The 72089-nt window shown below is 36.4% G+C and overlaps 3 pseudogenes; 1 reads left to right on the forward strand and 2 right to left on the reverse strand.

Annotated features, from left to right (window-relative positions):
* Nucleotides 1-33380: 33380 nt before the first annotated feature.
* On the reverse strand, nt 33381-34133 carry LOC149159860 (choline-phosphate cytidylyltransferase 1 pseudogene; annotated as a pseudogene).
* A 5541-nt stretch (nt 34134-39674) lies between these two features.
* Nucleotides 39675-45575, reverse strand: LOC149159861 (choline-phosphate cytidylyltransferase 2 pseudogene; annotated as a pseudogene).
* Nucleotides 45576-71407: 25832 nt separating this feature from the next.
* LOC149159862 (senescence/dehydration-associated protein At4g35985, chloroplastic-like) overlaps nt 71408-72089 on the forward strand; it is a 909-nt pseudogene continuing 227 nt past the window's right edge.

The following is a 72089-nucleotide window of genomic DNA, read 5'->3' on the forward strand; positions in this document are numbered from 1 at the left end:
CTAAAAATGAAGCAAGCAAATCACAAGTTTCAACAAAAAAGTATATAGTACATGATGACAAGTAAAAGACATGCAGTAAAAAATATTTGGCACGACAACTTATTGAACAAATTACACTTTTCACATAAATCTCCACTTATCTCATGTATTTTCCCAGATCATATATAAATTGTTTAACATTGTTGTCAAATTTTTCCGGGAGAGATATAGGTTAAACATATTGTAACAAAAATAAGGATAAATCATTATTTTTTCCCAAATTAGTAGAAAAACACCAATTAAGAACATGTTTCACTGATGTACAAATATATCCACCAAAATAATTACCTTACTGAATTTATGCTAATCATGAGTTTTTACCCCACCTAATTCACCTGAAGAAAATAGAGTTGGAAATTTAATTTTGTGAATAGCCTCTTTAACATCATTTCTTTGTTTCTCTATCAATAACCATGGAAGGGCACTTATATTTTGGCCATCTCCATTTATATTTGAATGAGTCACACTTTGCAATGCATGGTTGGCCTCCTTAATTTCATTACAAACCTTGAATTGTTTTTTGTTTATCTCTTCTTCCATCTAAGATTCTCCATAATGCCTCCCTTACATTCTTCCTGATGTGCATTTTAACGAACAAATGAACAATTTCTATGTGCTCAAAGTAGGGTAGTCTATTGAATTACTCGAGATAACTTTTCATTCCTCATGGAAGTGGATTATTATTAATGACTTGACGAACTACAACGTCAATCATAGTTAAATAGTTATAGAAAAAATATAACCCGTTAATTAGTATAGTGAAGAAAATGCCATAAAAATATAGAATAATCCAAAAATATCATGTATATTTACACATAGACAATTCGATCCATACCTTCAGACACTGTATTATATTGCAACAACCATGCACGAGGTGTCATTCCCTGTGGTCTTAATCTAGTCTCTTCTTTGCCCTTGAAAATATGTTTTTTAGTACTTTGGCACCTATGGTTCTTAGAAAGTAAGTTCCTATACTCATCAAGCACCTCCTTTCCTAAGATTCTTTAACAAAGAGCTTTCATCTTAGGACAACAAATTGGACAGGTAAATTTACCCTTTGTTTGAAGATCAAGAGAGATGGAATAATTTTTATATAAATTATTTTATGTATAATGAAGATAGAGCTATTTAGAAAACGTACATGAAATGAAAAATGTCACGAAATATATTATATGCCATAGGAGTTGTGTCACACATGTGTTTGACAAACCATTCATCACCTTGAAGTTCACTAGCATCAATACAAAAAAGAGGGCATGTTTATGAGCCTTCATATATAGGCTTAATTTCCCTCTCAAGTATACGTATATCAAAAGCATGGAGATCATACTAGTTTTCATCATCATCCATTCCAACATTATTAAATCTCTCCTTCATAAATCTATTTGTCCCATCTTCTCTAACATTGTTATTAGCATCATTCTCTTCTTCCATAAGATCATTAGCCTGATCTTCAATATTAACTGCTCAATGCTTTTGAACAGGCGCTTGTACTAAAACCACCTCTTCCTCATCGATAAATTCCCTATGGGGCATACTATACAATTACAATCAATATTGTAATATTAATATATATAGAAAATATTTAGACGCTAATATAAAAATCGTTTACAAATATAATATATAAGGAGAAAAAGACAAAAAACAGAAAGAGAAAGACAACTTGGGTGAGACCAAGAAACAAATACAACAAATCAATGATAATGTGCATGTAATTTATCAAGATATTTAAGAATATGTTGAAAAAATATAAGAAATATGTTACTTTTCTTGACATGTAGGAAGTGAAACATGTTTTCATATATATAGTCACAACCATAACAAAAAACGTATTTATCTTATTTTTCATTCATCATTATAATGTCATATTATTTCTTAAATTCACTTAGAGACCAGAAGTTTTAAGAGTATAGGTGAGCAACCATGAGCTTGGTTGAGAGCAAGAAACATATACAACAAATAAATTTGATCATGAACCTTGTTCAATTTCGTAACATGTTTAAGTTTCTATTCAAAAAATTTAGGAATAATAAACACGTGTGAGCTGTAGGAATGTGTCTAACACATATTCTAATGATATGTAAGAGAGTTTAATGTAGAGAAGTTCACCATAACTAACCCTAGTGATGTGAAAATATGTGACATATATAGGGGTGAAAATACTGAAAAGAGACACTTGAGACCATAAGAAGGCATGAAAACGACACTTGCAGATGTGAACAACCTTGAAGGTGACACATGAAATAGCAAAGGCATAATGGAAAATCCACTTATTAAATTGAAAGAAAGCCAAAATGACAACTGCAAATATGAAAGTGACGCTTGTGAAAGAAAATGTGTTCAAAAGACAAAAGTTGAAAAAACTAACCAAAATAGAAGTACAAATGCAAGCAGAGTGAGGGAGGATGCCAACAAAAGTGTGCACTGGCCATCGACATGAGTTGAACATCGCATAGAAATTTCTTGATGGATGGTGCTATGCTTCTTTAAGCTTCCATAAAGGAAGTGCACATTGTTCTTTAGGCAAGTGGTAGGGAACACAGTAAAGACATTTTTTTTATAGGAAACCCATTTTTTACTAAGGCAGGATGTCAAATATCTCTCCTTCTACACAAAATCGGGTATTATTTGTTTTTGACTAATTATTTTATTTGACCAAAATGTCAAAAACTCACTCTTTTGTACTTGGTGTGGGTAAGTGAATGTTATAGAATAAAAACATTGCACATAGTCCAAAGGAAATTCAAAATGGATTGTTCTAGCTTAGATGAGTGATAATAAGTAAGATAAATTTGGAAGAAATAACCAATTATAATTTATCCAACATTTCATTAATCTACCCTTTTGCTAAAACTATTATATCTTTGATATTAGCTCAATTAGTATTCTCACAATTTACAACAAATAAGATCCTTTATTTATCACAAAAAGATACTTTATATAGACAATTATTTACTCTGTATCACTTGAGCTTAAAACATTATTTGTCACCTAAAACATTTTGAAGCACCAAGTGCAAGACTTGACTTATTTCCTTAAAGAATGATAAAGAATCTCTTTTATGAGTGAAATAGATTGTAGTTAGGAACATGACATTTTAATAAATAAAGTAATTTCTTTTTTTTTTTATATAATATTTTCCATAAAAAAGGATTTTTATTAATTATCATCTTACCTAAATTAATAAAATCGGTTCCTTTTATCTTTATCCAATCATCTATCTCTATGATGATTTTATTTTTAATAAAAAAAAAATTTAATTAATTTTTTAATGATATTTATATTTAATTATTTTATTTTATAAAATTTTATCACAATATATTATTTGATTATTTTCTTCTTTCCTATGAAAATGTATTCACTTCGTCGATGTTTTAAGTTTTGTACATAATATACTTTAAAAACTTATCAATAATTATCCATAAAAACCCATGATTAACCGATAAATCCTCTATCTCCTAATTAACCCCATAAACATACATTAACTCCCTAACACCTTAACCTCATTTTCCTAAGCCCTTAAACCCCTAAGTCATAATTCCTTAACCCTTAAGTCCTAAACCCTTAAACAATAACCCCTTATCCCTAAGCGCATAAACCCTAGCTCAACCTAACCCCTTAATCATCGCTAACAAAAATAATCAAATAATATTTATATTCCACATCAAGATTAAAACATAGTTCAAACACCTCCCAAAATAATATTATAAAATACATTTATAATATTAAGACAATATAATTTACAATACAAAGAAATACAATCTAAAATACAATATACATATAAACATCTACAAAAGCAATCTACAATACGGAGACATATAATGAATAATTTACTAATGGATGGTATTCATGTCTCCCTTCAGCATGTCCATAGTCCCTACAATGGTTTTTAGCCGATTTTATTGGAATTCTCCTTGGCCTCAATCCCTTCCAATATATACAAGGGAAAGAACATCTTCGATCCCCAAAATCCCATGACACTGATCCCACGTATCCTTGGTCTCCTTAAGGAATGTTATGTGACATTTTTTGTCACCAAACATTGAATGATGATTTTGTTCAAAAATTAACCTCAAAATAAGCCTAGAACCTTTCGAAATAATTACAAATAATATATATATATATATATATATATATATATATATATATATATATATATATATATATATATATATATATATATATATATATATATATATATATATATATAGGGAGAGAGAGAGAGGGAGAGGGAGAGAAGCTTTGTCAAATTTATATGATGTTCAGGCCTCTATATATTATAGAAGGTCCTTGTAGATTCAAACTGCTAATTGTAATTTACTAAAACAATAGACTTGAATCTACTCTACTCATCAACAAAAACAATTAAATGATCGAGAAATCACAAAGCATACATGAGAAAGTATTCAATCAACTTGTATATTTCTAAAAACTCCTACTATTTGTATATTGCATTAGTCAGAAAATATGAGAAGATTACAATGCTTTGCTCAAGCCCGAGCAAACACTACACTATATCTATTAGTCTCACAATTTCCTAGACAATCCCATGCCAATTCTTAACCAATTTTTTTATTTCCTAAGTCCCTATTTCCTTTCGTTGTTTCCTTAGTAAATAATTGCCTATTAATTATGGAAATTCCTCAATTGGAATTGCACAAGCCTCATAAGCCTTCCTCTGACTACATGTAATACCTATAAAATTTAGATGATTATACAATGAACAATACACTATCCCTGAAATCCAATATCAATTCGCTAATCTCATATCTAACATGCATGAGTTATTTATGAGTGAATCTGTTAGGCCCCTATACTACTAGTGTAACCCCTTATTGTTATTAGTACAACCCCCTTATTATATTTTTGTACCCATGTAGTCCCCATATTTTTATTATTGTGCCCCATAGAAGCCCACTATTGTTATTATTTGCCCTTACATTATAATTGTTATGTCGGCTCTGATTATATTATGACCCCCTAGACTCCTATATATAGAAAGGAGGTCTTGTCATTTGTACCATCCAAGAATTGTTCACATGTGTAATGTAAAGGAGGTTGCCCCCTCGAAGAGGCTGAATTCTAAGGCATTGATCTATCTTTTCTATCTTTTTGTGAGCTGGTTTCATAACATTTGGTATCAGAACTTTGGATTCTAGGGTTTTTCTCCTTCAAATAGGTCATCATGGAATTTTCGCTATAACCCTCTTTTTGTGACGTTTCAGAAGTGAAAAAAAAAAACCCATTTGGGACGAAATTGCGCTGAACCTCAGGTCCAAATTTCAGAGCTTTTCGTGCAATATTTGTGGAGATATGATCTGAGGAAGTTGGTCTTTTTGCAAACTCCTGAATTACATTTGAAATAGGTGACCTGGGGAAACTCATCATAACTTTCTCTCTGAGCATAAGATTGAAATTTCATCAGAAGTTATAGAAAGAGGATGGACTGTAGTTTCTTGTGTACATTTTTTAGATCCAAAGGTTGAAATGGTGACATGTGGCACGTCAGACAAGTTTTCGCTACTAAACTAGTCTATAATCAGGTCACCATGGGAGATTTGGCATAACTCTTCCTTGGAGAATCCAATTTGGATCAAACTGGTGGCATTGGAAAGAAGACGTGGAGAGCTTCTGTAGTTCGCTATTTCAGAACTGGAAGATATGAAATTACAAAGTTACAGTCATTTCAAGATCGAGCTCCTAAAATCAGGAAAAGGCGAGATGAGGAAGTTTGATGGCAAGGATCTGGTAAATTGGATACTACAGATGCAGAAATATTTTGATCTACATGGTGTACCACTGTTACAAAAGGTATGTATTGCATCTAATTATTTAGAACCAAATCAATTTTTATGGTATAAAGGGCTTTGTTCTCATAAACCACTTGTCACGTGGTCAATTTTCACGGAGGAAATGATAACACATTATGAGGATACAAAGAGAAACTCCTCCTTTAGCCAATTGATAAATCTCAAACAAAAGGGTTCAATGGAAGAGCACATTGAGGACTTTCAAAAATTGAATAGAAGGGTAAATTCTATTCCAGAGAAGCGAAGGATTGATGTCTTCATAGGGACTTTAAAGGATAACGTTCAACATGAGGTTCATTTTTGGGAACCTAATTCATTGGAGGAGGCATTCGAGTTGGCAAGAAAAATTGAAAGCGAAATTATGGAAACAAGGAATCCCACCACTCATGACTATAATTATGGAAGTGTTTCTTCTCCTAGCCTTCCACAACCTACAAGGCTTACACCACAAAAATTGGAAGAAAAAAAAAGAAAAAGGGCTTTGTTACAATTGTGATAGAAAATGCACTAAAGGTCATAAGTGTGCTGAGAAGAAATTATTTTACATAGAGTATGAAGAGGAGGAAGAAAAGGATCAAGAAACATCAAAAGAAGAGGATATACGCCAGGACCCAACCCTCGAGAAAGAAGAGATGAATCTGACCATATCTTGTAAAGCATTGGTAAGAATTACCACTCAAACTCTCAAGATAGAAGGACATTTCAAGAAGAAAAAGGTTCAAGAAGTGAAATATCACATCAAGAAAGCAGAAATGAATCCAACCATATCTTGTAATGCATTGGCCAGAATTACTACTCATCAAACTCTTAAGATTGAAGGACATATCAAGAAGAAAAAGGTTCAAGAAGTGAAAGATGATATGAAGAAAGAAGAAATTAATCCAACCATATCTTGTAATGCATTGGCTGGAATTACTACTCCTCAAACTATCAATATAGAAGGAAATATCCAGAAGAAAAATGTTCAAGAAGTGAAAGATCACATCAAGCATCAAGAAATGAATCTGATCATATCTTGTAGAGCATTGGAAGAAATTACCACCCTCAAACTCTTAAGATAGGACATATCAAGAAGAAAAAGGTTCAAGCAATCAAAGATCACATCGGGCATCAACAACAAGTTATCCAACTTTTAAAGGATAATTCCACTTTGGTGCAGAATCGAATGAAACAACAGGTAGATCAACATCACAATGAAAAAAAATTTGATGCAGATGATTGGATATTTTTACAACGACATCTTAAGCAAGCTATTTATGAGAAGGAAATGTTGGCAATACTACATGCACTTAAGAAATGGCAACCTTACCCAATGGGAAGACACTTCAAGGTAAAAATGGACCATGATAGTCTTAAATACTTTTTAGAACAAATATTATCTTTAGAAGAAAAGAAAAAATGGGTCACAAATATGTTGGGTTATGACTTTGACATCATCTACAAAAAAGGGAAGAAAATTTTTGTTGCAGATGCACTCTCAAGAAAGAATGAGGATGTGGAAGCATTGTTTTGTGCTATTTCTATTATCCAACGAGATTGGATAAACAAAGCAAGGGATGAATGGAAGAAGGACAAAGAAGTGTGGCCACTCACTCAAAAGTTGCAGAATATTACAATTCAATCAATATTGCCAGAACTTGAAGAGGAAGGAAAAATCAAATTAGAACCAGGAGCAGTCACAGAAACAAGAACCTGGCAGCTATGAAATCGATCAATTTCAGAGTATCTCATCAACTGGAAGAACTTACCACCCGAATATTCCACATGGGAGGAAAATAATTCTATACAGAAGCATCAAGAACTATTCAAGCATTGAGGACAACACTTTTTGAAGGAGAGGGGCATGTTAGGCCCCTATACTACTAGTGTAACCCCTTATTGTTATTAGTACAACCCCCTTATTATATTGTTGTACCCATGTAGTCCCCATATTGTTATTATTGTGCCCCATAGAAGCCCACTATTGTTATTATTGTGCCCTTACATTATTATTGTTATGTCGGCTCTGATTATATTATGACCCCTTAGAATCCTATATATAGAAAGGAGGTCTTGTGATTTGTATCATCCAAGAATTTTTCATTTGTGTAATGTAAAGGAGGTTTCCCCCTCAAAGAGGATAAATTCTAAGGCGTTGATCTATCTTTTCTATCTTTTTGTGAGTTGGTTTCACAACAGAACCATCAGTTTACTGGTTAATCACTGCAGGCATCATGTTAAACACACACATGGCAGAAAGAGTATGAAGGATAAAACATGAGAGTACATTTATTATTATCAAATGATATACATTTATAGTACATGTTGTGACCATTGGGTTCCACATCCCAAGGTCTCTTGGACTTCCTTAGTCTATTCAGATTCCACACTAACCCTTAAAGGATTAGGTGTCCAACATTCCCCCCCTTAATCCGAAGGGTTATGTATGAGTCCAAGAAGAGAGCTGTAATACAAAACGTGCAAAAATGCATGGAAACACTAGGTTGAATGTGCTCTCTGAAATGCTGGTATAAAGGGTGGTGGTTTAAGGATGACCACCAACATTAGAACGCTTAGTGCAGTTCCCAGAACTCTTCCAAGTATGGTATGAAGCTCAAGTCTTTAGCTAGAGGAGGTGCTCCTAATGTTTTGAAGAGGGAAACCTTCAACCATCAAAGGGATGTCTCACCTAGCATAAAAGGGAGAACTTCAAACTAAAAAGGGAAGTCTCAACTTATGATGGTTTAAAGATTACCACCAACTCTGGAATGCTTAATGAAATTCTTGGAACTCTTCCAAAACTGGAAAGAAGCTGAAGTCTTCTGCTAGAGGAAGTGTCCCCAATTCTATTCCTGGAACTCTTCTGAAACTGGAAAGAAGATGAAGTCTTCTGCTAGAGGAAGTCTCCCCAATTCTATTCCTGGAACTCTCTGAAACTAGCAAGAAGCTGAATTATTCTGCTAGAAGAAGTGTCCCAAATTGCCAACTTTAGGCATGCTCAGGGGCATCTTTGTCTTTGGCTACAACTCTGAAACTGGTGTGGTAGGTTGTGGCTCAGGCTCGCTTGATGTGACTTTGAAGCTTGTAGATGACCATCATTTCCCCCCTGTGAGATACAAGGTGAGATGATGGAGAAAATAAACTGCAAGACTATTCAATACTCTTGAACAAGTTCTATCATGTGACTAAAATATCTTCTTGGTTGTTGATGCCCATTGCCAAGAATCAATTCATCCAAAATGAATCTTTGTTCTTGCAGGAGGTTTGTTTCTAAAGCATCTATTTGAAGAATGACTGGTTTTATGGTTGTGCTTACATGGATGAAGATCACAACAATGATCTTTTAGATGGCCAACTGGGTCACAGTGTTGGCATTTCACAATTTGTTGTGGCTGCTATGGAAGAGAACCAGAATCTAAAATAGCTGAAGGTGAACTGTCATGCGGAGTAGGTGAAGATGTACCATCCTGAAAAAATCTAGCACTTTGAAATTGAATGGGCTTTGAGTAGTCTGGGATGTGAAAGGACACGTCCTTGTCATATCCAAGACCAGTTATGTGTTTGTTGTGGACAAGCTCTTCCCAAGGTCTGATGATGGGCTTGGGAAGTGCAGGATGAATTTTTTCTTTTGCATGCAAATCTGTTGTTGTATTAGGCACTGAATCTGAATTTGCAACATTATTGACTTGTTGTTTATGGGAGTCTGTTTCATTGTTCTGAATAGAAACAAGTTCAGAATGACGACTCCATTTTTGTAATTCTTCTCGCTGTAGTTGAGATTCAAGCTACAAAAATTCAATCTTGTCATGTACATCTTGTAATCAACTATGAATATTGGTGAGAAAATCCTTGTTGATTTTGATTGTATTATCCATAGTAGAGAGTATTAGATTGTCCAACAACTCTAATATTGCACCAATTCGAGCCACTTTTAACCTAAAAAAAATAGTAAAACAGTGAGGATCTCAACACACTCCAAAGTCTAATACAATGCTAAGACAAAGAAGCTCTCAATAGTCTCCACTCTCCAAATTAGTTCAAATATCAAAAACCCCACATGCTATAACTCTTCTGCTAAACTAAACATGATGTCCATAAATAAGAATTTCACCACAGAAGATATTGGCTGCACCAGTCCTTTGCCAGTCTAGCCCATTTTTCACATAAAAGGTGGGTTACAAACCTGTACATAATCTCATAAACTATAAAGTTGAAAGCATATAAGAAGCGCCTTACATTTGCCAATTTTTAAATGGAAGATGATGAAGTGCTCACCCCCAAAACCCTGGGGGTGAAACTTTGTTACAAGTTTTTTTTTCAAAAGAAGTGCTTACAATATCATCAATTTGTTCATATAAAATAAGAAAGACTGTAGTGAATGGCAGTACTCAAAAAACACGCATCCTATGTAAAAAAGCTTAGCACATTTAGGGGGCCATCACTGATAAACTCCTCTTGTGGTGTCCATGTCAGCCCTTACAGGAAATAATCATCTTTTCTCAACAAAATGAAACTGTTGATATTTTTTCCAAGAACAGTTATTTCAAGCACACTTTCACAATATTTCAAAAGAAATAATAGATTTCAATGACAAACCTTTCCGACAAATAACGTAGTACTATATATCAAAATAATACGTTGAAATAATTCATGCAGGGATACAACAAAAGCAAGAAAACAGATGGTTTGTCTCCCTGTAATGAGCTACTCTGAAAATAGATGGAAATCTTAGCCTTAAGCTCCTTGAGCTAGTTTAAAAATCTGATTTCCTTTTTTTGTGGAGCTCATGAACCTTAATCATCGCCATTTCAATTCAAATCCTTGCACTAATAGAGGCTTCACAAATTTAACTCTTAAATCCGCACAACGTTCGTTTAAATCCGTCACAAAGCCCCAGCAACCGATGTTGTCAATGTTGTATCTAGAAAACATCAAATTTGGAGTATTGAAAAGTATTTCCAGTAGTTATTGACATTTGCTTCCTCATTCCTTCTCTCAAGAAAGAGTTTATTGCACCACCAGTGTAGCTATAATTTGCTGATACAAATGGCCAGAAAATAATGGAGAACGAAAAGGGTACAACCTCTTCCCCTGGTCCAACTAATAACTCCTCTGAATAATTTTGGATGCAAGAAGACACCACAGAATTATCTAGGGCTGCTATGGATGTTGAAATTCTAAAATGAGCTTGGAGAAATGGGAAAGATTATCGAGAAATTCTCACCTTCCAAGCAGCCAGGAATCTTGAGACATCAGCAGATTCCACTTAGACAATAAGAAATCTGGATGACGCGGGAATATAAACAAAATATCCAACATAATCCAAAATTACATAATCTTTAAGCTTTCTTCAAGGGCATATGGTTAAGATTCTGAAGAATTACACAAATAAAACTCGGAATAGAAGATAACTGAGCCATAATTCCAAATGTTCGCTGAAGATTTGTTGAAGGAGGAGGAAAAGACCAAAGATTCAACCCGAAATGATTTTATTTTTTGTTTAAAGATATAAATGTGAAAAACTCACCAAACTCAGGACAAGAGTCAAAACCTATGCTACAAGGGTCCCATAGGGCAAACAATTTTAATCCATTATCAATCCCATGGAAAAGTTTCAAAAACTCAAGGACATACAATGTTATTTCACAGTCAAATTTTGAACATTCAGATGAAAGAAAATAGACAGTACACGAAATGCCTAGCTTTAAAGGTTCGAAACTGAACATCAACCATACATTATTTAGAGATATCTGCACTTATTACCGACAGCTCCTCATTCTCCATCTCAAACATTCTTGATTGCATTAATTTCTAATTAAATTCTCCATTTGAATCTGCATCGATTTAGCCCTAGAAGTGCAAATTGCTTCGATGCTTCTGACACCAGTGCAAAGAAAGGATGTAATGGTTCCTTCAATGGGTAATGGTGACAGTGTGCAACAATAATAGTAATGGCAGTTTTGACATGCAGGAAGGCCGCAGGAAGGCAAAGTTCTTACGAGCATCAGGTATGCATGGAATGTTACAGGTAATGAAGACCAGGCCAGCGCTATTCAAGGCAGCTCAGACTAGCTATGCAGGGAATAACAACATGGCATTTTTTTTCTTTTCTACCTAAGGCATAAACTGTGAGGAAGAAAACTACACAGGCCATACATAATGGGTCTAAAACCATGTTAAGCACACATGGTAGAAAGAGTATGAAAGATAAAACATGAGAGTACATTTGTTATTATCAAATGATATACATTTATAGTACATGTTGTGACCGTTGGGTTCCACATCCCAAGGTCTCTTGGACTTCCTTAGTCTATTTGGCTTCCACACTAATCCTTAGAGGATTAGATGTCAAGCACATCACCACACTACAATGTAGGTAGAACCACACTACTAGACCTCCCACTACTTCCTCCAACAGTTAGAACTAGTTTAACTGACTTTAACTTAGTTAAATAAATAAATTAATTACAAATCAAAATAAACTCAACTAGGGCTCCTATAATGTAGGAGACACTCTACATGACTCATGTTACACCCTTAACTTGACTAAACTAAGCCAAATAAGTCAAAATAACTTAGTTAACTAATAAAAGTTGTCATGAGATGTGGAATTACAATGTTATTCCCAATTTAATTCAAGGAAAAAAATTAAATTAGTATTTTCTTGTTGCATTTTCAACACTCCCTCTCAACAAGAAAGGGATTATATGGTACCCCGATAATGCCTCTATGAAACTCAACTTTTCATCTTGACAATTCCTTTGCCAAAATATCTGCATCCTATTCCTTTGTAGGAATGTACTCCACAAACATGATTCTCCTCTGCACACAATCTCATAGATGGTGATACCGGATGTCGATATTCTTGGATCGATCATGAAAAAATAGATTCTTAGAGTGTTTGATGTAACTCTAATTGTCACAATATATCACTGTAGGATCCATTTGTTGGCCAAATATCCCAACAAGGATCTTCCTCATCAAGATATCCTCACAAAATTCTTGAATATCATCCATGTACTCTACTTCTACTGAATTGAAGGAAACTAATCTCTTCTTCCTTTTGTACCAAGAAACTACTGTTGACCCAATACTAAATATTTCCCTAATGTGCTCTTCCAGTTCGATGGACTCCTTGCCCAATCTGCATCTGTGAAGCCTTGAATCTTCACTTCCTTTGTCCGTCTGTAGCAAATACCAAATTGAGTGGTGCCTCTGAGGTATATCAAAACATGTTTAACTTCCTTCCAATAGAGTTTGGTTGGCTTAACCATTGCTTGACAATGTTGGTTAACTAAAAAACATATGTTTTGACATGTGTTCACCAAATACATAAGTGAACCCACAATCTACCTATAAATAGTAGCCTCCACTACTTCACGGGAAGTAACATGTTCCTTCCTCTAGCTCCCTGTTAGAGGAGTCTCCATGGGTTTTCTTCTCTCCATGTGTAACCTCTTCGGTATCTCACTGGCATACTTTCCCTAAGAAACAAATACTTCCCCATCTCCTTGCCATACCTCCATACTAAGGAAATAATGCATGAGCCCTAAGTTCTTCATCTCAAATTATCTTGTAAGATTTAATTAGCTTCTCATCACCTGTTAGAATTAAATCAGAAAATTATAATAATATAATCAATAATTTACCTTCAACCACAATATGGTAAAGGTTTGCATCTTCTACACTTTTGGTGAAGCCCAACCTGGTGAAATAATTTTCAATCGTAGTGTACTAAGCACGATGTGCTTGTTTCAAACCATAAAATACTCACTTGATTATGCACACATGAGAATCTCTGTTGAATGTCTCAAATCCTTTCGGCTACTCAATGTACACCTCTTCATCAATAACACCATTGAATGTTATATTCACATCCATCTAATGTATCTTCCATCCCATTTGCACTAAAAGTGCTAGAATAGATTTGATTGAGGAGTACCTTTCTACTGGAGCAAAGGTCTCCTCATAATCAATTCTCTCTACCTGAGAGAACACTCTAGACACAAATATTTCCTTGTGTTTCTCCACTCTCCCATATGTTTCTTGATTTACCTTGTAAAGCTTCCTGCAACTCACCACTGACTTGTTCGTTGATCTTGGACCACTTCCCAAACATTGTTTTTGATAATGGAGTCATACTCCTCAACCATGACATCAACCCATACTAGCTTCTTCATTTCCTCCTCGAATGAGTATGGCTCAATCTCTACACTCTTGCTCATCAGATCCATGTAGCCAATGTATTGATTGGGCGACCTCCTCTCTCTATGTTATGATGTGGGTGCTCCCACATTCTCTCGAGCATCATCCATCAATATGTTAGCCTCTCTGGAGCGCTTCCTTCCATCTTTGGAAATATATGTATGAGTGGGTGCTTCCACTCTCTTCTCCTCTGCATGTGGCTACTTCACATCATCCTGAGGTTCTTCCTTTGGGGTTAAAATCTCCCCTTCTCCATGCAACTAAAGCTCCCTCTTAAGGGAACATCTCATGGCCTTTTCTTGATCAAAATTCACATAGTTAGGTGTATCGGTGTACCCCATAAATATGACCAACTGAGCTAGTAAATATGCATCCTTGGTAACATGACAGTAAATTGATGAAACAAATATCCTAAAGTGTGCCACATCTAGTTTCTTACCTAATAAAGATTATTCTAGTGTACTCATCTCGACAATTCGATGAGGACTCTTATTCTACAAATATATAGTTGTGTTGCATGCTTCATCCCATAAGTGCAATGGTAGGCCCTGATCATGTAACATTGATAATGTAGCTCCCACAATACTTATGTTCTTCCTTTGGGCCACCCACTTCTATTGTGGGTTATGGGGCGCTATTAACTCCTGTCGAATGCCTTCTGATGCAAGTAAGTTCTTGAATTCATTCAACACATATTCTCCATTGTTATCTCTCCTAAGAGCTTTATATTTCCTACCAATGTCTTTCTCAAAAAGTGCTTTAAATGCACAAAATTTAGTGAACATCTAATCTTTATTCTCCATGAATAAAATACAACACTTATGAGAAAAATCATCTACAAATATCTCATAATACATTTTCTTGGACGTGGAGGCTATCGAGAATGGTCCACACACATCTCAGTGAACTCTTTCAAGGATCACTTGCACTCAACTCTCCTTATCATGAAAGGTAAATTTGGTGTATTGCCCTAACGTACACCCTTTTCATGTGTCTCTCTAGTCTAGTGTACCCTTGGGAAGTCCCGTAGAAATTTTTTTCATGATTTCCAAAGCTCAGTGGTGAAATTGACCTAATATTGTATTAGAACTCATTGATGTCTCTGCTCTGCACCTTCTCTGCTTTTGTTCTCAAAGAAACATAGTCTTCTACATCCAATTTGTAGAGGTTCTTCACCTGAACCCTAATCTGCTTCACTTGTCTTGCAACTATGTGACAAAGGAAATCCTTTACTTTTCTAAATATAATAACATAGCCACAGTCCTCCAACATGGAAACTAAAACCAAATTCTTCTTCAAACCTAAAACATACATGACATATTTTAATGTGAGAGGAGAAAGAGGCTCCCTCTAAAAGGTAATAGTACCGATTTCAGTCACGCTATACCTTCCATCATCTCCCATCTTGATGTGTGTCTAGATGTCCTTCTCCTCCAATTCGCTGAAGATTTATTTGTTTTCAATCATATGAAATGAGGCTCCACTATTGAAATACGAAACACTAACCATCACCAATGCCACCATGCAAGTGATGAGGGTTAAATCCAATTTGAATTCTGAAGCAAGAGCTTTAACTACAACTCCTCTTAAGGGATTATTTTCAACCTTCTTGTGTAGACACTTCATGGCATAATGTCCCAGCTCATGATAATGAAAACATTTAATATTTGATTTGTCCTTCTTCTTGCCACCCTGACTGGAATCTGACTTGGAATGGGATGACTTCCCTCTCCCTTCTTTGGCTTTCTAGCTCAAGCAGAATAACCCTCATCATCATGAATGGATGAGGATCCATATCTGGTGTTTCACCAAATCTCTTCTTGCACTAAGTCAGACCACAAATGCTCCCACTTTGGTAGCTTCTCCGTCCCATTTATTGAGTCTTGATAGTTGTGTCAACTCTTAGGAAAGCCTTTAAATGCTAGGAAGATGAGATTGTCTTCAATAATTTAAACACTAACACTTCCAAGCTCATCTGACATTGGGTGACCTTGATCAAAGACTTTGGTATTGTATCGCCCTTCTCCATCTTTATTTTCCTAAGCTTGTCCTTTAGAGCTAGCTTCTTGTGGTCACTATTGTTTTGAAATAGGTATGCTAAGGCCTTCCACATTTTCTATGGAGTCTCCTTACAGTGGAGGTTCAATACAATATGATCTCGAACTCCTTCTAGGATAATCCTTCTCGCCTTTGCAACACATTTTCTCCACTCTGCTAGATCTTCAGCATCAGTTGCTGGAGGCTTAGGAATATCTTTGTATTCCAACATTGCCTCCACCTTCTCCTTCAAAGAAATATAGTTCGAACTACCCTCAATGGCATATTCAAGTCTCAATTCGTAGAACGACATCCTACTGGCTCCGAAGTATGATACTCCAAATTCAATTTCACCTGCAAAAGAAAAACTTATATTATCCTATTCTAGAGTGATTTCTGCTCTAATACCATGTAGAATATCCTTGTAGATTCAAACTGCTAATTGTAATTTACTAAAATAATAGGCTTGAATCTACTCTACTCATCAACAGAAAAAATTAAACAATCACAAAATCACAAAGCATAGAAGAGAATGAATTCAATCAACACATTACACAATGAGTTCCTTGGGAAAGTCATAGTTAAAATATCTTGCTATCTATATATTGAATTTGTCAGGAAGTATGAGAATATTACAATGCTTTTCTCAAGCCCGAGAAACCTCTACATTATCTCTATCTATCTCACAGCTACCTAGATAATCGCGGGGCAATACTTAACCAATTTTCTACTTTCCCAAGTTCGTATTTCCTTGTTATTTTCCTTAGTAATTATCTCCCTATTAATTAGGGAAATTCCTCAACTAGAATTTCACAATCCTCATAGGAATTCCTCTTACTGCATGCACCACATGTACAATTCCGATGATTATACAACTGATAGTAGACTGTCCCTAAAATTTAACCTCAACTGGTAACTCTCATATATGACATGCATGAGCTATTTACCAGTGAATCATCAGTTTACTGGTTGATCAGTATAAGCAACACCACACTACTAGACCTCCCACTAGTTCCTCCAACAGTTGGAACTAGTTTAACTCACTTCAACTCAATTAAACTGAATTAATTAATTATAACTCAAAATAAACTCAATGAGGGCTCCTACAATGTAGGAGACATTCTACATGACTCAAGATAGACCCTCAACTCGAATTAATTGAGCCAACTAAGTCAAATTAATTTAGGTAACTAATACAAGTTGTCATCAGATGTCGAATTATAATTTTATTCCCAATTTAATTCAAGGACAAAATAAAATTAAGATTTTCTTGATGCATTTCCAACATATATATCTATATATATAATTATTATAATTATAATAATATATTATATAACTTTATATATATAATTTATATTATCATCATATAATATTAAAGTAATATTAATATATTATTGATATTAATATTAATATATATTAATTATATATTAATAATATTATATATAATTATAATATTAATGTTATATTTATTATAATTAGTTAAACTCAATGTAAAGTAGTTCCATATTAGACATTGTCAATGGGAAAAAGCCATTAATGGTGGAATTGAACATTATGAAACACTTACTTGCCATTTGTCAGATATTGGACGACAAATTTGGATGTTTGATAAAGCGTAAGATATTCGGCTGCCTTAGGGATTATATATATATATATATATATATATATATATATATATATATATATATATATATATATTATGTATATATATATATATATATATATGTATATATATATATATATATGTATATATATATATATATGTATGTATATATATATATATATATATATATATATATATATATATATGTATGTATATATATATATATACATATACATATATATATATATATATATATATATATATATATATATATATATATATATATATGTATGTATATATATGTATATATATGTATGTATATAGACATCAGCTAATCGATAGGAAAATATCTTCTGTCAGATATTTGATGATCGTCTGGACTTAAAAAAAATACATTTAACTTCTGACTCTTTTATGATTTTATCTATTCAATTAAAATCCATTGTAAGAATCTCTACCCAAATGTACTAGTGGGTGTTGCAAAGCTCAAATGTTTCCAAGAAAATTGGTGAACAATAGTGGTGGAGCTATTTGGTAAAGGCGTAGGACCTATGGAGCCATTTATTGAATATAAATTCACCTAAAATGCAATTGGGAACCACTTAGATGGAAATATCTCTGAAGGATATTTCCAATGGTATGTGGAAGATCAAGAATGGCCCCCTGCATTGAAGGTTATGGTGAGTCAATGGTAGGACACCCAAAGGTCAAAGCTATAGAGCTAAGTTGTTGGAGGACCTTTGAAGAAAGTTTAGTTTAGAAATGTTGCCAAACATGATGTGAATATTATTCGGCAATCATTAAACCACATACAATTACATTGGTGGATGAGTACCACACATCCCCCATAATAATCATGAAAAATGCATAGGGCCATGTATGTTTGAGAGTTAACATTAAGAGGGGTCTTGTATTGGAAATATTTCCATACCAGCAATCATGAGATTGATGAATCTAGTTAATAGCGGGACCCCCTCCACTTTTCGAAATAAACCAGATAAGGGGGATCTACAAATAACCATGGTGGTAAGCACAATGTTAACGTGACTTTGTAGGAAGTGCACCAAAATAATTTCTATTGGCTCATGGTGGAGCCCATATGACACATAATCTGAGCATAGTAACCGTGAGAAGAGACAAAAGGTCCTTTAAGGGAGCTCTAGGAATGAGGATAGCACGAGAAGAGGTGGACTGCCAAAACTAGTGGAAAGGATTTATCATTGGTGGATTTTTAAAGTGGGAGGTCCCCACTATACAACTAATGCTGGGAAGGCTAGTGCAAAAGTAACATTGCGCACACAAAAAGTGATGGCCTAGGATAATTAAGCACAAGCTACCATGACAAAGTGCATCAGGGGAAAAGCCCAATAGAATTGTATCTAGGCTAGTGTGGAGAGTAGTGGAGCATTAAAGAAATGGTCAGGACCATTATAAAATATATAAAGGAAATTAATGCAAAACACAAAGGCCCAGACCCTCTCTCTCTCCTCACTGGAAGACAGATCGAACAATATAATCGGCCCAAATAAAAAACTTGATAAATAAAGGTGGATGATAATATCAGCATGAAGTCAATATCAAGGACATGTGGGAGTAATATTTAGTGATTTTGGGTGGCCTAGTTGGCCAAGTCTAAGTGACACGTATAACCACACAGATGGCATGATTTGGCATTGGTGATTTCATCATGACAATGGCCTAGAAGGGTTTTCTTGGAAGGTTTTGAGTGGTGCACAGGTAGAGGTTACATGCTAACTTGGCACTGAGCACATGTGGTAGATAGCTTAACCTAATTAGCATTTGATTCATCCATGAGCATAGGGGTGGCACCCAATAAGGCAACTCATTCTGCTAACTAGACCCTAAAGATAACACAAGAGAGGATAAAGGAGGATTGCAGGACTAACAGAACATCGAGACATGGTGACAGTATAGTTGAAAAATGGAGGACTAATGAGAAATGGGTGCAGTGCAGCCCCACATTGATGACTTAAACCAAGGAGGCTTTACCTTGTAAGTTCAAATAAAGTCATGCAAAGGAAAGTGGTTAGGATGATTAGCCCATGAGACATAAATAATGCCAACAAGTGATGTCCTATCAACTAATAGAGAGTGTGTCTTGGTCATGGTTTTTTTGGTATTTTCATGTATTCAAAGAACGAAGGGCCAAAGGTAGGCATTATGTAATGTTTTATATGAAAGAGTTTAAGGCCTAGAACATATATATAGTCTTGATTAAATCCCTCAAGGCCTAAGGTAAAATGGGCTCGCAGAGCATATGGAATACACACCCACACACACACATACACATATATAAATATTTGACAGTATTTTTATTCAAATCCTTCATGCCTTGGCATGAAATGAGTTAGTAACTTTGAAATTTTGCACTTATACCAAACATAATAATAGATTATTGAAGCTTGATAAAAGACACATGAAATAATTGGAAACATCATATTGGAATGGATGAGTTTAGAGGAAGAATTGGAAGTTTAACAAAATTTGGAGCTTGCTAAAAATAGAAGAGCATATGATAAATCTTATAACTCACCAAAATTGAGGAAAACAACAGTTTAACTCAGTTCTTCTCAGGGAAATAGCAGAGAGGAGTTGGATAAATTAAAGAGAAGATTCAGAAGAGTCATTTGAAGCAAGAGAAAGACAAAATATAATATTCATGCAAGAATTCAAGATAAAGTTAACTAAAGTGTGAATCCAAAAGTATCATTCTAAATTCCTTTATAAGCATAATTGAATTTGCAAAGGAGTGTGAAAGAGTGCAATCGTGTTGGTTGGCAGAGGTGTGTCAGAGGTTGCTAGTGTAATCATATGCCTAATGTGAGTATGCATCAAGGGTGAATCAAAGATCATATTTGATATTTTAAGAGGTGCAATTGGTGACATTATTTGAATGGTGTTTTGATGAAGAGGCTTTTATGGTGTAATTATAAAATTGCAAAATATTGATGTCGCTGATATATTTGGTGATTTATTCAAAATATGGGAATTGTTCAAGATGTTTTAATGGTGGATTTGGTGATTATTTTATGTGAGAAGTTTATATATTTATGAAATAAGTGCCCTATTGGTTCTAATTTCAAAATGGATGAAAGATGGACCAATATGTCTAGCAAGTGGTATCTTTGATTCTAGGGTAAAGAGTCCCATTCAATAGTGGTTGATAAATTAGTAAGGGAAAGTGTCCCTTTTAGTAGCTAAAGTTGATAAACGAGGAAGGAAAAATGCCCCTTTCTGATGTGGTTGATAAATGAGTACAGATAGAATTCTGTTATGGCTCATGTTTGACCTATTTTCATATATGAATGACTATTATCTAGGAATTCTTAACTGATTCTAGGTAGAGTTCATTCATTTTCCTTCTGCTAACCTGATTGAGGGATCCTTAATTGCCCCTCATTCCTTGGCCTTTAATCCATCCTTTTAAGCTTGAATGTTGTTTCATGAGCAGTTGGCTTGCTCCATATTCCTTCTTGTTACCAAGAAAACACACCAGCAGCCCTACTCCATGACTCCATGCCCAATGGTTTAAAACTTACCAGACTATGCATTGCCTCTCTACTTGAAAGCACCATCCTTCCCACCAAACTTAAACAAAACCCCTGAACCCAATAACTAGCCTAAAATCATCATCAACAAAGTTAAATCAGAAAGAGAGAGCCCTCTCTAATTGTAGGTGGGCTAGAACCTGCAATCCAAAGATTGGTTTGTGGTTACCTCGGCCGTATCCTTTCAGGAGCTTAAGGACAACCTGAGTGATAACATGTCAGTCTATCAAAGAGATATGGAATGAGTTGCAGTCCATCTATGATATAGATATACAAGTTGCATGTGGTGTCAAGAGCCTTTCTTTAAAGAATGGAGCAGTTAACAATTCAAAGAGTATTTATGATTAGGAATTAGAGGATGATTCTAATATATCAAGATGCCAAGTTGTTGATCAAAACATGTAGGATTCATAGGAGATGAAATTTGAAATTAATTTGATGTCATGTTTTTATTGTAGAACAATATGCCATTTACATTAATATTTCTCAATTGCAAGTATTGGTGATTGTGAGACTTTCTCATCTAGAAGTCATGAAGAAGGAACTATCTTAATAGAAATAACATATATAGATGTTTTTCAAGAAGTTAGTGGGTGAACCTCTTTTAGATAAGTATATAGAACATTTGATATGTCAGTAGAAGAATCCCTAGAGTCAACAAAACGAACTTTTGAACAATATGTGAGTGAAATATAGACTAGTGGTGAATCTAGTGGCTCCTCTAGTGAGTTGGAAGATCCTGAAGAGAATATCTATTTGAAAATGACACTCATATAAGCTATTCAGGAGATAAAGAATCTTAGAGCCATCAATATAGAACTACAAATGTAGAATAAAACATTAAAGGAATAATTGACCAAGTTTTAGAATTCTAAAGTTTTGGAAGGGATTTGAATCAGCCAATTTTCCCCTTAGGCTGAGACAATATTTAAAGGTGAAAGTTACTCAACACTAGTATTAAAGGGACCCACCAGCCCTGTGAAAGTAATATTTAATTGCACTACTTTAGTAGATAAAATAACATAACAACAATGAGATAGGAAGTCTTCTAGAAATGAATACAAAGGTATCCTACCCCTTATATGTTTTTGGTGTGGTAATCCGGGGAACCTTGCCTCCAAGTTTCCATAGAGGAAAAAAAGTTCCATTGGAATAGGTGGAACGCTCTATTTCATCAACAACTAGGAGTTTCTTGGAGAAATTTGAAAAAACATGTCCAAAGAGATTTTACCCATCAAAGGAAATATTATCAGAGGCCCAAAAGCACTAGGAGAGAAAGTATCAGTCCAGCAAATTGGAAGAATAGAAGATTTGTTAAGAGTAATTATTTTCCCCCATTCTTGGATAATGTTTAATGCTATATATGTAAGAATTTTTGGCAAAAGAAGCTAAAATGGTTCCCCAGCATCCCCCCACCTTCCAACCCAACCCAACATCCATCAGATCCTTCCAAGAACATATATCTCTTTGGAGGCTCTATCCCCTCTCCCTGAGGATGCGTAAACAAGCTCGACTGTTAAGGAGAGGACTATGATCCTCAAATGGGTGAATCATCATATGTAACCGCTTCCTCATTATTGCTATTTCCCTATAGAGGTCAGATTCATGAGTAGTATGTGGTGAAGGTGACTCAGATATAGTGCAATAGTTTCATCTATATTATGCAAACTTGGAAAGAATTCACCTCCTTTTTAGAACAAGTGAAACAGAGGCATGACTTATATCGAAATCCAACAAGGACAACTATGTAAGAGTTAATTAAGCAATTAGAATATAGGTAGGTCGTATGGTTCATGGAGACAACAGAGGCTAGTGCTTTGTGTTAAATATGTTTAACATAAAATTAGCATATCTATGCCTTAAATTTTTGTGGTTTATCTCACTTATATAACTTTCAATAGGAAGAGACTCCATTTAGGAAAAAGAAGCAATAAATCTACTAGTTCTTCATTGCAGGAGGAAGGAACCGATAGTGAGAATGAAGGGCAACATGTAATTTGTAGTTTGGATTTAATTAGTTCTAATAAGAGGAATGATCAGTGGATTGTGTGCTCACACTATGTCAGGAAGTCATTTAGTTAGGCAAGACTATCATATCTGCGTAGGAAATGAGGTCATCATGTTGACCAAGTAAAAACTCAACATACCCAAGTGTGCAAGAAAAACAAGGACACTATAATCAGGGGGAGTAGATCCCTTGTTCCTCTTCATTGAAAAGAAGAGTTTGGCTTCAAGAGAAGCTAGAAATACTATATACAAGGAGCAAAAAGAAAATGCCAAGTAATGCATCTAGAGGGTAAGGGAAGTGTGTCACTTTCGTTTTTCCTGAGTTTATTAAATTGTTGAAGAATATTGGCGTTGTTGATTATTGTGGTTGATTTAATGTTTTTGTCAAATGAGATTGATACACTACATATGTATATATGGTGATGACATAATAGGGGTGATGATATGTTTACTATCAAAGTTTTCTTTTCTTCTGCAAGTATGCTTATAGATTCCTAATGACAAGAGGGAGTATAAACATAGGGGGGCTATACTCAATTTAACATTTGGGTAGAAATTTATTCCATTAAAAATTGGTATCAATTTTTTGTTGCTTAAGGAAAAGAATGGAAGACAAAGGCTAATGGTGTTTTCTACATTGTAATGTTATTTAAATGATCAAATTTTGTGTTGTAGATGTGATGAATGGTTTGAATATTGTGATGTTGTTAGGCTGTTCCAATTAGAAAATGGTGTCAAATCATATTTTTGGAGAGAATACCTATTGGTGAAAAGAGCATGATCACATGAGAAGAACAACGACTATCAAGTTATATCAATTTCAACAATTGGTATCAACTCAAAAAATGGTGTCATTGATCTCAAAGGTATAAAACTTGGTATCAAGGATTAACAATTGGCAGTGATGTATTTTGTTGTTATTTATATTGTCAACAGATTGTCGGTCCAAGTGTTGATTGAAATATTCATGATTTACATGCGAATGTTCCTGTTGATTCGAACTAAATGTGGTAAGTCTATTGTCATTAGAATTATGGTAGAGTATGTATGATGTTGTTGGTGCAAACATACATTGGTGAGAGTCCCTCTATGTTTGTCACGAAAGAACTTTTAATTGATGTACTTTGTTGACCATCAGTTTACAAATTGATGGTGTCATTCATAAGATAGTTTGTTTCTTTTAGAGGTCAAGTGTATGTGTCCAGAAACAGGTACTATTATGAATTTTATCTTAGCTAAGACTTAGACTCGAAAATATTATTTTTCTCACAACTCAATTGTACAAGAAGTTGTTGTTTAAGCAAGGTATCCCTCTTGAATACTTGAGGTAGAGAATGGGAGTAATTACTCCTCTCCATTTAACTAACTCTTCACAGGACAAAAAGGAATCTACTTGAGTTGAGTTCAGAGATACCTAAAATATTTAGCATAAGAAGAAGTCGATAGGTCCAAAAGATCAACAAGATAGGGGCAGATTGCTGACAAGAGGAGCATGTTGATATATTTTCCATTGATGTCAAAGTGGGAGATGTATCTATGGGGGTATATGTCTTAAACAAAAAAATAAAAAAGAGAAAGATGTATCAGTGATCAATTAAGAGGGGAAATCCACCAGTAGAAGTATATCAGAGTGGTAGTACACAAAGGAGCATCATCCAAAGGAGGAGAAGACAAAGAGTACAATTATCTTTGCATGATTATTGGTGATGTTATTTTGTTTGATAATGGTTTTTCCATTGATTCCAAAGGGGGATATTGTTAAAAATATGTTGTGATTGATGGAAAAGGTGATGAGGATGAAGGGAAAGGAAAAGAAGCTGATTGGAGATTGTTAGAATATGTTGGGTCCCTATAATACTAGTGATTACCCTATTAATATTGTAGTTTCATCCCTTATTAATATTGTTGTGCTCCTATTATCCCCATATTGTTATTACTGTGCCCCATAGAATCCCTCTATTGTTATTTTTGTGGCTTTATATTATTATTGTTAGGTCGGCTGGGTTATATTGTGACTCCCTAGACTCCTATATAGAAATGAGGTTTTTTCATTTGAATCATCCAAGAATTGTTCATTTATGTAATTTAAAGGAGGTTTCCCCCTCGAAGAGGCTAAATTCTAAGGCATTGATCTATCTTTTCGATATTTTCTTGAGCTAGTTTCATAACATTTGGTATCAGAGCTTTGGATTCTAGGGTTTCGCTGCTCCAAACAGGTCATCGTGGAATTTTCGCTATAACTTTTGTTCTGCGACGTATCAGAAGCTAAAAAAAAACCCATTTGAGAAGAATTCGCGCTAAATCTTGGATCAAAATTTCAGGGCTGTTCGTGGTATATTTGTGGAGATATGATCTAAGAAAGTTGGTCTTCTTGCAGACTCCTGAATTTCACTCCAAATAGGTGACCTTGGGAAAATTGTCATAACTTTCTCTCTGAGCATCTAATTGAAATTTCGTAAGAAGGTACAGAAAGAGGATGGACTTTAGTTTCTTGTATATATATTTCAGAGCCAAAGTTCGAAACAGTGACTTGTGGAATGCCGTACAATTTCACTCTACTGAACTAGTCTATAATCAAGTCACTGTGGGATATTTTGCATAACTCTTCCTTGGAGAATCCAATTTGGATCAGATTGGTGGCAATGGAAAGAGGACACAGAGGGCTACTGTAGGTCGCAATTTCAGAACTGGATGATCTGAAAGTACAAAGATACATCAGAGGAAATATTGAGATGCTACAAAGTGAAAAAAGGTGTGTAGATTCTTTTAAATTTTTGCTTAAGATTGGTTTGAAAATTTATTTTGAAGGAATTCAAAGGGCATAGTAGAGCATTATTATTGGTAATAGATGCCCCAAGGAAAGAAAATGCAAACACCTAGTAAATAACCTGAAAGCCCTAGCCTGACTCATGAAGAAGAGGAAGAAATGCTACATGACATATCAAAATTACAAGAACAAGTGCAACAAATGTCACGCTCACAAAAGCTAGCAGAAGCTAAGATAAATGGCGTGGAATCTAAGATAAAGGGCATGGAAGCTAAGATGGATGATTTGAAGATAGATTTGAAGACATATTTGAAGAGAGACATGGCAGATTTGAAGACAGATTTGAAGACAGACATGGCATATTTGAAGACATATTTGACAAATTTTCTACAAGAAATACTTACTAATGGTGAAAAGGTTGTAAAGGAAACTCATGATGCGAACAAAGAAATGTTAACCATGATTTCATAGACTCCAATGTCGGATCGAAGACCCACCATAATCCAAAAATCGATATGAGAAAGTTTGATGGCAAGGATCCCGCAACATGGATATTATAGATGGAGCAATTTTTCGATCTCAATAATGTGCAAAACACACAAAAGGTACGTATTGCAACTTTATATTTGGAACTAAATCAGTTTGTATGGTATCAATGGCTTTACTCTCGTAAACAAATTATCACTTGGGCAATTTTTACGGAAGAATTGATAGCACATTATGAGGATACAAAAAGCAACACTTTTTTTAGCCAATTGATAAGTCTCAAACAAAAGGGTTCAATAATGGAGCACATTGAGGAGTTCCAAAAATTGAACATAAGGGTAAAAAATATTCCAGAGGAGCATAGGATTGATGTGTTCATAGGGTCTTTAAAGGATAATATCCAACATGATGTTCGCCTTTGGGAACCTGATTCATTAGAGAAGGCATTCAGGTTAGCAAGAAAAATAGAAAGCAAAATTATGGCAACCAGGAAGCATACCACTCACAACTATAAAGATGGAAGTGTTTTTTCCCCTTGTCTTCCACAACCTATAAGGTTGACACCAAAAAAATTGGAAGAATAAAGAGCAAAAGGGCTTTGTTACAGTTGTGATAGCAAATACACTAAAGGTCATAAGTGTGCTGAGAAGAAATTATTCTACATAGATTGCGAAGAGGAAGAAGAAAAGGAGCAAGAAAGGTCAAAAGAAGAGGATATACTCCAGGAACAAAGTCTAGATAAAGAAGAAATGAATCCGACCATATCTTGTAATGCATTGGCGGGAATTACCACTCCTCAAACCATCAAGATAGAAGGACAAATCAAGAAGAAAAAGGTAATAGTGTTGATTGATTTAGGAAGTACCCACAATTTTATTGATGGTAAGGTAGCAAAAGAATTGAATTGCTTCTTATATCCAGCACCAGAGTGTCAAGTGATGGTTGCAAATGGAGGAACAATAAATTGCTCTGGAAAGTGCCATAATATCAAGCTATCGATGGGAGAATATGTATTGACTAGCCCAATGCTTTCCATTCCAATCGGAGGTGCTGATGTTGTACTAGGAATCCAATGGCTACAATCCTTGGGTACAATAGCTTTTAATTTTCAAGAACTTTTCATGAATTTTTTTGGGAAGGAAAGGAAGTTGAATTAAGGGGTATTGTAGGGAAACCAGGAAAGATAATCAACTCTAACGGTATGAAAAAGCTTCTAAGAAAGGAACAAAGGGGTGTAATTGCACAATTATGTTCGCTAGATGTTTCCACATTGGAATCATCTATTTCTCCAGATCTCCAAAAAGTCTTGAACAATCATTCCAAGGTATTTGAGACTCCCAAAGGTCTCCCACCTATTCATGATCATGATCATGGTATTCATCTGATTCCAGAAAGTGTTCCTCCAAACATCAGGCCGTACAGATATCCCTATGCCCAAAAGAGTGAAATTGAACGTATGGTTGTAGAAATGATAGAGGCTGGTATAATTCAACTGAGTCAAAGTTCTTTCTCTGCTCCAGTAGTATTAGTGCACAAGAAGGATGGATCATGGCGCATGTGTCCAGATTATAGGGAGCTCAACAAGCTCACTATTAAAGATAAGTTTCTGATTCCTGTCATTGATGACTTACTGGATGAATTGCATGGATCAATTTACTTCACCAAGTTGGATCTTCGTTCAGGATATCATCAAATCAGAATGAAGATTGAAGACAGTCTGAAAACAACATTTAGAACTCATGAGGGTCATTATGAATTTTTGGTCATGCCTTTTGGCCTTACTAATGCACCTTCAACATTTCAAGGTTTGATGAATTCCATTTTCAAACCATTCCTTAGAAAATTTGTGTTAGTATTTTTTTATGATATACTAATCTACAGCAAGTCTTGGAAGGATCATGTTGAACATGTTGACAGGGTGCTACAACTATTGGAGGAGAAATGATTATATGCAAAAAGATCCAAATGTTTTTTTGGAGTACAAGAGGTGGAATATCTGGGTCATATTGTATCTCATGAAGGAGTTAAGGTAGACCCTAGCAAAATTAAAGCCATTAAGGAATGGAAAACCTCCACATCCATAAAGCATCTGCGAGGATTTCTTGGGTTGACAGGGTATTATCGCAAGTTTGTTAAGAATTATGGGAGAATAGCAACACCTCTAACAACATTATTGAAGAAATATGCATTTTCATGGACTCCAAAAGCAACAAAGGCCTTCGAACATCTTAAAGAGGCAGTGTGCCAAGCACCAGTCTTAGCTACACCAAACTTCACAAAAACCTTTATTGTGGAATGTGATGCTTCAGGAAATGGAATTGGTGCTATTTTAATGCAAGATGAAAGACCCATTTCTTTTGAAAGTCGTCCAATCAAGGGAAAGTTTTTACACAAAGCTATTTATGAGAAGGAAATGTTGGCAATACTCCATGCACTTAAGAAATGGCGACCCTACCTAATGGGAAGACACTTCAAGGTAAAAACAGATCATGATAGCCTTAAATACTTTTTAGAACAAAGATTATCCTCTGAAGAGCAACAAAAGTGGGTCACAAAGATGTTGGGTTATGACTTTGAAATCATCTACAAAAAAGGGAAGCAAAATGTGGTGGCAGATGCACTCTCAAGAAAGGATGAGGACGTGGAAGCATTGTTGTGTGCCATTTCTATTATCCAACCAGATTGGATAAACGAAGCAAGGGAGGAATGGAAGAATGACAAAGAAGTGTGGGCACTTATTCAGATGGCCTTAAATCGGATATTCAAAAGTTTGTGGCAGAATGTTTGGTTTGCCAACAAAATAATGTTGAAACCATTAAGACCCCGGGTCTATTACAACCTTTATCCATTCCAAGCCAACGTTGGGAGGAGGTTTCAATGGATTTTATCATAAGTTTACCCAAGTCTAAGGGAAAGAGTGTCATCATGGTGGTAGTTGATAGACTTACCAAGTATGCACACTTTTGTGCATTATCACATCCATTTAAAGCCAGTACAATATCTACTGCATTTATGGAAACAATTCAAAAGCTACATGGAAACCCAAAGATTATTGTAAGTGACAGAGATCCCATTTTCAATGGAAATTTTTAGACATAATTATTTTCTTGTCTTGGTACTCAGTTAGCTCATAGCTCATCTTATCATCCTCAAGATGATGAGAAAATTGAGATAGTAAACAAATGTTTGGAAGGATATCTTCATTGTTTTGTATCTGATAAACAGACACAATGGGTCAAATGGTTGCCTCTGGTTGAATGGTGGTATAACACTTCCTTCAGTACAACAACAAAAATGACCCCATTTATGGCACTTTATGGATATCAGCCACCATCCATCAACATATTTAAGAGAAAATTCTAAGGTTCAAGCAGTGGAACATCACATCAAACATCAACAACAAGTCCTCCAACTCTTAAAGGATAACCTCGTGTTGGCACAGAATGGAATGAAACAACAGGCAGATCAACATCACAGTGAAAGAAGTTTTGATGTAGGTGATTGGGTATTCCTACGGCTACAACCATATAAGCAAATGTCCCTCAAGCAAGCTAAGAAGGATAATAAATTATCACCAAAGTATTATGGTCCGTACAAGTTGTTGCAAAAGATTGGTACTATGGCATACAAATTGGAGCTTCCTGCAGCTTCTCGATTGCACCCAGTTTTCCATGTTTCATGTTTAAAGAAGGTTATAGGTGACAAGCTCCCAGTTCAAACAATATTGCCAAAACTTGACGAGGAAGGAAAAATTATATTGGAACCAGAAGCAGTCACAAAAACAAGAACTCGACAGCTACGAAATCGATCAAATTCGGAGTATCTTATCAAGTGGAAGAACTTATCCGCTGAAGATTCCACATGGGAGGATGATAATTTGATACAGAAGCATCCAGAACTACTCAAGCGTTGAGGACAACACTTTTTTGAAGGAGGGGCATGTTGGGTCCCTATAATACTAGTGATTACCCCATTAATATTGTAGTTGCATCCCTTATTAATATTTTTGTGCCCCTATTATCCCCATATTGTTATTATTGTGCCCCATAGAATCCCTCTATTGTTATTTTTGTGGCTTTATATTATTATTGCTAGGTCGGCTGGGTTATATTGTGACTCCTTAGACTCCTATATATAGAAAGGAGGTTTTTTCATTTGAATCATCCAAAAATTGTTCATTTATGTAATGTAAAGGAGGTTGTCCCCTCAAAGAGGCTGAATTCTAAGGCGTTGATCTATCTTTTCTATCTTTTCTTGAGCTAGTTTCATAACAGAATATGTTGTCAAGGATGTGCTCATTGATGTCAAGTATTGATATGTTGTTACTATCAAAGGTATTGTTTATTTTATAGGTATCTATGATGGTGTGTCCATATCAAATTTAATAAAACAGAAAAAAAGAGAACACTGAAAGAAGAATGAAGATCAATACATGTATGGAAATGGTTTTGCAAAGATCACATGTTTCCAAGTAGATTGGTAAACAATAGTGGTGGATCTATTTGGCAAAGTTGTAGGATTTTTGGATACATTTATTGTATTTAAAATCAACTAAAAATGTATTTTGGATCCACTTAGATGGAAGAATATGTTAAATATCTTTCCAATGGTATTTGGAAGATCGGGAATGCGCTAGTGGATTGAAATTTATGGCCAGTCAAAGGTAGGATCCCCAAAGGTCAAAATTGTAGAGCTAAGTTGGTGGAGGAGCTTTAGAGCGAGTTTATTTTGGTAGTGTTGCCAAAGATCACAGAACTCATAGTGGAGGATACATGCTTAACCACGTACAAGTATGCTGGTGGATGAAAACCATGCATCCCACATAACCCATTGTGAAAAATGCATGGGACCATGCATGCCTAAGAGTTAACGTGAATGGTGGGTATTCTATTGCTAGTATTTTCATACTAACGATCATGAGATCAATGACACTAGTTAATAACAAGACCCCCTCCACTTTTATCTCCAAACAATACAAGGGGTCCACACACAACCATGGTGGTAAGAAAAATATTAATGTGACTCTATAAACAATGTAGAAGAAGCACTTCTATTGGCTCTCAGTGGAGGCCATATGACATGTAATTTTTTGGTACATTAGAGGACATATTAATGTACCAACATTTAATTGTCAATCTAGGAGTTCATGAACTTCAAGGCGCAACACTAGAAATGCTAGAGAGAGCTCGTGGAAACCTGCAAAAAAAATTCTAGTCTAACTTGCGCATTAATCTCAACAAATTAAATGGAATCTTTCAATTCAAAGGAAATTTGAGAAATCACCAATCTTGATAGTTGAAATCATGCAAAAAATAAAAGGCAATCCTGCACTATCAGAAATTGCAAAAGGAAATCCTAATTAAGGGTAAAGAGAAGGTGAATCCTAACTAGAAACTAAGCAATGCCAGAACAACATCAAAAAGGAAGACTATAAATACTGGAATAAATTCGAGAGAAATTCAAAACCATTCTCTTTGCAAAGAAAATAACAAGTCTGCACTAATTCTGTCACATCTATCTCTGTGTAACAAAAACTAATTTTCAAGAAATTACAACCTCAAAGCATAAGCAAACCTTGGGAAGTAATTTTACTAAGTAAATAAATATATGAAAGAAATTGATTATAATATAAATTCTCTTGCCTTCTTTTTCCCTAAAAGTAAATCTTGGGAAGCTGACAATAAGTTTAAACGAAACTAAAATGGGGAAGAAACATTGTCGATTTCAAACATAATGTAGTTTCCTTTCATCGATGTCGACTTTGCAATATCATGAAACACAATTTTGAATGACATAAATGCATATGCGATATCTTCTTCTGAGTGATAAGCAACCTCTATAAGCATAGTCATTTATGATTTAATAAATACTTCGATACCTCCAAAACCATAACTACTCAGAAATAGGGAAATCAATCTCATATTCTGGAGCATGAACCTATTGGATCTAGACCAATTTAAATAATTTTAATTGTGCATTAGAAACTTATGGAGGTATGGTATCAATCACATAAGATGACCTTGTGAATACAGAACCACTAGAGGGACATATCATGACACACAATCTGATATAGTATTTCATATCAATAAACCTTCCCAAATTACAAGAGCAAACATTCATGCAACAAATCAAATGGCATCAATTTTAAATAAGGAAAGAGACTGGAAGGAATTAAATATTATAATTTAATCTTCCACACATTTCCCACATACAAAATGACAATTTAAATGCAAACCAACCTAATCTTGAAATATTCAGAGCAGTGTCAAGCTGGTGTGGCGTCCAACCTAGCTAGCTCACACCCTCTGTCAATGACCTAGTTCATAGAGAGATTAAAATCATAAAATGCATAAAATGGTTAAACAGAGCATAGATTGAAATTCCTTGATTAATCTTTGAAATTGCAGTCTTTACATCATTCATGAAAGGATCAGACTCTAGAAAACAGGGGGAGTGATCCACAAATGACTATGCTTGTGTAATGCTACATTGGTATTGTCTCCTCCCCTCATTCCTAATAGAATCGACCTCTATTTGCTAAAATGTAATTCTAAAATTTATTATTTTGTCTCTCCATCACCACTCTCTAATACAATATCTTCATATTTATAACAACAATTTCTCCTAATTATCTGGATCGGAGGTTAAACATGCATACAAATTTAGAGTTGCAAATAGATTCTTCGACAAAATAAGGAGTTTGTGTATGTGACCAGATTACCATCAATATGAGGTTCCATACAAATACAACATTCAGTATTCAATATCAAGCCCTCGCCATCGTATCCATGTGCATATCGCGTTGCTATTAATCCTCGTGGCTTCCATAAATAATTTGACTGTCATGATGCCAAGCATTTGCCTCATCCTTTTGGGTGTTAGAACTTTTCACCAACACGGTCTTGTTGTTCCTTCTCTTTTTGAAGCACTTTGCTTATGCCCATGTTAACTCTCAATTGCTTTTCCTTCACATGGCTAAATCCAAGGTCCTTCCTTGTGTAACTGCGTGCCAAGTTGCACACCACATATTGGTTGTAGTCTTTAAGTATCTGCATTATGATGTCTGACATTGAGATGTCCTCAGTCTGTTTTGTTTCCTTAAATTTTCCTATGTGTTTTACATATTTATACACATCCTTTCCAGCTCCACTTGCATCAACATAGGGAAGCACATCATGAGCTACATAGTCAATTTGATATTTATCAAGGAACTCTGGAGTGATCACCCATGGAGCATCTAGGATAACCTCATCAACCCATCTGCAATGCCAAATAGATTCATAGTGTTTAGCCTCTATCATCCCAATTTTCCCCTTATACTTGTGAGTGACTACATCATTAAAACAACCAACAAGAAGATAGCTATTGGGAAATTCTTTCTTGGCCTGTTCCAATGCGTGCATTTGTCCAAACTAGAACATATCGTAAAGTCCATCTGTGTAGACCCTCACTGGATTTTCTGTCTTTGCATTCTCTGAGGTCTTCAGACATGGATGTGGTTCGAATATCAATGGTGGGGTTGAGATGTTTGTGTCTCTGTAAATGTGCTCCTCTTCGATTTCAACATCTCTATATATGCATTGTGTTCTGGTGAAGCAATAAGAACAACATTGCACAATCATTGGATCCATGAAACCCAACTCAAAATTGATGTAACATTGGAACAGGAACTGTACACAAGATCAGGGCACTAGGATTTGAATGATGAACATAATCTATGCATTCCTTGACTCCAATGCAACAACATGAGTGTAGTCCAAGAAATCTTTAGAGTGCAGGAAACCATCGTAAAATGGTGCATGAATCCCAATAGAGGAATATGTTGCATGGTACAGGAAGGTGAATGCAGGACCAAGGCCTGTTTGCATATGTATAAAAACATGATCAACTCAGTTTTAAACCTGCAAACACACAAACTATTATTAATTATGTTTAAATTCTATTAAAACAAGGGAAATAGTAAATACTTGTGACAATAACCATTCAAACTAAACGAAATAATGAGGAATTTCGAGTAAAAGGTGATATAAAGCAAGACAAAATAGGGGCCTAACATCCTCCCATGTTGAACATCTTCCATTTCCTCATGGAAGGAAATCAATTGTTGTATTGTTGCTCCCAAAAACATTTATAGGAATTGATAATGATGTTCTTGCAATTCTATGTGATCAAAATTCCTTGCGCTAGATAGAGATTATTGTACAAATAGAGTGTTTTCTAACTCTTTATTTGTTTAGACTGATTTCAAGGAGATCTAACACAAGGGCTATCATAGGAATTAAATTGCATAGATGGTGCTATTACTTGAATAAAATATCAAACTTTTAAAAATTTCCAAAAATATCTCGAAGGCATCCTTGATCAGATGTTTCACTTTAATATCCTCATTGTAAATATGAGTGACATGATTCAAAATTAGACATAATAATACCTTCCCATAGTGACCATCTTACCATTATCCATGTATAATTGAAGCTCTTCTTGTCTGGGCATAGTGAATTACGTGCACTAAGGGTCCCACATCCATAAAAAAATCATTCCAAAAAGGTAGAACTCCAAGTCATAACACCAGAAGGATTTTAAAGCCATTCTTAAAGATATATGATAATGAATTCAAGGAAAGACAAAAAAACCAAGTAAATCATAGTGTAAAATTAACTTTAATACCAAAGGCATGGCCTTGCTGCCAGCAAGCATCTATAGCCTCGACATGGATGTATTTTAACCCCATGAAATGCTTGTGTCCCACCTATTAGATATAGATTCAGAGTCATTGAAGAGAATTTTCTTTTTCCCTTTTTTAGAAATTAATTGAAGGTCATTATCCTGGTTTGGTAACTGGCTAACAACAATGCCATTCACAAGCGCTAACAAGAATGAACAAATCGGCTCGTGATGATACCTCTTGTATTCCATCTTTTTCAGCTGAAATCCATTACCCTGGCTTGGTGACCAGTAGCGGTAATGTCATTCTCTTTAGGACCCATGATCATAGTAGGTTGTCTCAAAATGAGATCACTTGTCCCTCAATTAATCTGTTTATGTTTTTAGAAAAAACTCTGGTTATGATTAACCTCAGATAGGTTACTTAATATGTGGGGAAGCAAATCTACTCCTTAAGAGTGTAGGATGGTGTGAATTTTTTTTAATTACTACTCTTTACTAGTTGGTTGTGCTACCCTAAAGACTTATTAAAAAAGCATCTCAGATAATGACTAAAAAGATTTCTCAAGTTGGCCATGCCAGGGATCTTATGAAATCTTGGTATAGTTTTGTAGGCGTCGTCCACCATAGGGCGTTTTTAATCAATCCCTTCGAAGAGGGACTTGAAAAGTTTTTGTGGATCATAATTTATTAGAATATGAGAAAAGCATTACATGTAACTTATAAAAATACCCTTCACTGACATATTCATCAATAATAAAAGTCACTTTATAAAATACGAGGCATTTAAGTGTGAAGTTCTTCTGACAAGTCTTACCACGACAGTGCATAATAATAGAAATTTTAAAAATTGTGCTTTTAGGGAATCATAGTCTCAAGTGTCGTTATACATATTTATTCATTACTCTTGTATTACCCTACCCTATTTTGAAGACAGAAATACCACCTTTAACTGTAGGCTTACTTCCAATATAGTCATGTGCGTAATAGAATGTTGAATATACTCACACTTAGTTTTAAAGAATAAACTTCAAGATGTACGAAAGTATGAGAAACCAGTTGCTTTAATTGACATGGTACCAAGAATTTCCTAATGATGAGGAAATAAGGTGGGCTAATGACTGCTTGAAACTAGGATTCAATGGAATCCACATATTTATGATTCTCCAACTGATGTCGACTTTCCACAGTTTGATAGTCACTCTCCTGGAGGCACAAGGGATCTGGTGAAAGACAAAAGATAAATCCCTCAAGTTCGGGCTCAAATATTTTCATTTCAAATTGACAAGAATGGTTAAGGGAAATTCTAGGTGTTTGAGCTTCAACAACATTTTTAGAACAAGTTCCAATGAAATATTGCTCCTCTAGTGGTCTTTGAATTATATCTTCCCAGGGTGAATGTTCTGTGCTAATGGGCGAAGTTTCCAAATTCATTCCGTTTCCCAACATGGAAGGTGTAACATTTTGTTCAATATGGGAATCAGCGGGAATAATAGGTGTTTCAAATTGTTGTGCAACATGATGGCTTAACTATGGGTTTAGGATATGGTTTGGGTTAGGGTTTTATTTAAGTCATGGACTAAGATTTAGATTTGGATTAGGATTAGGCTGTGGGCTAGGGCTAGTTCTAGGTTTTGGATTAGGGTATGGGCAAGGGTTAGGTCTAGAGTATGGATTAGGGTATGGACTAGGATTAGTTTAAGGTTACATATGCAGCTAGGACCATGGAGGAGCATGACTTGGTAATGCATTGGAAAGAAACTATGGTTGTTTTTGATGCTCATCTAATTGAATTTGCATGGGATATTGCCCTACACAAAAGGATCCAAACCATTCTTGAGGCCATGGGGATATCTGGCCCGAGGATGAGGAACAAGGAGAGGGCCATTGTGGCCACGAAGTAAGGTATTCATTTGGAGGACATAAATTTTCCCATGAAATTGCAGGATTATAAACATGTTGAGGAACTTGCTCAGGATAATAAAAATTATTCCAAGTAGCAAATGGGGATGGGTTTTGAGTTATACCTGGTAGTTTATTCGATTCCTTACCTAATTTACTAGGTACCTTTAGTAACCTTGGTAGTGATGGGAAAAGTTCTATTAAATGATCCTCTTCACACATTTTGCAAACATTCCAGCTACTAAGTGGACACTTTCCAAGGAAGTGTTTCTTTCTACAGTTGGTGCAAAAGATAAGCAATGGTTCGTCATCTTTCTTCCATTCCTCCTGCAAATCATCCAATTTTGAAATCAAAGATTTAATATATTATTTTTATGTTCAAGAAAAATATTAAATTGTGTACTTGTTAATTCTTCATTGGATGAGTTGTATGTCTTTGTAGCAACATCAAAAGTCCTCATTGAATGACTCCTCAAAATACCATTTTCCTGTTTTCAACAAGCCAACTGGTACATTTGTTATCACATGAATAGTGTATGTATATATATATATATATATATATATATATATATATATATATATATATATATATATATATATATATATATATATATATATATATATATATAGGAGGGGGGGGGGGGTGTTCTTACAACACCATAGAAAATGAAAAACCTTAAAGCAACAAATATATGCAGGAAAGAAATAAATTCAAAGAACATAAAATTGCGAGAGAAACTAGGTGAAGGAAAAATCCAAATGCAACATGCTACCAAGGTCAATCCCCTAAGAGCATCCTCGGCAACGGTGCCAAAATGCTGGGTGAAGTATAGGGAATATTAATGTATCAACATTTAATTGTCAATTTGGGATTTTGTGAACTTCGAGGCACAACTCCAGAAGTGCCAAAGAGAGCCTGTCACAACCTACAAATATAATTATAGTCTAACTTGTGCATTAATCTCAACAAGTTAAATGGAATATTGCACTTCAAAGGAAATTTGAGAAAGAACCAATCCTAACAATTGAAATCATTCAAAAAATAAAAGGCAATCCTGCACTATTAGCAATTGTGAAAGGAAATCCTAATTATGGGCATACAGAAGGTAAATCCTAACTGGAAACCAAGCAATTCTGGAAGAACATCAAAAAGGAAGACTGTGAATGCTAGAATAAATTCAAGAGAAATTAAAAACCATTACTTGTGCAAAGAAAAATAACAAGACTGCACTAATTTTGCCGCATCTATATCTATGTAACGAAAACTCCTTTTCAAAAGATTACAACCTGAAAGCATTGGCAAACCTTGGCAAGTAAATTTACTGTGTAAACAAATATGTGAAATGAATTGATTTAATATAAATTATCTCATCTTATTTGTACCTAAAAATAAATCTTGGGAAGCTGACCAGAAGTCTAAAGGAAACTACAATGGGGAAGAAACATTGTCGATTTCAAACATAATGTAGTTTCCTTTCATCAATGTCGACTTTGCAATACACAGGAATCACAATTTTGAATGACAGAAATGTACATGAGATATCTACTTCTAAATGATATGAAACCTCTGTAAGCATAGCCATTTAAGATTTAATAAATATTTTGATACCTCCAAAACCATAATTACTCAGAAAGAGAGAAACCAATCTCATATTCTGGAGCATAAACCTGTTGGTTCTGGACCAGTTTAAAGAATTTGAATTGCGCATTAGAAACTTATGGAGGCAGGGTATCAAATGCATAAGCCGACCTTTTTAACACATAACAACTACAGGGACATAGCATGACACACAATCTGAACTAGTATTCGATATCAAGAAACCTTTATAAATTGCAAGAACACATATTCACGCAATAAATCAAATCGTCAAGTTTAAATAAGGAAAGAGTCTGAAAAGAATTAAATATTATAATCTCATCTTCCACACATTCCCCACACATCAAATGAAAATTTAAACACAATCAAACCTAATCCCGAAATATTCAAAGTGGTGTCGAGCTGGTCTTGCGGCTAACCTAGCGAACTCACATCCCCTATCAATGACCTGGTTCACACAAAGATTAAAATCATAAAACGCATAAAATTATTAAATAGAACATAGCTTGGAATTCGTTGATTAATCTTTGAAATGTAGTATTTACATCATGTAGGCAAGGATCAGACTCCAGTAAATAGGGGGAGCAATCCACAGATGACTATGCTTGCGTAATGCTACATTGGGACCGTCTCCTCCCCTCCTTCCTAATAGAATCGACCTTTGTTTGCTAAAATACAGTTCTAAAATTTAATATTTTTTCTCTCCGTCCCCCCTCTACAATACAAGATCTTAATATTTATAACAACAGTTTCTCCTAATTCTCTGGATCAGAGGTTAAACACGCATACAAATTCAGAATCGCGAACAGATTCCTAGACAAAATAAGGATTCTACGTATTTGACTAGATTCTCATCAATATGAGGTTCCATACAAATAAAAAATTTAGTATTCAATATCGAGCCCTCGCCATCGTATCCATGGGCATATCATGGTGCTATTAATCTGTGTGCCTTCTAGAAATAGTTTGACTACCGTGATGCCACACATTTGCCTCATCCTTTTTGGTGTCAGAACATTTCACCCACACGGTCTTGTTTTTCCTTCTTTTCTTGACGCACTTTACTTATGCCCATGTTAACTCTCAGTTTATTTTCCTTCACTGTTAAACACACATGGACAACAAGAGAATATGAAAGATAAAACATGCAATTCATTTTTTATTAACATGAGATATACATTTATAGTACATTATGTGACTCTTGGGTTTCAGATCCCAAGGTCTCTTGGACTGCTTTTGTCCATTCGACTTCCACACTAACCCATTGAGGATTAGGTGTCCAACATTCCCCCCCTTAATCCGAAGGGTTATGTATGAGTCCAAGAAGAGAGCTGTAATACAAAATGTGCAAAAAATGCATGGCATCACTAGGCTGAATGTGCTCTATCAAATGTTGGTATAAAGGGCTGTGGTTTAAGGATGACCACCAACACTGGAACGCTTAGTGCAGTTCCCAGAACTCTTCCAAAACTGGCAAGAAACTGAAGTTTTCTGCTAGAGGAAGTGATCCTATTGTTTTAAAGAGGGAAACCTTCAACCATAAAAGGGAGGTCTCACCCCACATAAAAGGTAAAACTTCAACCTGAAAAGGGAAGTCTCAACCTGTGATGGTTTAAGGATGACCAACAACTCTGGAATGCTTAATGCAATTCCTAGAACTCTTCCAAAGCTGGCAAGAAGCTGGTGTCTTCTGCTAGAGGAAGTGTTCTCAATTTTGTTCCCGGAACTCTTTCAAAACTGGCAAGAAGATGAAGTCTTCTGCTAGAGAAAGTGTCCCAGATTGCCAACTGAAGGCATGTTCAGGCATCTTTGTCTCTGGCTACAACTCTGAAACTGGTGTGGCAGGTTGTGGCTCAGGCTCGCTTGATGTGACTTTGAAGCTTGTAGATGACCATCATTTCCCCCCTGTCAAATACAAGGTGAGAAGATGGAGAAAACTCAACTGCAAGACTGTTCAATACTCTGGAACAAGTTCTGACATGTGTTTGGAATATCTTCTTGGTTGTTGATGCCCATTGCCAAGAAGCAATCCATCCAAGGTGAATCTTTGTTCTTGCAGGACGTTTGTTTTTGAAGCATCTGTGTGAAGAATGGCTGGTTTTATGACAATGCTTACATGGATGAAGATCAAAACAGTGATCTTTCAAATGGCCAACTCGGTCACAGTGTTGGCATTTTACGATCTGTTGTTGTTGTTGTTGTTGCGGTGGAAGAGGAGTAGAATCTGGAACAGCTGGAGGTGAACTGTCATGAGGAGAAAATGAACTGTTATGAATGAATCCAGCACTCTGAAACTGAATGGGCTTGGCATAGTTTGGAATATGAAAGGACAAGTCCTTGTCATATCCAAGACCAGTTTTGTGCTTGTTGTGGACAAGCTGTTCCCAAGGTCTGATGATGGGCTTGGGAAGTGCAGACTGAGTTTCTGCATCTGGATATACAACTGCTGCTTTATTTGAATGAACTGTAACATTATTAACATGCTGCTGATGGGTGGTTGTCTCAATATTCTGAACAAAAACAAGTTCAGAATGGTGTCTATTTTGATGTAGCTCTTTTTGTTGTAGCTCTTTTTGTTGTAGCTGTGATTCAAGCTGCAAAAAATCGATCTTTTCCTGTGCATTTTGTAGACATGTCTGAATTTCTGAGAGAGATCCTTTGCTGATTTGTAATGTGTCATCAACAGTAGATAATATTAGAGTTTTAAGGAACTGTAATACTTCACTGATTCTAGCCATTTTTTTTTATTTTTTTTTTCAATGTCAGATTTACACCTTACAACTACTACTCAGTGCAGAAAAGTAATACCTACTCACAGTACATAGCAATATCCTTTATACATGTGCAACAAATGATCAGAGTTCAACTAGCAAGCACCGATTACAATCCATTACATGAAAGTAAGAGTTTACTCATGACCAGCATTATGTTCTGACAAAACAACCGACAAAACTTTTCTCCATAAAAGATTACAATCAGCCCACCAAACTCTTTATGCAGCAGTGGAATCAAGGAATCAATGCACTATAATGAGTTTTAAATACAATGCTACACTAGAGCAGCAGCAACTGCAAACTTGCTTGGATCCTTCAAGTACTCCTTCACTTTCAAATCAGCATCAGCAACAAGTTCCCAGAATCCAGGTTCTTTAAAACGGACTAGTAACATGCATCTCAGCTTTTTACCCAAATCAAAAACCTCAATAGCTGGAAATTTCACAACTGTACCATTTGCATGCGGAAGCTTATCTTTCATGTGGTTCAAAATCATTCACCATTGGTTTATTACTTTCATTAAAAGCCATCATATATGGAATTATCTCAATAGGAAAATTCATAACTTCTTAAACCCAATGACTCAAATCATTCAGATGCTCATCAACCCAATAAACATCATTCATATATGACCAAAATTCAATGAAACAATGTAACCATGTTTTAATATTCAATTTAACATTATTTTAATGAATGAAAGGCTTGGACTTGTCCTTACTGAATGCGCCCTTGATCTTTTAGCAGTGGTACAAATGATCCCCAATAAATCTCAGCCTCCTAAAATGATGAGGAATTCGGTCTTCCAGGCATCCGGAACTCCTTTGCTCCTATTTTAATCAGCAATGTCTATATTGTGATTGCTGTCAGTAGCAATGCTAATGCAGCCTGTGCCTTAAAGTTTGTGGTTGAGGCAGTGGCGCTGTTCAAATCCTACTTTGGTGGTGCATTCGATGAAGATGCCATCCAGAATAATTTTGTGCTAATTTACGAGCTTCTTGATGAGATCATGGACTTTGGCTACCCACAAAATCTTTCTCCTGAGATTTTGAAGCTTTACATCACACAAGAAGGGGTTCAGTCTCCTTTCTCATCCAAGCAACCAGACAAACTCGTACCCAATGCTACATTGCAAGCTACAGGTGCTGTCGGTTGGCGGCGGGAAGGCCTAGTTTACAAAAAGAATGAGGTTTTTCTTGATATTGTGGAAAGTGTAAATCTCTTGATTCGAGGCGACGTTCTCATCAATCGCCTCTATCGCGACGATGTCGGTGGCAATATGGTGGATGCATTCAGAACACATATAATGCAAACAAAGGAGCTTGGGACCTATCCTGTTAGGCAGATAGGTGGATGTTATTTCCTTTACATGAGAATCAACAACCCTTCAGACAGAGTAGGCAGTGTTCAAAAAGGAGCGCTCCACAGATTCAATAATCACACAATACACCAGTCTACCACCGCATGGGAGATCAGAGAAAATCAGAGGAAGCGTTCAATGTAACACCGCACAGTAAATTCAAGCGTTCATATCACACCTCCGCTGCGCTACCATTCAACACAACATTTAATTATGTCAACTGGAATGTGGGCAACGGAACCAGATACCATGTCTGAGCTTTTAAAAGCAGACAAATTGTGGTCATCAATTTACTTTACACGAGACTTAACTGCATAAACGTGATTCCAAAGATTTTTAAAGCAGAAAGCGCCGCACAAGAATTTGAAACTGATGGAGTAAGGGCACCAAAAATGGAGTGTGAATGCTGTTATGGTGCGCTGTTCAAATGGGGATCTGTTTTGCTTGCATTTTATTGCTGCCGTTGATCGAACTCCTAAATAAGAGATTAAGAGAATAATCCGATTTCTTTCTCCTGAATAATCCGATTAAGAGAAGGACGAAAACCTGATTTGGAATGCGATGTGGTTAAATTCAGGGCGCGGAGGAACCAAAACACGAGCGAAGAGGTGCTTATTCCATATTTAAATCATATTGAATACAGTGGGTCTGCGGCTATTATTTGTGCGACCAGTTTCGGAGGTATTCTCAAACTGTTCAACGAAGCATTTACAACCTGGTATCGACATTTGAGCCTGACATTAAGCGAGAAGGATGGAGCCTAGAAGAGGAGTGCCTGCTGATTCAATTGCATGAACAGTATGGGAACAAGTGGGCTCATTTTGCAAAGAAACTCCCCGGGCGACCTGAAATACATTAACCAGAGAATGAAGGCCACTCAATCTAATGCAAACATCGATATATCTATCCATTTCATCCATGCCTTCACGCAATACAAGCCATATTCGGATTTCCCCATCGAGGTATACATCAGGTAGCAGTTCAACAAATCATCAATGCTTGCACTGATACACTTTGCTGGAGCTGTATGGCCGTCCAAAACCGCTACACACTGATTCAAATGAGAAATTATTCAGAATGCAGGTAATATCAGACGCAGGCCTGATAAATGGAATATGACAGACCCCACACACTGTAACACAAGCATCCACGGTTCAAACGTATGTCAGGTTTTAAGCAACAACAGCACATCATATACAAAACCGGTGTATACCAAAAACCGCAGAGCCCATTCAAAGTATTCAACGCATTCAACTTTGGACGTAATGCATTCAACAGGAGCGGATTCTGGACGTTCATCAAAATGGCTCATCATTCAACATGTCAGCGTTTCAAGTACCATTTCAACGCAGATTCATCATACACCACTCAGCATTGTTAGTCATGAACGAGTGCTATTCATGAAGAAATTTAAGGTACAGCGCTTCTGAGAATGGACAGATGCGTTATGAGGCAGTGCTGGAATAAGGCAGAGGCAGATTATTTCAGATCTGAGCACAGAATAATAAATGAAGGCGCAGGTGCAAAAAACGCCCTTTTTAAACGTTTATGACAGTCGGAGATCTGAACAGTCAGAGAGAGGGGCAGCAAATTTTATGGACAACAGACACCAGCAGCAGTATAATCAGGTTGCAGTTAAAATTGAGTTGAAGAAATATTCATGAATTTCATGGTAGAAATAAACTGCACGGAAAGGCCATAAAAAAAATGGCTCAAATTAATTATGCAGGGCAGGAATATGCCTGCTCTGAGACCATGTTAAACACACATGGACAGCAAGAGAATATGAAAGATAAAACATGCAATTCATTTTTTATTAACATGAGATATACATTTATAGTACATTATGTGACTCTTGGGTTTCAGATCCCAAGGTCTCTTGGACTGCTTTTGTCCATTCGACTTCCACACTAACCCATTGAGGATTAGGTGTCCAACATTCACATAGCTAACTCCGAGTTCCTTCCTTCTGTAACCACGTGCTAGGTTGTGCATCACATATTGGTTGTAGTCTTTAAGTATCTGCATTATGATGTTTGACTTTGAGATGCCCTGAGTCCACTTTGTTTCCTTAAATTTTCCTGTGGATTTTACATATTTATACAAATCCTTGCCAGCTCCACTTGCATCAACATAGGGAAGCGCATCATGAGCTACATATTCAATTTGATATTTATCAAGGAAATCTGGAGTGATCACCCATGAAGAATCTGGGATAACCTCATCAACCCATCTATAATGGCAAAGAGATTCATAGCGTTCAACCTCTGTCATCATAGTTTCCCCCCTATATAGATACCAAAAAGAAGATATTTATTGGGAAATGCTTTCTTGGCCTATTCAAAGGTGTGCACGTGTACAAAATGAAACAGATCGTAAATTCCATCCACATAGACCCTCACTCGATTTTCATTCTCTGCGTTCTCTGAGGGCTTCAGACATGAATGTAGTTCGAATCTCAATGGTGAGGCTGAGACGTTTGTATCTACGTAAACGTGCTCCTCTTCAATTTCAACATCTCCATATATGCATTATGTTTTGGTGAAGCAATAAGAATAGCAGCGCACAATCATTGGATCCATGAAACCCAACTGAGAATTGATGTAACACTGGAACAGGAACTATACACAAGATCAAGGTACCCAGATTTGAATGATTAACATAATCTACGCATTCCTTGACTCCAGTGTAGGAACGTGAGTGTAGTCCAAGAACTCTTTAGAGTGCAGGAAGCCAACAGAAAATTGTGTGGGAATCCTGATACAAGAATCTGTTGCATTTTAAAGGAAGGTGAATGCATGACGAAGGATTGTTAGCATATGTATAAAACAAGATCAACTCAGTTTTAAACCCAAACACACAAATTATTATTAATCATGTTTAAATTCTTTTAAAACAAGGGAAATAGTAAATCCTTGCGACAATAACCATTCAAACTAAATAAAAGCATGAGGAGTTTCGAGTAAAAGGTGATCTAAATTAAGACAAAACATGGGCCTAATAGTAATCCCAGGGGAGTCACTCTCGGAAGAGCAAACAGCTATGAATAAGGGAGCACCATGGATGAGATTAGCATAGATAAAGGTAGTATGACAACAATAGTGGAAAGGCTTTATCATTGGTGGAGTTTTAAAGATAGAAATCCCCACTATACAACTAAGCCTAGGAAGGCTACCCCAAAGGTAACATAGTGCATGCAAAAAGTGATGTCCTAGGATAATTAATCAAAAGAAAATCCCAATAGAATTATAGTTGATCTAGTGTGGAGCGTAGTGCAGCATTAAATAAATTGTCATGATCCTTATAAACTATACAAAGGTATTTAATGCAAAACACAAAGCCCCAGACCACTTTCTATCTCCTCACTCGAAGATAGATGACACAATATGATTGGCCGAGATAGACAGCATAAGAAACATAGGTGGATGATGATATCAATGGGACATAGGTACAAAAGACAAATGGTAGGAAGATTCAGTGGTTTTCGGTGGCCTAGTGGGATAAATCTAAGAGACATATGTCCCCATTCAGATGACACCACGTGGCATTGGTGAGATCAGCATGATGACAACCCAGAAGGGGTTACCAAGAAGGTTTTGGGTCATGCACAAGAAGATGTTGTGGGTTGACTTGGCATCAGACGCATGTGGTAGATAGCTCGACCCAACTAGACTTTGAATGGTCCAAGAGCATAGGGGTGGTATCTACCAAGACAACTCATCTGGTGCCAGACCCCCTGAGGAAAAAAAATTGAGCATAAAGGTTGATTACATGGCTGATGTAGCACAAGGACATGGTTTAAGTACATTCATCCAGTGAAGCACCAACAAGAAATAGGCATAAAGCAGCCTCACATTGATAATTTAAACTCGGAAGGCTCTATCCCAGAAGGGAAAAGAAAGGCACATAAGGAAAAATGGTCGGGATGATGGGCCTAGGAGGAAGAAATATTTATGACAAGTGATGTTCCATAAACTAATAAAGATTTCTCATAGGTCATGGTTTTTGTGGCATTTTCATGTGTTAAAAGAATGAGGGGCCGATAGAAGACGTTATGCAGTGTTTTATATAAAAGCGCTCAATGCCTGGAATAAATCTATAGTCTTCATTACAACCCTCAGGGCTCAAATCTAAAATGGGATTGCGAAGCATATGTCATATGTCATATATATATATATATATATATATATATATTTTTATTTAAAGCATTCGAGCTTTCACATGAAAGCGAATGTGACTCTACAAATAGTGCAACAAAAGCACTTATATTGGCTCTCGGTGGAGACCATATGACATGTAATCTTGAGGGAGTTATCCCAAGAAGAGAAAAAAAGGTGTGCTTAAGGGAGCACCATGGATGAAATTAGCATGAATAGAGGTAGTCCGACAAAAATAGTGGAAAGGATATATCATTGGTGGAGTTCTAAAACTGTAAATACCCACTATACAAATAAGCCTAGGAAAGCTACCCCAGAAGTAACATAGTGCACGCAGAAAGTGATGTCCTAGGATAATTAATCATAGGCTAGCATGGCAAGGTGCATCAAAAGTAAATCCCAATAGAAATGTAGTCGGTCTAGCGTGGAGTGTAGTTCAGCGTTAAATAAATGGTCATGATGGAACAATATGATTGACCCACATAGACAGCTTAATATACATAGGTGGATGATGATATAATGTGACATACATAAAAAAGACACATGGAAGGAATATTCAGTATTTTTGGGTGGCCTAGTGGGCCAAATCTGATAGACATATGTTCTCATTCAGATGACACCATGTGGCATTAGTGACATCAGCAAGATGACAACCTAGAAGGGGTTACCAAGAAGGTTTTGATTCATGCACAAGAAGGTGATGTCAGTTGACTTGGCATCTGGCGCATGTGGTAGATAGCTCGACCCAACTAGATTTTGAATGGTCCACGAGCATAGGGGTGGTACCCACTAGGATAACTCATCCTGGTACCTAGACCCCAAAGGTAAAAAAAAGTGAGAATAAAGGAGGATTACAGTGCTAATGTAGCATGAGGACATGGTTTAAGTACATTCAGCTAGTGTAGGACCAACGAGAAATGGGTGCAGGGAAGCCTCAAGTTGATGACGTAAACCTGGGAGGCTTTATCACAGAAGGGAAAAGAAAGGCGTGTAAGGAAAAATGATCAAGATGACGGGCTCGAGAGGTAGAAATATTTCTTACGATTAATGTTCCCTAAACTAATAAATATTTCTCACAGGTCATGGTTTTTGTGGCATTTTAATGCATGAAAAGAACTAGGGGATAACGGAAGGTGTTATGCAATTTTTTTATATGAAAGTGCTCAAGAAATAGAGCAAATCTATAGTCTTCATTATAATAGTCAGGGATTAAGGTAAAATGGGTCTGCGAAGCATACGGCAAATATATATATATAGATATCAACATTTTTATTTAAAGCCTTCGAGATTTGACATGAAATGAGTTAGCAACTTTGAAATTTGGCATTTATTACAAGCATAACAATAGAGCACTAGTGTTTAATAATGAACGCATGAAAAAGTTGGAAGAATTATGGAAACATGGATGAGTTTAGAGGTAAACTTGGATTTTCAACCAAAGATGGAGCTCGCTAAAAGTAAAAGAACCTATGTTAAATCCTATAACTCACTAAAATTGAGGAAAACAATAGTTTAACTCAATTCTTCTAAGGGAAATAGCAGAGTATAGTTTGTCGACTTAAAGAGTATATTTATAAGAGTTAGTTGAAGCAAGATAATGACAAAAAAAAAATTGTGAAATCATTAAAAACCTAGTTAAATAAATTTCCAAACCAAAAATATTAGTCCAAATTCCTTTATAAGCATAATCTAATTTGCAAAGTGAAGGAGTGTGCAAGAGTGTAAACTTGTTGGTTGGCAGAGGTGTGTGAGAGGTTGTTGGTTCAACCTAATGCATAACGCGAGTATGCATCAAGGGTGAATTAGAAATAATAATTGATATCTAAGGAAGTGGAATTGGTGATATTGTTTGAATGGTATTTTGATAAAAAAGATTTTATGCTCTTATAAGAAAATTGCAAAAGGTTGATGTTGTTGATATAGTTTCCCATTCGTTCAGTAATCATGAAATTGCTAAAGGTGTTTTAATGGTGGCTTTGGCGAGTAGTTGAAGTGAGTCATCTATTTATTTATGAAAGAAGTGACCTATTGGCTCTACTTTGAAAATGGATGAAAAATGGATGAACAAGGCTATAAAGTAGTAGCTTTCATTTTATGAGAAAGTCCCTTCCAGCGGTGGCCAATAAATGAGTACGGGAAAGAGTCCCTTTCAGTGGTGAAAGTTGATAAATGAGTGGGGTCATGAGTCCCTTTCTATAGCAGCTGGCAAACAAGCAGGGGCAAGGGTCCCTTTCTATGAAAGATGATAAAGGAATAAGGGAAGTAGTCCCTTTTAGTGAATGTTGATAAATGAGCAAGGGTAGAAGTTTCTTTCAAAGGAAGCTGATAACCTACAAGTATTAGCTGGTGGGGCAATGATGTAATCAAGTTGAAGGTAGTGTTTTCCAAAGAGATAAAAGTTGTGATGTTATGTTTTACATGATTGAGTTATGATGTTGATTACATGAGTAGTTGCAAAAGTGATTTAAATATAAATTGTGAAGAGTTGTATAATTTGGTCACACAACTTATTCACCCCCCCTTTAGTAGTGACATGGTGTCACTTGTTTCTAACACATTATTTAGGTATTTGTTTTGAATTTTAAAAAAAGATTAAGAAAAAACATTAGAATGCTTAGCTAAAATCCGTAAATGATTTATGGTGTTGATTTAGCAGTTGATGTAGATTTGAAATTATTTTTTTCCCAATATCTCCTACAAAATTGTTGTGCAATCCTAATATGGTAAAAAATGGGGCTATTAGTGCATAAAAAATATTTGTATGAATGCATGCTTGTTGCTAACAGTGTGTCTGCATTCCTTTTATGTGTGTTTTCTTATGAAAACATGTGTGATCCTAATAATGCATGTGCATTCCTTAGAGCCTGTGTGCATTCTTGATCCATGTTGAGCTAGTGACCTAGAAGGTGTCCTAGTTGGTAGCTTGAGCCTTCCTAAGATTTTTTTTCCTAAGAATGCTTCTACATTCCAAGGAATTCACACATGTTCTTATGTACATGCTTGCTTGATGGCCCCACTTCCACTTTTGCGTCTATCACACTCATGTGCCTATCTTATAGAATACTTTACCATTTGTCTTGTTGTAACCCTGGAGAAAACTCTTGGTTGTAGGGAGTCAATGCCCAATTAATCATATCAAAACTCCATAAATATTTTAAATATTGGTTGTTGATTAGACTATTAAAAAGTGGAATGAATAATTCACTTAGAAATTCATTAGTTATGACCAAAATGCCCAATTTTGGGCATTGCTGGCCTCAAATTTATTATAATGAAAAGAAGAAAAGTAGAAGAAGCAAGGTTTTAATAACTTGATCAAAACATAATTCCAGCTTTAAACCCCGAGAATGAAAGATTGGATGGAACTAGAAAATAGAGGATATATGATTGAATTTCCTAAAAATTATGAAGCACACATCAAGGTACTCTATTAAACTACACATAACAACTAAAACAAAAAATCGCATAAGAAAATCTATAATTATAATTCAAGGAATCCTACTACTACATATATTAATTTTAGTGGAGGAAAAACTTTTTATCGAACATTAATGAACAAGGAAGAATGAAATAGACTATAACTCGACTCAAAACTAGAGTAAAAAATGATTTGCATTAACATATCTTCGAAAAATGGTAATTATGTTGCACAATTACAAAATCTCCAAATCTCTTAACCCTTTCTCAGTGGTTCTTTTTGGACTTTTATTTCCCAAGTCAAAAATTGTCTTTCCAATTACTAATGTAGCTAAAAAAACTATTTATCCATCAATACTAACTATCCTTTAACAAAACTTTAACAAGTCCCATCAAAATAACTGCATTCATTTTTTTCTCATAAACAGAAATTTAAAAATTTTAAGAAAAATTTAAAAAAAAGTCTTGGAAGTTGTTGCATCTTGGTTCCACTTGATCTATGTTCGATCAAATGTGTTGCATTGACATTCTACGCTATTAGATTTATATACTTTTACAACTATACTTGATCAGTATATGGGTAAGTTACCATTTATTTATAAGATATATCCAAATTTTTGTATTTTTTATAATTTGACTTTGCCAAAATAAGGTTTTTATTTATACAACATGTGGAAGTCTTGTTGTAGATAAATGAAAATATTTTGACCCTTTAGGAAACCTGATAAACCTGCAATCTTGTTAGACTTATTCTTTGCAACCACCAAATAATTCATAGACACTTCATGAGGGAGAAAATTTTCATGCTCATCCTAACAATATGGAAGCATGAATCTCACCAACATATCAAACGAGTTATCAAATGTTAAGATTATCTTCGTAACATTTTTACACTTCATATGGGCTTGATTTTTGAGAGAATTTTCCCTTCAGATTTTTCTTATCTATGCAATTGTATAGGATCTATCTGCAACCTTGTTGACTTGTTGGACCCGCTAACATTCAAGGGGATCTCCCCGATAAGAAGTGCCAACTAGACCTGAGACTGCTTGGAGTAGGACTCGCAGTAGTGGATTTTAATGTAGTTCCTTGACCGCAGTAGTGTGTAGAGATAAGTAAGATGACTTTGGTCAGAAGCAAGTGTGTCACCTTGCAGGAAATCAAGTGAGATAAATGGGCTTTCTAACACATGGAGGGGAAAATAAAGTGTGTCCCTTAGAAGCCTATAATAGTACACATCTTGCAACAAACACATGAGTGTAATGACATCACAAGATGGAAGGTGGAATAGCCCACAAACCAAAGTGACGGGTTAATCCAACAACACACCTTCAGAAAGATTCATACAATTGCATACAATATAGTACATAAGAAAATTCATGAGTTAAAAATATATACATTTCTAAAGGAACCAAAATAGTCCAAGTAAAATAATGACATATGCATGAAAACGTGTTAGCTCAATTATATTATTATAAGTGAAAATTTCATGCATACATACACCATTGTTAGCCACTATCCCAATAGTAGCACTTTATAGTCAAGAACACATCGTCGTCTAAAGAAGTATATTGGCTCTACATTGTGGAGAAGCCAAGACTCGGTAAAATACTCCCAAGACTTCTCTAATCCTAAGGCTTGCAAAAATATTGCCTCCCAAAAGTCTTTTCCATGAGTTATGAGGTTCTATTTATAACAAATGGTGGGATGACCTGTAACATTCCAAGGTAAATATAAAATTAATTTCCTAATTAAAATCAGAATCAACAAATAAGCACATACCTATATTACCTATGTTCAATGTTTTCCAGATGAAAAAAAGGTTTTAGGGATGACTCTCCACCCAACCGTAGGCTCAATTGTGCAATGGTTTGCTACAAGTGGCCACCCCAGAGCCCTCAATCAACGTACTACTGCCAGTGACTCCTAAGTCTTAGAATTCCATTCTCCCAAGAGAATGAAAGACAGAATCTTGGAATGATGGAATGCAGGAATGCCTCTCATCTTCCTCACCATCTATTAAATAGAACAAACACTGGAAGGGGAACCAAATGCACACACTCCATGTGTCTACATGCAACTTTCTTTTGTTTTTAGGTTTCTTGTTTCATTTTCTTCTTTTTCATAGTTTTCTTGTTTTATTTCTATTTATTCTTATTTAGCGCATTAGTATGGTTATTACTCTTTATATTTTTATTATTTATTATTCATATTATTTATTATTACTTTTGTATTATTTATTATTTTTATTATTATTTATTATTTATTATTGTATTATTATTGTATTATTTTTATTATTTATTATTTTATTTACTTCATATTACCAACACCCTCTCCTGAACTAGTATAACCAGCAGGCATCGAAAATCCCCAACACCCCAGGAAATCTCAAGGAATCTCTGTCCTTTTTCCCACTTTCGGCACTAGGAATAATCCTGACGCGGTCTATATCCTAGTCCAAGGGTGGCCCCATGGCTCGCACCTGACTCAGACCTCATCTGCCCTAAGGTAGGCATCCGGTCTGGTACTCAATGACCCCGAGTATCTCGCAAGGCTGGCCCACTCCCTCCACAACTACTGAGGCGCACAGCCCCAGGCATCGAAGTCCTTTACATCCCTTCCAAACTTCAGCATCCCAATCCAATAATAGGCACCTAGCCTAGAACATTAGGCACTTGGCCTCCTCGAGATGGTCCCATAGCTCTTCAGCAGCTATCCATCAAGAGCTATACATAAGACAAAGGAACCACTGACATATGTAGTGTTGATTGACTTTTGTCCCCAGCCCATATGGTGTTACTTATTCTCCCTCATGCATATGGGCTCGCACGAGATCATCAAATAAACTCGCTCTCTCGGCCCATTTGTGGAGTCCTGAATCATCACATCTCAACATGCATCCAATGCATTAACCATACTATCATAGTATCATAGGAAACAATCCACATGCCAAGTTTTGCATGTCATCATGAGAACATTCATTATTGTTAATTGCAACATTATGAATAATAAGGAACTGCACGCCCATGCATGTCATGGATTTGTATAGAACTGTCGCATGCTTCAGTTATACCATCAACATAATTATATCAAGGACATATCATGACTTCACATAAATGAACCACATGCCAATAATCCTCATATTATAGCATCATAATTCCTATGCCACGTTATGCCTATCATATCCATCATGAGTATTGAACATTAAATACCTATCATCACGTAGTAAATGGATATGTCAATATACCTTGACATAACGTCATAATACCTATGCATATCGATATTATTATATGGATACATTATCACTATAAGAACCATATGTACGTCATTATCTTCCTACCATGATATCATGAAACATCGTCAATCTGTTTTCATCAAGTTGCCAATTGGTCTTCAATAATCATTTCGACTTCTTTCTACTAGGTAGTTGATCATTTACACCAATGGTATACTCATCTAAGTATATCGTTAAATTTCTCATGAGCCTCATCAGCTTGAGTCTAAATCTCTCGTCATATATTCTTCCTTCCCTAAGGAAATTCTGGTGACTTTCATTGTTTAAGATATTACTAGTGATTCCATCATTATTTAAATCATCTATATCAAAATTAAAATCCCTTGTTTTACATCCATTTACCCTTTGGCTTATTGATTCCAATACCACTATATGCAATTGCATATAAATACTATTCTTCATGATTTAACTTTATATCATGCTTAATTTTCTTGCATGAGAATTTGTTGATCCATGTTGACTCAATTAGCACTTCATCCACAAAAATATTTTCTTATCTCATCGAGTTCATAAAGTTCATATCTCAATACCACTTGATTGTTTTATCATAAATTCAGTTTGCTCAAGTTGGGCAAAAGACTCTTTCTTATTTAATATCATTATTTTAGATTTTGAAACAATTGGAAACACTACTACCATCATTGTCCATGAGAAACTTAAATGTGAGATGTTATGTAGAAACAACCTCTTTTAACGTTATGGGATGTCCTACTCATGAAATAATGAGTGAAAATTAGTCAAGTACGACCTCTATTAATTGACTTTCACTTCTTTCATCACTATGTACACAATCCTTCTCAAGGTCATCATGTAACTTCACTCCACATTTTTAAAATATGTAGATCATCATTATGACCATTACCAATCATGTTTATCGCTCTACTCATCAATACCTATAAAAGAACTTTCTTCTTGATAGAACATCCCTTCATTTCCTCCTACCCGATATTCATAGATATATTTTTATTTTTCTCCCTGTCTTGATTTCCTACTATTCCATGTCTACCGGCTTCAAAAATGGAAGTTTCTTCACTTCATTCTATTTTATTAAAATGACTTGAATTTCTCACCTCCAGCGATTGTGGTTTCTTTCTCTTCCTCTCCTATAGCACTGATATACCTTGGAAATCTTGTTACTATTTCCCAATTCATTAAGATAGCTACCAAGTGTAATATATTTATCTTTTCCTATTTTAAGACATCAATATAATAAAATCTCCTGATCATACATCTTGTTATCCATAATTCATTCATATAGTTATTCACCTATGGAAGCTTTACAATGTGGTACATGTTGTTATGCACATAACTTATCTTCTACAATCATTCTATTTATCGTACCTTACAAGTTCCTTAAAATAACCTTCATTGTTACCCTGATTTTTCAACTTCACTAGTTGATTACCAATATTTTCTTCTTTATGTGAATCATCCTTAGATAGACCTTATATTGATACCTTTAGAGTACCAAGTTATGATTATACCAAACTCTTTCATTATGTTCTAAAATAGGTTGTTTCTTCTTAATGATTTACTACCCCTGTTGTGATACTTCTTCTCTACCACCTTAAACATCTGATCCAAGTTGGCCATAATCACATAAACTATCCTTAGTTATCATCCTTTTTTTTTTTTTTTTTTTTAGTTTCTCCTTTCCATTTCTCCATAGACAACTGTATCCACTATATGCATTTAACCTTGAATTATGAAACCTAATGTAACATTATACTCAACATCTGAACTGAAATCCAAATCTATACGATTTGCCTCTGAGACGAAAATATACCATCCTGTGGTTTATATATATATATATATATATATATATATATATATATATATATATATATATATATATATATATATATATATATATATATATATATATAGATATATTGCGAACCCAGTTGATTCACTCAAGAATGAAGGGGACTTTAATGGTAGCTTGATGATGTTTAATATACAAATGATCTGAATGAGCAGATACATGTAATCTGAATGGCAATTGCAATGAAAAATTAAATTTATTAGAAGATCATATTGAGATAGTTGTGTTCTTGCAATAATAGACCAGAGAAATGCTAAGCAACTGTTATTGCTAAAGGACAATGAGAACAGCAATCCAACCCAATTAGTGAATAATATGATCAACATTCAAGGAATGTTATCTATGTGTTTTTAGTTCAGATTGAATAGTAAAATAATGAACAGATGCTAGTGAACAATGATCATCTAAACGTAATAAGATATCAGAGTTTATCCATTGTGAATTGGAACAGATTTGACTATTTTAGAGCACTTTAATTGGTGACAAATTTCAACTTCAATTATCCAAATACTTCAAGTGCTATGTAAACTGTGTTGTAAAATGAATTGATGGTGAGTAGTTACACCAACATTAAAGATTTGTTACAAAAAACATGCCAGTATACCATATCAATAGCACAATCTTTCAGAGAATTATACATCGTCAATTATGGGTAGATTATCACCATCCAAGATTACAAGATTATATACTTTTCCAATGAATCAATGAGTCATAACAAAACTATATACCTTTAATTAGGTGACTCATTTAGAATTTCACTTTGTTATATGGTTGTAATGGAGAGAACCATTGTAGTTGATTATAGCACTTTTCATTTTTTGAAATAGAGTTTAGAAAATGATAAGAGAATGGAAGTACAAACAACTCAAGAAAATGAGATTATGGTTTTACCATGTAATGAGAGTAGAGAACCAAAGAATCTATTGTCTATAATGATGCATGAGAAAACCAATGAGGAACTAATGAGTGCACCAAACTTATACCAGCCAAACATTTTTAGTTGATCTTCCAAAATAAATGGTGGTACCCCTAGAATTACAGGCCTCACTTCCATAATTTAATATCAGACTTTCATAATGATTTTAAAGAAATAAGTTGGTTTGTAGCTAGTTTAACAAGAATATCAGTTATCAAAATGTAATGAAAATAAAGTTGATGAACTCTAAAATAAATTATTGATATAGAGACATTGTACGAGAAATACTACTGTAACTCAATATCAAGATTCATCCCATAAAATAAGAACCAACATACTCAATAATAATTATTATTGGTCTGCTTTTATTTACAGAGGAGAATGTGGAAATTATCGTGTATGAAGTATCTATTACTACATTGGTTCAATGTATGAAAGTACATGTAGTTGAGAGACGAGGCGCTATACAACTCGCTTTAGGGTTTCAGCAAATACCTGCTACGGCAGGCCCTCCTGACAGCGATCGTCTTCTGCAGAACATGGAAGATTCTTAGGTTCCAATCCATGGGTTTTGGCTGAAGGAAAACGTGAACCCCCCTCACGGGGAAGGAGGGGCGCCTCCTCCAACAAACGACAACCAGAAGAGCCGGATCGAGGACTCAGACAGTGAAAACGGGCACAATGATAGAAATGCTGCTAGCAGCCAGCAGGCAAATACTGAACAAGCACAAAAAGACAAGCCTAAAGTCAGTTCTTCCACATGCAAGCCAGTCGCCACGCATAGGCCAAAAGTAGAGTTACCCAGCCATCGCATCAATGCCAGAATACAGTATATGAGAGATCATGCCCTCATTGGCAAATTCATTGGAATATGGCCAAATGAGAAAGCGTTAAGAACCTGGATTAATGTCAAATGGCATCCAAAAGGACACATAACTTTGCATCTAGGGCCTAAAGGGTTTTTTACTGCAGTCTTCAACTGCCTGGAAGACAGAAACAGAGTTTTAGACGGAGGGCCTTACTTCTTTAACTCTGCGGGACTGTTTCTCAAAGGATGGATCGAACGTTTTAATCCAGATAAGGAAGACTTAAGCTGCGCGCCGGTGTGGATCAGGCTGTATTCTCTGCCATTGGAATACTGGGAAGAGGAATCTCTCAAGGCGATTGGTAATGTTCTGGGCGAGTTCGTCAAGGTAGCAGAGGAAACAAAGTCGTACAGATACACCTCATACGCCCGGATCTGTGTCTACATGGACCTCAAACAAGCTCTGCCTGACACAGTAAGTCTTTTTCATGAAGATGTTGAATGGATACAGTTGATTGATTATGAGCATGTACCCTTTAGGTGCAGGAAATGTCATGATTTAGGACACCTCTATAGAGACTGTCCGTTGAATAGTAAGCCCTCATTTCAAATGGATTCGGAAAATCCAATGCCGGATGGTTTCACTAAAGTGCTGAATCGCAGAAGAGGAAATAAAAAAACAGCAGCCTCTACCAAGATTACTCCAGCTGTGTTATGAAACCAGCTCAAGAAAAGATAGAAAAGAAAGATCAACGCCTTAGAATTCAGCCTCTTCGAGGGGGCAACCTCCTTTACATTACATAAATGAACAATTATTGGATGATACAAATGACAAAACCTCCTTTCTATATATAGGAGTCTAAGGAGTCACAATATAATCCAGCCGACCTAACAATAATAATATAAAGCCACAAAAATAACAATAGAGGGATTCTATGGGGCACAGAAATAACAATATGGGGGTAATAGGGGCACAACAATATAAATAAGGGGTATAACTACAATAGTAATGGGGTAATCACTAGTATTATAGGGACCCAACATGCCCCTCTCCTTCAAAAAAGTGTTGTCCTCAACGCTTGAGTAGTTCTGGATACTTCTGCATAAAATTCTCATCCTCCCATGTGGAATCTTCAGCGGATAAGTTCTTCCACTTGATAAGATACTCTGAAATTGATCGATTTCGTAGCTGTCGAGTTCTTGTTTCTGTGACTGCTTCCGGTTCCAATATAATTTTTCCTTCCTCGTCAAGTTCTGGCAATATTGTTTGAACTGGGAGCTTGTCGCCTATAACCTTCTTTAAACATGAAACATGGAAAACTGGGTGCAATCGAGAAGCTGCAGGAAGCTCCAATTTGTATGCCATAGTACCAATCTTTTCCAACACCTTGTACGGACCATAATACTTTGGTGATAATTTATTATCCTTCTTAGCTTGCTTTAGGGACATTTGCTTATATGGTTGTAGCCGTAGGAATACCCAATCACCTACATCAAAACTTCTTTCACTGCGATGTTGATCTGCCTGTTGTTTCATTCTATTTTGTGCCAACACGAGGTTATCCTTTAAGAGTTGGAGGACTTGTTGTTGATGTTCGATGTGATGTTCCACTGCCTGAACCTTAGAATTTTCTCTTAAATATGATGTGATGGATGGTGGTTGATACCCATAAAGTGCCATAAATGGGGTCATTTTTGTTGCTGTATGGAAGGAAGTGTTATACCACCATTCAGCCAGAGGCAACCATTTGACCCATTGTGTCTGTTTATCAGATACAAAGCAACGAAGATATCCTTCCAAACATTTGTTTACTATCTCAGTTTGCCCATCAGATTGAGGATGATAAGATGAGCTATGAGCTAACTGAGTACCAAGACAAGAAAATAATTCTGTCCAAAAATTTCCAGTGAAAATGGGATCTCTGTCACTTACAATAATCTTTGGGTTTCCATGTAGCTTTTGAACTGTTTCCATAAATGCAGTAGAAACTGTACTGGCTTTAAATGGATGTGATAATGCACAAAAGTGTGCATACTTGGTAAGTCTGTCAACTACCACCATGATGACACTCTTTCCCTCAGACTTGGGTAAACCTGTGATAAAATCCATTGAAACCTCCTCCCAACGTTGGCTTGGAATGGATAAAGGTTGTAATAGACCCGGTGTCTTAATTGTTTCAACTTTATTTTGTTGGCAAACCAAACATTCCGCCACAAACTTTTGAATATCTGATTTAAGGCCATCCCAAAAAAATTCCTTCTTAACCCTGTGGTAAGTTTTTAAAAATCCTGAGTGCCCTCCTAAGGGAGAAGTGTGCAATTCCATAAGAATCTTTTGTTTTAGCTGGGAATTCTTACAGAGGTATAAGCGATCTTTGTACCATAACGAATCATTTTTCCAGCTAAATGTATCAGAAGTACTGGAATCTTGTTGTAGCTTTCGAATAAGTGCCCACACTTCTTCGTCATTCTTCCATTCCTCCCTTGCTTCGTTTATCCAATCTGGTTGGATAATAGAAATGGCACACAACAATGCTTCCACATCCTCATCCTTTCTTGAGAGTGCATCTGCCACCACATTTTGCTTCCCTTTTTTGTAGATGATTTCAAAGTCATAACCCAACATCTTTGTGACCCACTTTTGTTGCTCTTCAGAGGATAATCTTTGTTCTAAAAAGTATTTAAGGCTATCATGATCCGTTTTTACCTTGAAGTGTCTTCCCATTAGGTAGGGTCGCCATTTCTTAAGTGCATGGAGTATTGCCAACATTTCCTTCTCATAAATAGCTTTGCTTAAAAACTTTCCCTTGATTGGACGACTTTCAAAAGCAATGGGTCTTTCATCTTGCATTAGAACAGCACCAATTCCATTTCCTGAAGCATCACATTCCACAATAAAGGTTTTTGTGAAGTCCGGTGTAGCTAAGACCGGTGCTTGGCACATTGCCTCTTTAAGATGTTCAAAGGCCTTTGTTGCTTCCGGAGTCCATGAAAATGAATCTTTCTTCAATAATGTTGTTAGAGGTGCTGCTATTCTCCCATAATTCTTAACAAACTTGCGATAATACCCTGTCAACCCAAGAAATCCTCGCAGATGCTTTATGGATGTGGGGATTTTCCATTCCTTAATGGCTTTAATTTTGCTAGGGTCTACCTTAACTCCTTCATGAGATACAATATGACCCAAATATTCCACCTCCTGGACTCCAAAGAAACATTTGGATCTTTTTGCATATAATTGTTTCTCCTCCAATAGTTGTAGCACCTGTCAACATGTTCAACATGATCCTTCCAAGACTTGCTGTAGATTAGTATATCATCAAAAAATACTAACACAAATTTTCTAAGGAATGGTTTGAAAATTGAATTCATCAAACCTTGAAATGTTGAAGGTGCATTGGTAAGGCCAAAAGGCATGACCAAAAATTCATAATGACCCTCATGAGTTCTAAATGCCGTTTTCGGAATGTCTTCAATCTTCATTCTGATTTGATGATATCCCGAACGAAGATCCAACTTGGTGAAGTAAATTGATCCATGCAATTCATCCAGTAATTCATCAATGACAGGAATGGGGAACTTATCTTTAATAGTGAGCTTGTTGAGCTCCCTATAATCTGGACACATGCGCCATGATCCATCCTTCTTGTGCACCAATACTACTGGAGCTGAGAAAGAACTTTGACTCGGTTGAATTATACCAGCCTCTAGCATTTCTGCAACCATACGTTCAATTTCACTTTTTTGGACATAGGGATATCTGTACGGCCTGATGTTTGGAGGAACACTTCCTGGAATCAGATGAATAGCATGATCATGATCACGCATAGGTGGGAGACCTTTGGGAGTCTCAAATACCTTGGAATGATTGTCCAGGACTTTTTGGAGATCTGGAGAAATAGATGATTCCAATGTGGAAACATCTAGCGAACATAATTGTGCAATTACACCTCTTTGCTCCTTTTTTAGAAGCTTTGTCATGCCATTAGAGCTGATTATCTTTCCTGGTTTCCCTGCAATACCCCTTAATTCAACTTCCTTTCCTTCCACAGAAAATTTCATGAAAAGTTCTTGAAAATTAAAAGCTATTGTACCCAAGGATTGTAGCCATTGGACTCCTAGTACAACATCAGCACCTCCCATTGGAATGGAAAGCATTGGGCTAGTCAATACATATTCTCCCATGGATAGCTTGATATTATGGCACTTTCCAGAACAATTTATTGTTCCTCCATTTGCAATCATCACTTGACACTCTGGTGCTGGATATAGGAAGCAATTCAATTCTTTTGCTACCCTACAATGAATAAAATTGTGGGTGCTTCCTGAATCAATCAACACTATTACCTTTTTCTTCTTGATTTGTCCTTCTATCTTGATGGTTTGAGGAGTGGTAATTCCCGCCAATGCATTACAAGATATGGTCGGATTTATTTGTTCTTCATCTAGGCTTTGTTCCTGGAATATATCCTCTTCTTTTGACCTTTCTTGCTCCTTTTCTTCTTCCTCTTCACAATCTATGTAGAATAATTTCTTCTCAGCACACTTATGACCTTTTGTGTATTTGCTATCACAATTGTAACAAAGCCCTTTTGCTCTTTTTTCTTCCAATTGTTGTGGTGTCAACCTTGTAGGTTGTGGAAGACTATGGGCAACAACACTTCCGTCTTTATAGTTGTGAATGGTATGCTTCCTAGTTGCCATAATTTTGCTTTCCATTTTTCTTGCTAACCTGAATGCCTTCTCTAATGAATCAGGTTCCCAAAGGCGCACATCATGTTGGATATTATCCTTTAAAGACCCTATGAACACATCAATCCTATGCTCCTCTGGAATATCTTTTACCCTTATGTTCAATTTTTGGAACTCCTCAATGTGCTCCATTATTGAACCCTTTTGTTTGAGACTTATCAATTGGCTAAAAAAAGTGTTGCTTTTTGTATCCTCATAATGTGCTATCAATTCTTCCGTAAAAATTGCCCAAGTGATAAATTGTTTACGAGAACAAAGCCATTGATACCATACAAACTGATTTGGTTCCAAATATAAAGTTGCCATACGTACCTTTTGTGTGTTTTGCACATTATTGAGATCGAAGAATTGCTCCATCTGTAATATCCATGTGGCGGGATCCTTGCCATCAAACTTCCTCATATCGATTTTTGGAACATGGTGAGTCTTCGATCCAACATTAGAGTCTATGGAATCATGATTAACATTTCTTTTGTTCTCATCATGAGTTTCCTTTAGTACTCTTTCACCTTAGTGCCCATTTCTTGTAGCAACTTATTCATATTTATCTTCAATTCGTCCATGTCTGTCTTCAAATCTATCTTCAAATCATCCATCTTAGCTTCCACGTCAATCATCTTAGCTTCTACGCCTTTCTTTAAACATCCATCTTAGCTTCTACACCTTTCTTTAAACCATCCATCTTAGATTCTGTTCCTTTTTGTGCAAGGGACAGTTGTTGCACTTGGTCTTGTAATTTTGATATATCATGTTGCATTTCTTCCTCTTCTTCATGAGTCATGCTAGAGCTTTCAGGTTCCTTACTAGGTGTTTGCATTTTCTTTCCTCGGGGCATCAGTTACCGATAATAATGCTCTACTATGCCCTTTGAATTCCTTCAAAATAAATTTTCAAACCAAGCTTAAGCAAAAATTTAAAAAAATCTACACACCTTTTTTCACTTTGTAGGAGCCCGATATTGCCTCTGATGTATCTCTGTACTTTCCAATCATCTAGTTCTGAATTTTTGACCTGTAGTAGCCCTCTGTGTCCTCTTTCCAATGCCACAAGTCTGACCCAAATTGGATTCTCCAAGGAAGAGTTATGTGAAATCTCCCACAGTGACTTGCTTATAGACTAGTTCAGTAGAGCGAACTTGTACGACGTGCCACGAGTCACTGTTTCGACCTTTGGATCTGAAAACCACATACAAGAAACTACAGTCCGTCCTCTTTCTGTACCTTTTTACGAAATTTCAATCCGATCCTCAGAGAGAAAGTTATGACGATTTTCCCCAGGTCACCTGTTTTGAATGTAATTCAGGAGTCTGCAAAAAGACCAACTTCCTCAGATCATATCTCCAAAAATATCAGGCAAAAAGCTCTGAAATTCGGACCCAAGGTTCAATGCCAATTCTTCTCAAATGGGTTTTTTTTCGACTTCTGAAACGTCACAGAAAAAAAGTTATAGCGAAAATGCCACGATGACCTGTTTGGAGCAGCGAAACCCTAGAATCCAAAGCTCTGATACCAAATGTTATGAAACCAGCTCAAGAAAAGATAGAAAAGATAGATCAACGCCTTAGAATTCAGCCTCTTCGAGGGGGAAACCTCCTTTACATTACATAAATGAACAATTCTTGGATGATACAAATGACAAAACCTCCTTTCTATATATAGGAGTCTAAGGAGTCACAATATAATCCAGCCGACCTAACAATAATAATATAAAGCCACAAAAATAACAATAGAGGGATTCTATGGGGCACAAAAATAACAATATTGGGGTAATAGGGGCACAACAATATAAATAAGGGGTATAACTACAATAGTAATGGGGTAATCACTAGTATTATAGGGACCCAACAAGCTGACCCATCAAAACCCTCGACAAGCAATAGCTTTGCAGCCTTAGCCAATGAAGACATGCAGGATCCAGATAACACACCCTCCAATGAAAAAGAAACTAGTCAGGAAAAGATTAAAGGATCTCAATCGAAGACAGGGGAAAAGGTAGCAGAAAAATCAGATAATCATCTTAAAACTGCTTCAAAAACCTGGAGCTTCCTTGGAATGGATATAGATGGTACCAATCCCAATATAGAAGACGAGAAGGAAAGTGATGGAAACTTTCAAGAACCTCAGATCATGGAGGAGGACACGGAATCTATAGATATTGGCGAGCTGGATATTCTAGGCCTAGAACAAGCCTGTAAAATGGGAAACTTCGACAAAATACCTGATCGACAAGTGGATAATCTAGTGGAAGTCCTCAATAGAGCCCAAAAAAAATACTCATTAGGGGTTCAAATTGGCAGCCAATGGGATGGGAAATTCATCACCAAAGACAGTAAAAAACGGGGAAGGAAAACCACTCTGGAAAGAACCATCAAGATAGGAGAAGTGTTGGTAGAATCAGGCCGATATGCCAAGTTAACCAAGTACTTCAATGCCAACCCCAAACCTTCTCAATGAAGTTGATCTCATGGAATATTAGGGGGCTCAATAGCCCAAGAAAAGGAAGATTACTAAAAAACATGCTCATGGAGGAAAAACCTACCATTCTCTTTCTGCAAGAAACAAAATGTAACTCGACAGTCTTGGAAAAAATAGCAGCAAAGGCCTGGCCAGGAGGGTTAGTAACAGCTGTTGATGCTCAGGGTGCGTCAGGAGGACTTGCAGTGCTCTGGGATGCGCGAGTGATTCAACTGGACAACATACATGCAAATAAAAATTTCATTCAAGCTATATTTCACATAATTGGCACCAATATCTACGGCCATATGACAAATGTGTATTTCCCTCAGGAAACCCTGCACAAAGTTGAAATTCTGGACACCTTGACGCAGCTGAACACAGAGAGGATGCACCCGTTATGGATATCCAGAGGTGACTTTAATATGATAGCAACAATGGAGGAAAAAAAGGGAGGCAGATGCAGAATCAATAGAGATGGATCCATATTAAAAGACTTCATTCATAACAACTGGCTGATTGATCTCCCTTCAAATAACGGCCTATTCACTTGGAACAACAAGAGGGTAGAACCAATGCAAATAGCCTCTCGTCTTGATAGATTTCTGATATCAGATAATGCAACTCACTTAGGAGGAGAATTCATTGCCTCTATCCTTCCTGTCTCAGGCTCTGATCATTGGCTAATAGCCCTCCATTGGAGTCGACCCTGCAACAGTATTAGGCGTCCCTTCTGGTTTGAGGCTTTTTTGTTATCTCATCCTAAATTTAATGAATTTGTCAGAGCATCTTGGCTAAATTTCAATCCTACAAATGGCACCAAAATGTCTATATTCCAACGGAAGCTGAAATATCTTAAAGGGGAAATTAAACGCTAGAACCAATCCATTTTTGGCAACATATTTAAAGCTCAGGAAACCCTCAATCAAGAAATGAAAATCATTCAGCAAAGGATCATCACAGAAGGACGCTCTGAAGAGCTAGCCAAGAAAGAGCAGTATATAGAAAATCAAATCCTTGAAAGAGCTTTACAGGAGGAAACTCTCTGGAGGCAAAAATCAAGAGTTAGGTGGCTGAAGGATGGTGAAAAGAATACGAAATTATTTCACAAAACTACGGTGCAAAGAAGAATGAACAATCAAATTTCTCATATTAAAAATGAACAAGGAATTAAAATTGAAACCCATGAAGGCATTGAACAGGAATTCCTCAATTACTTCAAACAGGTGAATCAAGAACCTAACATAGATCGAACAGAGGCCATTGATAAATTCATCAGACATATTACCAAATTAATCATTGAGGATCATAATCTTCTCCTTCTCAAGCCCACAAGCCTTCAAGAGGTTGAGACCGCTGTGCATCAGCGAAAAGCAGGGAAAGCACCGGGACCAGATGGATTCACCTCAAACCTTTTTCATCATTTCTTGGATTTAATAAAATGGGAAGTCAGGTAGGTCATGGAAGAATCACGTACTCTGAGATGGATGTATCCAGGTCTAAATGCAACATTCATTGCATTAATCCCCAAAACAGAGGAATCCAATACTCCGGAAAAATACAGACCGATTGCTCTATGCAACATCATATACAAAATTGTCTCCAAGGTTATAGCTTCCAGATTGAAGCCTTTTCCTCCCTTTATCATCTCTCCAGAACAATCTGGATATGTAGAAGGATGGCAGATCACGAATGGTATTATTTTAACTCATGAAATAATCCACTCCCTCAAGCATTCAAAAAAACCAGGTATGTTACTCAAAATTGACTTATCTAAGGCTTTTGATAGTCTAAGTTGGACTTATATTCAAAAAATCCTTAATGCCTTTGGTTTTGCCCCTTCCTGGGTTAGATGGGTCAGTAATCTTTTATCCTCCTCGTTCTTCTCTATTCTCATCAATGGCATCCCGTCACCCACATTCCGTCCCTCTAGGGGTATCAGACAGGGAGACCCGCTCTCGCCTTTTCTGTTTGTCATCTTAGCTGAAGGACTAGGACGCAGCATCAAATCGGCTCTCCTCTCTCAAAGCCTCAAAGGTCTCTCTTTTCACCATGCTCCCTCCTATTCTCACCAGTAATTCGTGGATGATAATATGCTTTTTGGTCATCCTTCTGTTCAAGAAGCTCGTACCTTCAAATCCATTCTTTCAAACTTCTTTGATGCTTTAGGAGCCCTCATTAACAAATTCAAGTCTCAGATATTCTTCTTTAATACCCCTCCTCCCACCCAAAGAGCCATTGCCCGCATTCTAGGCTTCACCATTGCATCCCTTCCTTCTAAGTATCTGGGCGCTCCCTTAATTGCCTCTGCTCTCAAGCATTCCTCATTGAAAGACCTTTTATAAAAGCTTGAAGCTAGACTATTCCTATGGACCCACAGAGCTCTTAATATGGCCAGCAGGTTGGTGCTCATTAAAGCTATTCTTCATTCCATGCCTCTCTACCTTTTTTCTATTCTAGTTGCACCTAAGTGGGTTCTTAAAGAAATAAAGCAGCTTCAGTGCAACTTCTTATGGGGTAATTCAGGTCCAAACCGAAAGTGGGCTTTGGTCAAATGGGAGAATTTCTATCTCCCAAAGAAAGCCGGAGGCATTGGGCTAAGAGACCCAGAACACAACAATATGGTAATGGGTGCCAAAATTTGGTGGAGATGGCTCTCAAATCCCAGCACTCCTTGGACCTCTCTATGGACAGCGAAATATACGAGCAATACACCCATAGAGCATAGAATCAGAATGTCAGAAGTAAGTAGAGGTTCAGTCATCTGGAACTCAGCCATTCAACACCGAAATCTAATACAAAAGCATAGCTTCTGGGATGTGAAGGATGGCAACACAGCACGGTTTTGGGAAGACTCATGGCAGCAGCTTCCAAATCTCAGAGACACTCTCTCCAACCTTCCAGAACAAGATATAAATCAGTATGATAAGGTGAGTCAATTTTGGGACTCACTCTCCACACAAGAATACAGAAAGTGGAAAGAAGCTAGTCAAATAATACCGCACAGCACGGAGCAAATTCAACTCTCTCTTTCCTCAGAACTTCAAAAACGAAAAATCCTATCATCGGCAGGAATGGATATTCTCAGGTGGGGATACGAGGAGAAGGGCACTTTCACCACCAGAGAAGCATACAAAGTCATTATCAAAGACAGGATAATCAGAGATAATTTATGGGATAAGATCTGGAATTCATCTATCTGGCCGAAGGTGTCTACTTTTCTGTGGCTTCTGTCTCATAACAAGATTCTCACATGGGACAACCTCAGGAAAAGGAATTTCTCTGGGCCCTCCATATGTCCTAACTGCAAACAGGAAGAGGAATCAGCATTACATCTAATGCAAACCTGTCAGCTAGGAAGGAAATTGTGGGAAAAGGTTACATTCCGCTGTCAAAAGGAAGGCAGAGTGCATGGGGACATTAAAGGCACTCTTCGCACTTGGAGCCAAGAGCCATATCAAAGCAGACTCTTAAACACACTGTGGCAGCTTATTCCTGGTTTACTAATGTGGAATATATGGAAAGAGAGAAACAGAAGAATCTTCAAAGATCAATCACTGTCTATTGAGCAGATATGGACTGGATTACACCAAAATATTAAAGAAACCCTGTCTATTAAAGCCTGGTCCCAAGAATATTTCCCATCAATCCCGCAAGAACAAACTATCTGGGACAACTGGAAGATTCACTTAGATCTTTCGCTCTCTTCTATTAACAATTCCACAAGGTATCGTAATCCTCCAGCAAGTTGGACTCCACCGCCAATAAACGTGTTTCAACTTAACTTTGACGGAGCTTCGAGGGGTAATCCTGGGAAAGCAGGATTTGGCGGAGCCTTCAGAAATCATCAGGGCACTCCCCTTCTAACATTTTTTGGCTCAAAAGGCTGGAACACCAACAATGCAGCGGAATTGGAAGGATTATGGAGAGGGCTTAATCTTGCGCAAGACATAGATTTCTTTCCCCTAATTGTTGAAGGGGACTCACAAATTATCATCGATATGGCCTCAAAACTTATGCAAGGATCCCCCATTCATAAAGTCAGCAGCAGCTGGAGAATGGCTCCAAGAATTGAGCTTCTAAACCAATGGCTTTCTCATCACCAAGCAATCTCCTTCAAACACATCAGACAGGAAGGAAAAAGTTGGTGGACTTTCTTGCTAATTTAGGAGTGGACACCGAAATGGATTTCTTTGAAGGTCCTCTCTCCAGTATAGCCTCAGAGAAGCAACTCTCCGACTTTCATACCATTGTAAAAAATTACATGTATCCGAAGAAAGATACACCCCTGGATGCGGGTGTAATTACTGCATGTTAAACCTAATGCAAGCGAAAGCGGTAGCTGTCCACACACTTGGACGGATCCAGCAGTTTACAGAATGTGAAATTAAGGCTCTGGTCACAACATTTATGGTTCATTCGATTCGAGATCTTCAGACAAGTGATTTAATCATGGCGTGCTCTCTGATGTTTGCAGCGGACATCTGCAATCCAATTTTCCTCTGCTCGTTATGCTTTCCGCACCCCTGCGCGGCTCAGGGTGTATGGAAGCCCCTCTGGTTTCTTAACCTGGTTTATTCTGCCTGTGTCTGGTCTATTGATTTGGTTTATTCCGCCTGTGTCTGGTCTACTCACTGGGTTTATTCTACCTGTGTCTGGTTTCTTAACCTGGTTTATTCCACCTGTGGCGAGTCTAGTAATTTGGTTTATCACGTAGGTGTCTGGTCCATTAACTGGGTTCATTCCACCTGTGTCTGGTCACCTTCCCCCCAGCTTCGGTCTTCCTATTTACCCAAGCTGCCTGCGCACCCTGCAATGGCTCGTCGACGCAGCGTCCCTCGGCATGGAAGTAATTCTGGTACTCGTGGAGTTTCTCAGGGTCATGGTGGCTCTGCCCCTCAAAGCATCACTCCTTTAGCCTCTGCCTCTCCATCCTCTCCGCCCTCTGATCATTCTCGGCCCTCTCTGAATAGTTCCTTTCAAACTACCCGGTTCAAGTTCAGAAGTAGGCTCAATAAGCCTCTAATCTCAGCCACTATCACTGTTATCTTCTCGGAGGAGGAAGATGAGCTTATGAGCTCGGATGACACCTCCAGGGCTCAGTCTCAGTCTCAGGATACCAGCGAATTTCAGGGTGAGATGCCTGGAGTAGTCCTCAATGACACTTCCATGCAGCACGAGGATGGCCTTTAGGAAGACCCTCAACCCCAGCCAGCTTCACCACAAGAGCAAATTCTTGCTTGTGAACCAGCGCGCCTTTCTGGAAGTGTTCTGAATCTTGTTATTCCTCCAGAAGGTAGTATGATGGGAGCTGAAGACAATGGAATGGTGACCTGGATTGGCTCCCCCAACCAGGCAAACATGGATGCGACGGGCTCTCCTCCGTAGGTTTAAAGACTTCTGGCTCAAATGCCATGACAACAATCCCTCTTCTGGTTTCTGGTACTCGTGTTATGTTTCCATGGTGCATGTCTCCAGCTTCTTTTGATATCAACATGAAATACTATAGTCTTCAGGTCAAAAGTCTGGTTTCAGATCTTTTTGTAATAGCAGTTTTAAAGGATAGTATTTTTGTAAGTGATCAACTACCTCTGAAGCATAGATCACATATAGGACAGTCTAGTTTTTTGTCTCTCAAGCTCACTACAATTCTCGCTTCTAAAAATCTCAATTTTGTAAAAGGAATGAAGTTTGCTATCTGCAAAAGTCTTTTTGGCGAAGGGCAGGCTACGGCCCCCTCAGAGGTTTAATCCTCTCTGTAAATTTTTTTATATATTTTTAATAGAATAATCTTTATCCAGAAAAAAAAAAAATAAATTATTATTGGTCTAATAATAACAAGGTTAATAAGTTATTATCAGAGTTTATGAATTTAATAAGATATATTTTATCATAAATTATCAATATTCACAATACTTAAACCATAAATTGCCATATATTATCAACAATCACAATTTTGTAATATAAAACCATGGAAAACATGAGTTAGAATGTAATAATGATGTCAGAATAAATCTTAGAGAATTGTCTCAATGTAAAATCCAAATTCGAATGACTAAAGCTTAAGAATATTGGTGGCATTATTGTGCTAAGAAGGTAATTGAATTTTGAAAGAAACATTATATGTCATATTAATTCTACAGATTCATGACTTTAAGGATAAAGATAAATTGAAATGTTGTGTTAAGTATCTGTTTATGCAATCATTACTTATGAAAAAATGGACTGTTTTAAAATAAATTGTTAAACAAGTGTATCTTGAGATTATTGTGACTATTCTAAGATAATTTACGAAATCAAACCATCAAAGAAATATTCCACACCATAAAGAAGAAACACCGCCACCCGATCGAGAACCAGATCGGATGACTGGGAAGGTTATTCCTCCCCAACACAAAATAAATCATTTTATTAATTATATGGCATGCCTGCAAGCGCGCCCACGAAGGCAACACCATATCAAATCCCTTAAATTACAATACATTTAGCCATAATAATTTCCCGGATAAGACATAAAATTTCTTGCATGTGTACAGAAACCGAACCCCCAATCAACATTTCACATTATGCATCGTGCCCCCTCATGAAAGTTAATCGATTGGCTTCATATTCAGCAGTAGAGGTCCCAAGGTTCATCAGTACTTTAATTTTATCATCCGTTTTGTTCCTCAATGTTGACTCCTCCTTTGTATGAGATTGCCAGAAAACTCTTTTAAACATCAAACAACACTGACCAAATTTTTTATATGCAAGATTGACTAGACACATATACAAGATTATACACGTAAAACAGTAGAAAATGGTATAATCACTTGAATAAATAGAGGTTGAAACAGAGGCTACAATAGAACGAAGGGGGTGATAATTTCTATTGCCCTTTCTTCTGAAGTAGAAGAAGAAGAACAAATTAAATAGCCATATAAATAAATAAATAAATAAATAAAATCATCCAACGTATAAGAAGAGAAGTGCCCAAACCTCATCTCGGAAGATGCAGTGGGTGGCTAAGAACACCTTCTATTTTAATAAAAAGAAGGGCAGAAACAAATCGACTGAGCCTGCTCAACCTTCTGCTGTGTTTGAAGAAGATGATGAGAATAGTAAGTTGCAGCAACAATTTTCTCATCTTTCAGCCACAGAAGTAGAGCAGCAAATGCAAGATGATGATGATAAGGAATGTGCAGAGAATTCTATTGAAGAAAATTTGGTGAGGATTCCAGGAAGAGCAGTGGTGAACTTGGTGGAGGCGGGAGAAGAAGTCAGTGACAGCCCGCAGTTGGGAAGCGGCGAATTTTCCATTGTTCGACTTGTTCAGGGCAATACAGGAATCGCCCTTTTTGTGAATGTTGGGGAAGATGTGCGTTGGCCTCTCACCAAGGATGAGCCCACCCTCAAACTCGACGCCCGTCACTACCTCTTCTCCATACGCCCTCCGCCGGACGAAGAGGCCGCAGATAAAGACGACACTGAGATAATGAGATAAAGAAATGAATTTGGACGAGGGAGGTCATCCATTCAAATCACAAGGAGACGGTTTGGATTTGCTGGACAGCAACACAGATGTATTTCATTACACGCGGAATCGACAGGCGGTGCGGCATCAAAATCCACAAGATCAGCGAAGGGCGGTTCGAAAGAAAACCCGGAGGCGGCGTACTGGACTGCATTGGCGC

This window comes from Pinus tabuliformis, chromosome 5_2, assembly GCF_031772625.1.
Source record: "Pinus tabuliformis cultivar Carrire ecotype Pingquan chromosome 5_2, CPIR1, whole genome shotgun sequence".
Lineage (NCBI taxonomy): Eukaryota > Viridiplantae > Streptophyta > Pinopsida > Pinales > Pinaceae > Pinus > Pinus tabuliformis.